Source organism: Helianthus annuus, chromosome 15 (genome assembly GCF_002127325.2).
Source record: "Helianthus annuus cultivar XRQ/B chromosome 15, HanXRQr2.0-SUNRISE, whole genome shotgun sequence".
NCBI classification, from domain to species: Eukaryota; Viridiplantae; Streptophyta; class Magnoliopsida; order Asterales; family Asteraceae; genus Helianthus; species Helianthus annuus.
In genome coordinates, this window is record NC_035447.2 from 87,320,985 (window position 1) to 87,393,073 (window position 72,089).

The following is a 72,089-nucleotide window of genomic DNA, read 5'->3' on the forward strand; positions in this document are numbered from 1 at the left end:
TTATATTACGTATTTATTAACGTTGAGTGGATTACATGCGTCGAATGTGATAACTATGCGTACTTATGATGTTACAGGTTAAATGGCTTATACCGGCAAAGTTATAGTGTTCGAGGAGGAACAGAACAAGCACGGTTGATTAGCGAGAGATATCATATCATTCGGGAGTTATCGGGCCGAGACATAACTTGGAAACACAAGAAATGCAAAATATTAAAGTCTAGGGGACATTGGTTCATTTAATGAAAGTTGAAATCAATGTATACATGGGATGAGAAATACTGATCGCTACATTGATGACAGCCAAACATGTTCCAGTATCAACACCATGTAGCCTACGCTTTAGTTTTGTGGCTTACGGCTTGGAAAGAATAAAAGGCACAGAATGTACAAACCGTAGATACGGTTTTGTTCCGTAGCCTACGGATAGAATTAAGATGGCATACATGCAATTTTGGCCGACAAAGGACCGTTGGACTTTTGTAAGTGGGCCGCTAACATGAAGTCAACAACACCATCATCACAATTCATTAACATCATGTGGAGGTGGGCTTGATTGGAGGTGGCATTTATAATATACACACAGCCGAGAAAGGAGAAAGAGACAAATCATCATCATCTTTCAACGATATCATCATCATCATCATCTCACGCATACAGATTGACAGCCGGCACATGCAACAACATTAAAATCATCATCATCTTGGCAGACACTTAGGAGGGCACGAATATTTGGGGGAGTAGTAGCAACATACACGCAGACAATTGGAGCCGTCAAAGAAATCACGTGGTCTTCTATTTGGGCCATATAAGTGGGCTGCAGCTATTGGACTCTTGGCCCCACGCATGTACACACAAAATTGGAGTAGACTTTTGGATCCTTTTCTTTGGATTGGGCCGCCACACAAAGAGGTCAACACAAAATCACGTGAATAAGGGGAAGGCACGTGAAAAGGAAAAAGTTTTGGAGAAAAACATAACCAAACAATATATATATCATCGAAAACCATACACATCATCATCTTCGGCGGCGGTACTCGAGCACCAATGGAGATTAGAAACAGTGAAGATCAACCTTACCACATGAGCGACTAGGTCTTTTATGGTTTTCTCCGGATGGAGGGTTTGTGTAATTAGGTACTTTTATATGTTTTTAATCATTGTAACTTGGTGATCTAAGCATCCGATGCTTTTCACCATGGATTTAATTGACTGATTGTAACTCGTTGCATTTATTTAAACCTTAATTTCTAAGCATTCGGTTCTCGAGAGTTCTAGTAACTAGGATATATTTGACATGGGGTTAGGGTTTGTAATTGTAATTGATAATCATTCGATAACCTCCCGTTATGTATTGACCGGAGTACTTAGTCGTTGGTTATCACAATTGGTTAATTAGGTTAAACATTTATGTCTATGTGAATGTTTTGATTAAACACATAACTGAACTTGTTTGCAAACCTGAAATTCGGAGGAACCTTTCTTTTTCCTATTGTTTAAAACCTCATGTTCTTAATTCATAATTTAGTTAATCCACAAATCAAACAATCATCACTTTATTTTTTTGTAGTTGTTAATAAATACTTGACGTTACACACTTTCCACAATCCTCCTCTGGTTCGATATCTGACTTATCCTATCTACATAGTTTAGTTAGTTTTTGCATGTCCTTAACGACAGACATCAACTATCCTATTATTCCGAGATTCAGCGAATATTCCATATGTGAAGGTTGTAGTCCACATCTTCCAGCTTCAACATCTATAATCCAACTGATTTGCCCGAGTCTTCAGGAGAAGAAGTCCACTTGAATGTTAGAGACGTGGGTTAATTAGTCATGATCAGGATATCGTACCAGGATGTTACCAATATCCTGATCCAGTATCCTGGTCACAATAAAACAAACAAAGTCAGAATATTAGTCAGGATATATGAGCAGAAAATCACCCATAACAGTTCCCATGTGTACCGACCTCCTTATAAACTCAAGATGAATATCCAACAATCTGAGAAATTTTCCACAGTTACACAATTAGTCCTACGTGTGGCTTAACAAAAATATTTATAAAAGTATAAATAATATCACCAACGCAAAGGAAGAAATATAACAAAAATTGATCGGATTTTGAAGAATACCAATCAATGACATCTAGGACTTTTGGTTTCCCGTCTGAGGTCACCTGTAATCCTGCTGCAGCCGGATCAACAGCAGAATCTGAAAGCAAAAGATTAATACATGATCATGTTATCGTTTTGGACATCATATGTTACATTTAAACAACTAAACCAGACTTTTTGTGGTTCAAAAGTCTCTTTGACCAAAGTCAAACCACTGTTTTAACCCAACAGTGGTTTCAAACCACCGTTTTAACCCAACAGTGGTTTCAATCACTATTTTCTCCACAAAACACTGTTTTAACCACAAAACACCGTTTTAACCCAACAGTGGTTTCAAACCACTGCTTTAACCCGACAGTGGTTTCAAACCACCGTTTTAACCCAACAGTGTTATATCTTTAAAAACCTCGTTTAGTACATGGGTTGAATGAATATATTAAAACCTTATATCTTTAAAAAAACTAACGGATATACTCGATATACGATGGATGGGGTGATTGCGGTGATGCTTCTTATAAATGTCACGTAAACATAGTGATTACTGTATTTGAGTTGAGAGTTGAACACGAAAATAAAATGATAGAACCAATAAACATTGATTAATTAATTTCAGGATAAATAATTTTGAAATCTAATAAATATTTTGAAATATTAGATTATCTCCTATACGAATTGTTTAAATTTATATTAAATTTAATTTTATAATTATCTTTTAATTGATATTATTATCTATAAAAAATAGATGACTTCAATGAATGACATGTGTCCTCCTATTAGTTTCTTATATTATATAGTACTAGCGGTAAGACCCGTGTGCAAACACGGGTCGTTTCTTAGAAAACCATGCATAACACATATTGACAGAGAGTAAAAAAAAATAATTAGTGCAGACTTAAAAAATTGATATAAATTAATGATCAATAGGTTTATTCAACAACAATTCCATTATGTTGATAGCAAACCACTGTTGTCTATTAACTGTTAAAAACCCCTGTTGCTTTCCAACAGACTTTCCTAAAAACTGTTATCCATTATCTCCAACAGAGCTTGCCAGATGGATAGATAGTAAACAGATATGCATGTTAGTCAACCCATGTTAAAAAGGTCAGTCAACAGAAATTCCAAAGGTTAGTAAACAGATGTTAAGAGAATAATGTTATTAACAAAGAATTTAGTACTCTCATTAAAAATGAGAGCTACAAACACGGGTCATTTTTTAGACAAGCATGCATAACACATATTAATAGAACATATAGATACATGCATAGATATTGTACAAAAACATGTTATCTATTATAGCTAAAAGACAACTATAATCATAGATTATCGGTTAATATATCAGTTACATACAATTTAACTATTTAACCAAAAAGACAATATAAACTGTTTATAGACATACGTACTTAATAGAATTTGAATACAACTTAAGGTTCAACAAACGTTAACTACAAACACACAATCACCTGCCTCAACAACTTTCAGCAAAACTAATTCAAGGAATCAGCAGATTTTAAAAATCAGCAGATCTTTCTTCTCTCATCAAAATTTCCCGGATTTGCCCTTTGAATTGGAGCTCAAAATCCAAGGAATCAGTATCATCTTCATCCCTATCAAGCTGAAGGTTAAAAAGATCTTGGAGGTCAACTGGATTCAGACCAACTGCATTCTCCCATGATATCTTTTCAACACTACCATCAGACATGATCAAAGTCAATTCATGGGTCTGTTTGTCAGACTTCCACTTTACTATTTTTGGATCTGATAGGTTTCTTGGGAGAAGTTTTATTTGAGAGGAGTTTGGCGATTGAGGCCTGCTTGCCAACTTCTAAAATGCTTGAGCAAATTGAGCTTGAAGTTGCAACGAAGTATCATCAAATCCATATCGTAACTGATTTCTGATAGACTCTTTTCTGTACTCAAGCATACCTATTTTCATCTTCCTCATCCATCAGTTGTTGTCTTTTTCTTTGGTTCAAGGCAGCGATGGATACATCTGCTGATGAGAACAACTTTTTAGATGTAACGGAATGCCGACGTATAACAGTCGTTTCATCTTTATATACTGGCTTTTTAGGAAGGGATGGATCTGTCTTTCTTCGCTCTTCTATCCTACTGTAAGCTTGATCAATATACTACCTAGTCCATTTTCCAATTTGTCTAGCAGTCCCAACCTTAGCTGCAACAAGTTCTGCCTTCATTCTCTTATACTTCAACACTTTATCCACTTCAACCTTTTTGTATTGTTTCCAGTTGGGAGCAGATTTTGGCATTTGAGGATCTTTATTCATCTTTTCAATTCTATTAACTTCCTCATTAAGAGCCTCAAGGGGCCAGTCTTTGAAATCATACCTGTAGGCTTCGTAGGGCTTGGTTTCCATGATAGTGTTCAAGAAATCATTCCTTAATGTCTTTTCTAGCTCAACATTTGAGGACAGATTTGACATATTCTTACTCAGGTCTCTAGCAAAATCTTCCAACTTCTTGACTTCACCAAGCCAATGTTGCATGCGAGCTGATAACTTAATGTCTCCTAGCCCTTTACACTCTTCATTTGCCTTATCTTCTGCTTGCTTGCCCTTTAGCTTCAGATATTCGTAAATATTCTTTGGAGTTTCGAATCCCTAAAGAGATGGGAAGGTTCTTTTGGATAGATCATCCTCTGTGTAAAACTGAGTCATTTCATCTTGAACTGCTAGTAGTTCCAGAGGGAAAGTTACTGCCAATGGGTTGATCTTAGTTGATGGAGGTGGGACGAATGGTTTGGGTGAAGTTTGAATGAATGGAGTAGCTGATAACGGAATTAATGCGGGTATATCTTTTTCTTCCTTCTCTTCTTCATGCACCATGAATTTTCTCTTTCTTGTGTAAACAGATTTTAGAGAAGGAGGAGTTAGGGAAGAAAAAGGTGCTATGAATGTAAGGGTTGATTGTGATGGGAATTGAAATTGGGTAGAATCAGTGGATTGACTAACAACTGTTGAAACAATTGGTGTCTCAACCGCTATTGTCTTAACATGTGTTGAAACATTTGTTGCATCAACAATTGTTTCAGTGGAGGTTGGCAGTGGTGATGAGGATTTTGTATTCTGCTTTTTGACAGGTGGTTTTTCTGGTGAGAGTTTTGTTTTAGGTGTATCAGAATCTGGCTTCTTAGGTTCAGCAGTGGTTTTAAGTTTGGCAGCAGTGGTTGGTTTTTCTGGTGGTGATATTGGTTTAGGAAATATGAAAATAGGAGATTCGTTGTGTTTGTATGATTTTCTTCTATTTGAAGTTCCAATGTTGAGCACTTCATCTTCCTCTTTTGTATGCTTCCTCTTTTGCTTTCGTTCAATCTCCTTATCTGTCTGTTTGTTAACGGAATTATCAATTCCCTTTTTCTTACTAGTATCAGATTTTCCAGCAGATTTTGCAGAAGTTTGCTTGGCAGGCTTTGGATTTTGTTTTGGCTGATTCCTTGGTATTGGTTTGCCAAAGTTTTTCATGGAATCCTTTTCCCTCTTTTCAGCATCATTTTCATCGTCTTTTTCAAACACAGGTGCAGGGGTAGTACCAGTTAACTTTGCAATGCATTCTTTTATGACCTTGATGTCAGCCTGTGTGTCTTTGTATCTTGCTTCAACCATAACTATAATTAGCTTGATGTGGGAATTAAGTTGAATCTCAGCCAGTTCCCTTTGAGCTGCAAGAATGGGTTGTACCGAATTCCAAAGCTCTTGGTATAACTGTTGATGAGAAGGTCGACTTTTGAAAGCATCCACCAACTACTTCAATTGATCTTTCATATCAGCAACAGTTGTTTCCAAGTTAGATATCCTGTCCGTCAAATCCTGGTATTTTAATCCATCCCATAACTTAATAGGATCATCTGAATCCCCAATAGAGGTGGTTGTATCTGCTTTTGAAAGAGGAGGTATCTCCAAATTTTCATTAGTAGATGCCCCTTGTTCTTGGTTCTAGGGACTTCCCTCTGCATCAGTGGTTACCTTAGTGATCTCACCTGTGGTTAACTTGAACTCACCAGTGGTTACCTTGATAGACACAGCAGTGGTTGCCTTCAAGGGAGTCTGACTAATGAAACTATTGTCCAAATGTATATCAGTGGATTTGACATTTGTAGTAGCTGCTCCACTTGAAATACCATCAAGAATTTGCTGAAATTCAAGACGTGTAGCCTCTTCAACTAATTCTGGGTTAGGTAACTGAAAAAGTTCAGACATAGCTATTGTTGAAGTTAATCTCTTAGTAAAGTGTTCGTGAGAGGGATTGCTATCACTCTGAATGTCAATAGCTTGAGCAATGTTACAAACTTTGGTGGAATGGAAGATGAAGGGATTGCTGTCGAAAGAGACATTGCTGCAGGAGAATGGCTTTTAAGTATACTCTCAAATGAGGGTATGACATCATATTGTGGTGTCCCTGTGAATACAACATGTTTCTTTTGTGAGGAATCATGAGGAGTTTGGTTTATGGGTTGAGATCTTTCCACATGTTGTGAGGAAGTAGCAACAGTGGTTTGTAGTGACATCTGTGTTGTCACGGGGATAACCTCTGGGATCTCATCTTCCAGAGGACCTGTTTTGCTGGTTTCGGTGGGATTTTTGGATTTTGTTTTGGTCTTTTTGAGTTTTGTTGGTGGGGGTTTCACAGCAGTGGTTGTAGTGCTGTGATCACCAAGAGCAGTGGGCTCAGCAAAAGACGTTTGAGGAGCAGTTGTGGACTCATCTAAAATTTCCTCATTCCCCTCTGCTTCAGTTTTGAAAACATCTGACTCTTTAGCCATAAGGCGAGTAAAAGTTTCAGATGTTAGACTATTCATTTTAATAGCTTCACCTTTTTCAAAAGCTTTTTGAGAAACATGTTTTTGCAGGTAGTAACTTAATAGTCTAGGAAACATAAGAAAACAAGCAGTTTTCCCCTTATTAATAGCAGTAGTTTTGCCCTTTTTAATAGCAGCAGTTTTGCCCTTTTTAATAGCAGCAGTTTTGCCCTTTTTAATGTTTTTTAAATTTGCAACTAAATCAACAAACAGTGCTTGGGAGTAGTTAAAATCAGTATTTGTCAAAATTGCATACCCCAATGACTGAATTTTCAAAGGTGTTTCATTAAAAGAAGTAGTTTTATTTGAGAGACAGATTAAGAGAGTATGGAATCATTGGTGGTGGAAAATTACCTTTAAACATAGTTGCCTGATTCAACTGTCCATGATATCCCCTCCCAATCAAGTATTTTTTAATCTCATTTTTCGGCAAAAAGGTCTTACCTGCCAAGTCGTTTACCTCAAATGTTGTTGATATGGTACTGGGGGTAATAGCAACCGATTCACCTCCGACTTTTGAAGTTATACGTACGACCACATTTTTTTATTCTTCAGTATTCGCATTAGCCCAAAAATCGCGAAGCGTCTCTTGGAAAATGGCTGCGTCAGTGGTAAGAATGACCTTATATTTTGATGATGTAAGAACATCAATCATTGAATGATAGAGAGTATTGTTCTCGGTTTTCTCAAAAATAGCAAGGTAGTTATGCAAATTTTTCATCACTAAAGTCATGATCGGAATTGAAAGTTGCGAGAGGTTGACGAAGAAGTGTGGAAGAAGAAGGTGGAAACCGCTCTGCTGAATTTTAAACTCGAGACGAAATTAAACCTTTGTTTGGGGATGAAACAGGGGTTTATAAAGTGAAAAGGTGAATACTGACGTGTCAGAAGTTAGAAAGATCTGATGGCTAACATTTGTCCACGCCACAACCTCTGCTCTGATAATGGATGACAGTTGTTTGAAAACCACTGTTGGCCAACAACAGATGTTAGGCAACATTAGTAACTCAACAGTCCTCAGATTAAACAGAACCTATGAGAATAGACAATACCCTTCAGCAATATTTGGAAACCACTGTTTGGCAACAACAGATCTTATACAACAATAGTAAGTCAGCAGTCCTTTCAACAAACTTTTAATATAAACGAATAAATTGATATTAAATATTAGCAACCATTTAATGCAAAACATTTAAAAAATAAATTTTCATGGGAAAACTATAAAATTAAATATCAAGAAACTGAAAGGACAAATTTTAAACCTCTGCCATAAACAATTAAAAAAAAACCTCTTCATTTAAAGACCAAAAATAATCTACATGGCAAACAAAGGCTACTACCACTTCATCGGACACAAATGTTGTAAACAGTGGTAAATCAACAATTGAGCAATAACAGATGTTCAGAAGTGTTGAGCAGTGGTAAATCAACAGTGGTAAAAAACCTCTTCATTTAAAGACGTTTTACAAAGATCTGTTGAGCAATAACAGATGTTCAGAAATTCTATTGTGTTAATCGTTGACAATTCTTTGAAAACTGCTGTTGGGAATAACAGATGTTCACAACAGTAGCAACTCAACAGTCGTTACAAAAAACTGAAAGGACAATTTTAAACCTCTGCCTTAAAAAAATTAAAAAAAAAAACCTCTTCATTTAAAGACCAACAATAATCTACATGGCAAACAAAGGCTACTACCACTTCATCGGACACAAATGTTGTAAACAGTGGTAAATCAACAGTTGAGCAATAATAGATGTTCAGAATTGTTGAGCAGTGGTAAATCAACAGTGGTTAAAAACCTCATCATTTAAAGACGTTTTACAAAGCTCTGTTGAGCAATAACGGATGCTCAGAACTTCTATTGTGTTAATCGTTGTCAATTCTTTGGAAACTGCTGTTGGGAATAACAAATGTTCGCAACAGTAGCAACTCAAGAGTCGTTACAAAAAACAGGAATTATGAGAACAGACAATACCTTTAAACAGTGGATGAATCTTTTGCCAAACAGATGTTTTAAAAATAGCTGTTCTCAACAGACTTTTAAAGACTTTTGTCAATTTTTTTCAAAATACCTATTTTTTAAGAATGTTCAGAACTTCTATTGGGTTAATGGTTGACATTCCTTTGGAAACTTCTGTTGGGAATAACAGATGTTGGCAATAGTAGCAACTAGGGGTGCACACGTCGAGCTCGAGCTCGATTAACTTATGAGAGCTCAGGCTCGAGCTCGGCTTGATTCGAGCTTTGTTTTCAAAGCTCGAGCTTGGCTCGTTTGTATTTTATCAAGCTCGAGCTCGGCTCGGGCTCGGCTCATTTATTATCTATTAATTAGTATATTAAATAAAAATAATATAAATAATAGACTTTTTAGGCTTGCGAGCTCGATAAGTAAAGCTCGGGCTCGTTTTCTAAATAAGCTTGTTTTTAGGTTCGAGGTCGGCTTGTAAACAAGTTTAAATAAGCTCGGCTCGACTCGGCTCGTTTACACTAAGGCTTGACGAGCCTAACGAGCTTCACATGTGAGGCTTGAGCTCGGGCTCGATAAACAAACGAGCTTTGTTTTGTGGCTCAAGCTCGGCTCGGGCTCGATAAGGCTCGGCTCGTTTCAAGCTTTTTCTCGAGCTGGTCTCGAGTAGCTCGCAAGCCGCTCGGCTCGTTTGCACCCCTAGTAGCAACTCAACAGTCGTTACAAAAAACAGGAATTATGAGAACATACAATACCTTTAAACAGTGGATGAATCTTTTGCCAAACAGATGTTTTAAAAACAGCTGTTTTCAACAGACTTTTAAAGATTTGTCTATTTTTTAAGAATGTTTAGAACTTCTATTGTATTAATGGTTGAATATTCTTTCGAAACTGTTGTTGGGAATAACAGATGTTGGCAACAATAGCAACTTAACATTTACAATAACAGGTATCAGCACTAACAACTGTTGATGCTCGAATTAGTAAAAATAAAAGGCTCTATAAAGATTAATAGAATTAAAATTTACATATCACATATGACGATAGATCAATAATTACATTGAGAACTGAACAACGAAATTTAATAATCTTCAGCTCTTGAACAGTAGCCCTATCCTCATATACTTGATCCTCAACTTGCTTGTTAAAGCGATACTTTAAATCATAAGAACCTACAGAAGGATATGATGACATTTTTAACTTGTATATTTCTTCAACTCTGATGTAAAAGAAGGATATAATGGTAGTAAAACGTGATGAAAAGCTTCTGCACTGTTTTTGAATTCTGAAGTGTAGAAAGACATCACCATCAGGTTTCTGGACACTTGGTCTCTTGTAAACAGACCAAGATGCAGTCCATCAAAACACCTCTTCAGCTCTTGAGAAGTAGCCCTGTCCTCATATACTTGATCCTCAACTTGCTTGATAAAGCTATACTTTAAATCATAAGAACCTACAGAAGGGTATGATAACATTTTTAACTCTTGAATGTGGAGCCAAATCCATATATGTTATTTAACTTGTATATTTCTTCAAGTCTCATGTAAAAGAAGGATATAATAATCGTAGTAAAAAGATAAATATCAAGAAACCGAAAGAACAAAAATAAAAATAAAAAAAACAGGTTCTCATAATTACCATTAACTTCTTCATTTATCATAAAGAAGTACTCCACTTTCTGCACTTCAGACTTCAAAAACAGTGTAGAAGAACTCCCCACTGGTCGCTCGAAAAAAAAAGCTGAAATATATCAACACCTTAAAATAAATATTATCAACAAATATCAATAATTTAAAAGAATCCAAAAACCTAAAATAACCTACAACTGATTGTTTGAATTTTAAACAACTCTGATTAGGCTGAAATATAAACAGAGAATTAGAACAGATCAGTTCAAATTTTAAGATTAAAAATGAGAGAAAAAAACATACCCTCTGTAGGATCGTATACTGACCTGAACGAGTCTATCAGAGGAGTCTTGATCAGTTGTTGGACCGTTGTTTGACCCTAAAACGTCAGTCAAGGTAGCTCATCATCACATATAAAGGCAGAATCAGTACATATGATGTTACAACAGCTTGTCCTTTCAATTCCACTGCTTTTATTAGCTTTCTGAATGAATTTTGACAGAGTTTCGGCTCCTAAGCACACACATATACGTTACAAGATCCGCTGATAATGACACGCTATTTATAGACTTGGTGGTTCGCTAATATGACAGATCATATTAGCGGACCTGTTACACTTCGACACAAAAGCGGACCACTAACGAACCTATGAGCGGACCTCTATACTCAAGACCATAAAAGCGGACCTACTTCTTTACATTGACATAAAAGCGAACCTAATACTAAGTTACATAATTTTGACTGTTTAAACCACCTGTTGACCAATCTTTACCTCAGACTTCTTGTAGACGTAGACAACAGACATCCTATGCATCAACATCAGTTACAGGTGCGGAAAACAAGACCAACGTAGAAACAGCTAGATCTTCACTTAAATCACACTTTTGATTGATATTACAGCGTTTACAATCAAATCTCACACCGGCAGCACCTCGGTATGGATAACAAGAACACGTTACAAATGATTTCGTTCTTAGGGTATATATAGGGACTAGATTTCGCTCATATGGACATGTCCATAAAAGCGAAACCCCAATATGACCATAAAAGCAAAATCATCTTCTAGGTTTCCCACATACGGACATGTGATTTCCCACATACGGACATGTGATTTCCCACATATGAACATGTGGTTTCCCACATATGGACATGTGGTTTCCCATATATGGACATGTGGTTTCCCACATATGGACATGTGGTTTCCCACATATGGACATGTGGTTTCCCACATATGGACATCATGATTTCCCACATATGGACATGTCCATATATGTGAAATCAACTTTCTCGGGAAATCTCGTACAATGTGCCCTAACCTAACATTCTAAGACTAAGACTCGATACAAGACGAAGTCGACAGATGCATGCACTAACAGACTCCCCCTCAGATGTTGACGAGTCTTAAGTGTCGAGTCTTCGCATCTTCAGTCTTGATCTGTCTCTGGGCTTCACTCTCTCAATCTTTTCACTCAAGTCTTCAGACTCCCCCTTGCAATATGCTGGCATTTCTTTAGTTCATCAGCATCATCAGCTTTAGGATCGCTGTCTGGCTTTTCATTTCACAGCTTTTCAGAATCAATCAGCCTAGCTCTTCATGTTCCAAGATCATTGCCTGACTACCTCCAATCAGAGTCCTCAGGTATTGAAACCTGGCTCTTATCTGGCTCTGATCTCAGAAACAAATACCCTGGCTCATCTTATCCTGCAAAAACTCTATCTCAAAGTAAATTTCTCTCACATACATATTTAAAAAAAATAAACTTGCACTAACTCAGACTCACCTTCAAAATTCAAACAAAATGATTTTTCAGAACAAACTGATGAACCACTTGAAGATTTGAATAAAAATAATCAGTTTTAAAGATAAACTCCCCCTCAAATTAGATTCATCATGTTTAGCACTCAGAATTTTGAAAATCAGCTTTTCAATACCAGTTGTCAAAATTTTTTTTGGATTTTCTGAAATTTTATGCTAAAATACACTGAAAATCTTTTTGGATTTTGAAATAAAGAAAAATGTAATGCAATAAAGAAATATTTACAAACAATATTTTTGTGAGTTCGTGTAAGAGGATCATATCAGTTTTTGAGACAGGTCACCAACACCGTTAAGCTTCATTTCATTTTAAGTTTTAAACAATTCACCTAGATTGTCAGTATACTGGTCCACTTAAATTTTCACACAAAGTTCAACTGATCCGAGATACGATATTAATGTCTTAAGCACTTGAACTTATCCGTGTGTCCCATCACTTGAATATACTCCCGTATCCAGATCCCAATATTCAGTCTTACAGGTGAGTATACCACAGATGATATCTGTAATGGGGTTAAATTGCGAGGGCCGTGAGAGCTCAGGTCGATACTTCCGTATACGCAGAGAGATGACGGCTTTGACTTTTTGGTGTGTCCCCTTTAGAGGATCTTTTTGATTTCAACAGCAGCGACTATCAATTTTATTGTTTCATCAGCTTGCTGAGGGCGAAGCTATGTTTCAAGCTTTTGCAGAAAGCATTATCCGAGGACTAGGTCAGTACTTCCATACAGCAGAAGTCTCGGGATAATACCCCAGATATCACTGAGCATAAAGACTTAGTATCTCAGAATAACGGACCTTTCAAACAAGATTTCAGGGGTTACCTATATATCCAAGAAGTTGTTACCCACAGAATAAGCAAGTTTGAATTCTTAGGTTTATATCTCGTCACAATCTACTAAATGTGCAAAAACCTACTGGCATATCCGCAGTGAGATTGTTTATCACACTTTTAACTCTCCAATTCTTTAGCATGTTGTGACAGTCCACTGATGTACTATCATTTCCTCCTTTCACAACGAAACTCATTTTTGAATTTTATCATGTTTTTGACTTTTTCAAATTTTCTAATGTTTTTGGATTTTCTGAAATTTTCTACTCCCCCTAAAATGCAAACACATTAAAGAAATTTGAAAACTATCTATGCTCTTGACCCACTTGAAGAAAATTCAAAACAAATTGTATAGAAACATGACAACCGATATCAAATCGCCTCAAATCGCCATTCACTAGGCATAAACAATCTGAACGCCCCCTTTCACAAACCATTTTCTCATTTAGATTTCAAAACACTTAAGTTTGTTTTAATCAAAATGATTTTTCTGGAAAATGAATTTGTTTTTACCACTTGTAAGTTTACCACTTGTTTAAGTACGGGGATATGGTTCATCATCTTATCAGTTTTATCAAATGTAGTAAATCAAGTACAACTTAATGTCCTTGATTCACTGTTTGCAATCAAGCAACCTCTAAACCACTTGTAAGAATAACCACTTGTAGGTATAACCAATCAATACCAATTGTAGGAATGAGTCATCTACATTTTACCCATCAAAGTGCCGATTCCTGCTTCGCACTTACCAACCAGGAAGCTCCAGCGTAGTCATTCAACCTGTAAAATTTTAACAATTTCAAGCATTTTCAAGACAACCTAATTAAACATGAAAGATGCTGATTCCTGATCCACGATTACAAACTTGGGATCTCTGGCAAGTCAGGATTTTCAAGCAAAGAAAATGTCCACCCAAGCCTGACCAGCCTTGGGTGATTTCAATTCGGATTTTGTTGGGGAGTAAGTTGCTTTCTTTTTAGCGTAGAAATCCTTTACCCCTTTTATCTTTCCATCAACCATCTTTCCGAAAATCTTCTTTACTTTCCCATTAAATGCTTTCTCAACATCAAAATTATCTTTTTCAGAATAACCCTGATTTGAGATTTCAGACTTTTCAGCTTTCCTTTTAAAATTCTCAGTCCTCAATGGTGGAAAGTTCTCATCATCCATTGAAGGAACTGAGTTTTCATCACACTCATCAAACTGTGGCTCCTCTGATTTTGTGGAATCAGATTCATCACCAGATTTTACCTCAGATTTCTTAACAACCCATTTTTGGTTGTCAAGTTTCACACTACGCCTGTAAAATCTCTTCGAACACTCACCAACTTCAAATGTTGAATTTTTGAAAACTTTAAATTTTTCAGTTGATGGTTCGGTTTTATCAACAATAACTTCTTTCAGTTTTCCAGAAACTCCATGTTTTGTGTTTGTCACTTTCGGACAGTTCCATGCAATATGACCAGCTTCATTGCATCGGAAACAGGTTCTTGTCTCTTTCTTCACATAAGCTCCATTCTTTCTCTTCTCGGCAAGAAATTCTTGGTTAGATTGTTTCCAGAATGGGCTTTTTGCTTCCTCTTCCGAGCTTGTACCCGAAACAAATTTTGTATTTGTTTTAGAAAATTTTTCATTTTTATAGTTTTCTGGTGGAGTAAAACCTAAGCCTTTCTTTTTGTAGCTACGATTTTGGTTAGGTTTCTTTTGAAAACCAGAACCAGAATTGTAACCTTTTTTCTTGTTTAATCTTTGTTGTACTCTTGAAGTGTAAGATTTAGGTTTATCATTAAGATTTAAATCTTTTATTTCAGAAATATCAATTTCTGTAAGTTTGAAAACCTTTTTGATCAATTCATTTTTAACACCTCTTATTGGAAACTCTTTATCAAAATATAATTTGTCAGAATCATTCAAAGTATATACAACTTCAAATGTTTTATCATTCAAATTAGATTTTGACAATAAAAACTCTTTACTGTAAACCAGTTTTCCCGATGATTTTGAACCCTTTTCGAACGAACTCGAACTCCCGACTGACTGACACGAACTTTCGGACTCGGACTTTGACTCTGACTCCTCATCCTTATCCAACACCTGATCGACCACTCTTTTTATCCGTTCGGACTCATGATCTGTGTTGGACGCTGTGAACGTGACATCAATATTGTCTGGTCAAACATCGGTTATCTCGGATTCTAGCTTAATATTGACTGCCTGTTTTAGTTCTTCCTCGTTAGGTTTTCTAGGTGAGTACCCTTCCCAAATTGGAGGCAGACACTTATTATAACAGACACCCTGTTTCTTACCAGTATCCTTCTTCTTCTTTGACTTTGTTTCTTCACCTTTAAACGCTTCAAATCCTTCAACTGTTGGATAAATTCTATCGATTATGTAGTCACAACTTGTGTAACTTCGCAGCAACCTTCTGATTCTTTCATTCTCAGCTGCTTCACTATCCAACTCTTTCTTCCACTTTGCACATTCTTCTATGTACAAGTTGATCTCTTTCTGCTTTGTCATCATGGTAGCATTCATCATCTTCAAAGCATTCTCTCTTTCAGAGTTAGTCTTCTCCAGACTATTCACATGTCTGTTCAATACATCATACGACTTTTTCAAATTCTTTACATCAAACAACAATTGTTCTTTCAACTTTTCTAACTCACTAAACCTCTCATCTTTTTCGATACATTGTTTACAAGACTCTAAACATGTAAGACAGGGTTTTGTGATTTCAACGATCTTCTCGACTTTAACTATCTTTTCAACTTCCACAATCTTCTCAATCACTTTGACTTCTTTCAATTCTTTTGCAGCTTTCTTCTCTTTCAGTTTCTTCAATTTTTCTGCAAAATAAAATTCAAAAGTGTCAGAAGATAAATGCGTTTTTCCAAGATTTATCTGTTCTATCTCTTCATCACTATCACTTGTTTCTGATGAACTGTTTTCAGATGAAACAGATCCTTCATCTTCACTTTTCTCTTCATCAGATAACACTTCCATCCATTCCTTCAGCATTTCTGGCTTTCGAATAATATGTGCAATAAATGCTTGAACATTTGAATCAGGTGGAATAAACTTGTCCCAGCTAAAACCTTCAGCCATTTTCTCATCATCTTGATCAACGATGCCATAATAAGCTTTCCTATTTGCATCCTCGATCATTCTTCCGTGTGCCGTTTGAGCTTCTTTTTGTTGATGCGGTTGATGAGTGATTTGCTGATAAATGGATTTCCTATAATAATCATCTTTCCCAGACGTCTCCTTCGCTCCTCTCAGCTCCTGATTCTTGCATTCTCTTTAGATATGACCTTTCTCTCTGCAACGAAAACAGACAACTTTTGATTTATCAAATCCTAGATTAGAAAGGTTTGCATCCAAGAAGTCATTTCTTCCTGTAATCAATCTAAACTTTTCTGCTCTCCTCAAAACACTCGCTAAAGCCCATTTAATATCCATCAGTTCCAGCTCCTCTGCATCGATTTGGTCATAATCTTCCTTTGTGAGCATTGGATTGCCAATTTTTCCGGCAATCAACCCTTCGTAAGACTCTAACGCAGTGACCAATAATCCCGTATGATTCTTTACAACCTCTTCAGAATAATTTTGTCCATTTTGAAGATTTAGAGCTACATTGCACTGAATCAGATGACCATTTCCAGCAGATGTACTTTGAACACTTGGAGGATTCACACTTGAAAATCCACTAGTGTTGATTGAGCTTGGACTACATGTTCCGGATGAGTTTCCTGCACTAAAAGCTGTTTGAATTTTTGGACTCGCTTCAACTGTTTGAACATTTCCTTTATAGTACAGTTTGATATCTTGCTGATGACTTGAACTGTTCATTCTTGCAATTTTCTGCTGCTCAAGATCCTGTGCCTCCAGCTTCTCAATAAACTGTGCAACTGATAACCTGCTAAACTGTCCGGAATTCTTCAATATCATCAGATATGTACCCCATTCTTTTTGTGGTAACGCGCCAGCAAGCTTTTCAACCCATTCTACTGGAGTTTTTGTAATCTTCAACTGTGACATGGTGCGTACAAGATGACAATATCTTTCAATAAGAGTCTTTGTTGTTTCACCAGGCATGCACGTAAACAATTCAAACTCTTTTTTCAGCAATGCTGCTTTACTCTGTAGCATCTCAGTACTTCCTTCAAACTTCTTTTTAAGAGCTTCCCAGATAGAATAAGCATTTTCATCATGTTGAAGCAACACAAATATATCCTCTTTAACTGCTTGTTGTAACAGATTGATCATCATTTTTTCTGCTTTGTAACTTTCTCTCTCTTGCTCAGTGAACTCTGAAATGATTTTACCGACTCCCATTGAATTCTGTGGCCTCTCATACTGAGTTTCAATACTTTCCCAAGCCTTTAAATGATTCGCCTGAACCCAATTCATGAACCGTTTCTTCCATCCGTGATAATCTTCAATTCCCATAAGTTTCGGGGGTTTTTGCATTGTTCCGGTTTCATTTTCCATGGTCATGGTCTTTGTAATGTCGGATGGAGTAGTCGGGGTTGTAGCAAATGCGTTGTAGAAATCAGTATCCATGTTTCGGTATCGAAGAATTTTTCAAACAAGCTTTCAAACTAACTGGTTCACCTCGTAAAACACCTGTATCACCTGTAGACACACCAACAAACAAAACACAATCAGTTTAAAACACTTATCAAAGCAACTGAATCAAACTGATACTCTGTGCGAACTGAATCACTCGAACTGATGAATATTCTGTGCGGACTGAGGTTTAAATTGGCAAACCGTGAGAACTGCTATGACTCGGATCAATTTCAAACGATCAGACTCACTATGTGCGAACTGATGGACTTTCAGACAACGTGATAAACCTTTGAAAATTTTGAACTCCAAACCGTACGAACTAGAACTGACTTTCAAGCGATATGATGACTTTCAAACGAATTGGACCTTTTCACGTGACCTAAACACACTAAACGAACTAGAACTTGTTTGAATTCAAATGGACTGGACATGTGAACTGGGATCAAATTCTCACCGTGTGAAACAGAGTTCACTTTGTGTGAACTGATCAAATATCAAACCTGAATAAAAATTCAACTCATGTGAAACCAAACTAACTCAAATAATCTCGTGGATAATTAAGTGGCCGACACATCAAATGTAATCACATGGGTCATTCAATTAAATGGGTCTGTTAAACAGTGATTGGGCCGCCTTATAAAGTCAATCCCAAATCATATGTAACAACATATACTGTCCGACAATTTTCAACTTGTAAAATCTCATTGGGCCGTCCAATCCACTAACTGACAACAATGATTGGGCCGCAAATATGATGGATTACCTTCAGCCGACAACATTAATTTGTTCAAATCAATCTGATTGGACCTTTATTACTATAAATCTGATTGGGCCGTGACTTTTAATCCACTACATGTGATTGGGCCGTATGGATAAGTGAATCTGATTGGGCCGCTTCACATGCAATTAACAGTTGGTAAACTACAGTTGGTAAACTATAAGATTTGGCCGATATCCTTTTATAAATGTGGCCGATAAACTGTTTTTTTAAACAACTCCCATTGGACCTTCATTTGACTAGCGGACAACTTTGATTGTTCAATTCAAGATACCCTTTTAATCACGTGACGACTGTTCAAGCAAAATCTCTCAGATATATTCACATGCAAACGGCAGACAATTATATTAATCACATGCACCTTGTATTCTATCGATATGTATGAGCCGACAAGATTGATATTAGTTCAATTGATGATTGGACCGAGAATGTGTTCATGCAAAATCAACGAATAAAGTTCAAGCGAAATCAGGAGCGAAATCAGTGACTTGTATGTGCCTTATGAGCGAAATCAGTGACTTATGGGTGGTCACAAAAGCGAAATAGTGTTTCTTAGTGGTCACAAAAGCGAAATAGGGTTTCTTGAGTGGTCACAAAAGCGAAATAGGTCTTATGGGTGGCCACAAAAGCGAAATAGGATCCCTTGAGTGGTCATATGAGCGAAATAGGGTTTCTTGGGTGTCCATATGAGCGAAATAGGTCACTTAAGTGAACTTTGGAGCGAAACCTGAAAGACCCTATAAGCGAAATCACTGGTTATCCGTATGAGCGAAACCTGTTCGAAGGGTAATTAGGACCATTTTTAGTGTGAATTTTAAGTTCAAACTTTCAGGGATTTGTTTATGATCAATTTCCTTCAGTCTGTGAAAATTTGAACAGGTTTCGACCGTAAAATCTCGTTCTGATGAAGAAAAAAGGTGTAGAAGTAAGATTTTATAATGAAATCCAGCAAATCTCTGTAGAACTCCTCCTCCTGAAGCTCTGATACCACTTGTAGGATCGTATACTGACCTGAACGAGTCTATCAGAGGAGTCTTGATCAGTTACAGGTGCGGAAAACAAGTAACCAACGTAGAAACAGCTAGATCTTCACTTAAATCACACTTTTGATTGATGTTACAGCGTTTACAATCAAATCTCACACCGGCAGCACCTCGGTGTGGATAACAAGAACACGTTACAAATGATTTCGTTCTTAGGGTATATATAGGGACTAGATTTCGCTCATATGGACATGTCCATAAAAGCGAAACCCCAATATGACCATAAAAGCGAAATCATCTTCTAGGTTTCCCACGTACGGACATGTGATTTCCCACATATGGACATGGGGTTTCCCACATATGGACATGTGGTTTCCCACATATGGACATCATGATTTCCCACATATGGACATATCCATATATGTGAAATCAACTTTCTCGGGAAATCTCATACAATGTGCCCTAATCTAACATTCTAAGACTAAGACTCGATACAAGACAAAGTCGACAGATGTATGCACTAACACCCTCAACGATGTTGCAACAATGATGTTGGAAAAATTTCGTGAAGTACAAAAAGCTGTAATCGCAGATGAACAGACTGAATATGCAAAGCTGTGGTTAAAGGTGAGTGTGTGAAACAGAGCTTCAATGAAACAACGATGTTGGAACAATGATATTGGAACAAAGAACTGTATATGAAGATTAACTGGCTCAATCATGAGAGCTAATTATTTGAGTACGAGAGATATGATCGCAAATATAAAGGAGAGAGATAAATGGTTTGAATTTGAATGTGGAGCCAGATAATTATATGTTATTTATAGGATTAGAAAATATGATTTGAATTTTGAATTTTGAATGTGGAGCCAGAATTTTGAATCTGAAGCCAAAATTTTGAATGTGAGTAGAGGTTTTTTGAATTTTCAATAAACATCAGTACAAATGGGCAGACCTTTGAAAAGGTGGATGTGGGCCACCTTTGAATTTTAAAGTCTTTTAATATTAGCCATTATGATGCAATAAAGACATAAGAAAAACCTTGTTCGACAGCTTCTCCAGCTGACACATCAGCTTTTCTTATGTTACTGAAGTTTTGTTCTTTTATAGAAAGTATAAATTGATAGATATAGACTAGGTACGATTGTTATAAACTGATAATATGTGTTTTATAAACTATTAAAATCAAATAATTCAAAACCAAATATTAAAACACTGCCATTAAATGATGTATGGTATATAAGTTATTACAATACAATATTATATCAGGGTGGAGATACAATAGGAATTTTATTTGGCTAGGAAGGCTAGGAAGTGATCTTGACCATCCATTAAGTTAATCAAGGGCTAACATTAAATCAGGGAAATTGAGAGGAAGAAAAGAGGCGCGTGAGTTTGTTCAAGGGCATTCTAGTCAATCCAAGTCAATAGTTTCTCTCTCCTCCAATTCTCCCCTCATTTTTTAAACGTCAATAACTCTTTCATACGACATTATTTTTTTTATAAAAATTGCACCAAAAAAACAACGTGCGTTTTTTTATCTTTAAAACGAGTATACTATTGCTATATTTTAAAAAAAATTTTAAACCCAGTTGCGTAAAACGCAATAGAAAAAACCACCAGTTACGTAAAACGCAATGAAAAAAAACCTAAAAAATGACATTTTTCTAAAACGCAATGCACCAAAAACACAAAGAAATGACTTATTTGTAAAACGCAATGGCCAGAAAACACAAAGAAATGTCTTATTTGTAAAATGCAATGCACAAAAAACACATAAAAAGGTGTTTTACCTAAAACGCAATGCACAAAAAACACAAAGAAATGTCTTATTTGTAAAACGCAATGGCCAGAAAACACTTAAAATATCTGTTTTCTAAAACGCAATGGACTGAAAACACATAAAAAAATGTTTTACCTAAAACGCAATGCACCAAAAACACAAAGAAATGTCTTATTTGTAAAACGCAATGGCCAGAAAACACTTAAAAATGACTCATTCTAAAACACAATGGCAGCCTCTGCCCCTTGGACCCCGCTACCAGGGGCTGCCGCCCCTGGGACCCCGCTACCAGGGGCTGCCGCCCCCGGACCCCCGCCAAGATCGTTAAACGCAATAACTAAATAAAAAACCCAGATCGTGAAAATGAAATTAAAGAATTTCTTACATGGATCGAAGCCGATTTCGTTATCAATTGACGAAATTTGAATGATAGAAACAATTATCAACGCTCGAATAGAACGAATCGAGTGATTATCTTCAAAATCACCGCAAAAACGAAATCTTTTTCTGAAATTAAACTGGGTTTTCTTCAAAAAAAGCTGAAGAACACGTTGATCGGGTTTTAAATCATTGATTGGTGATGAAAATCGCACTACAATGTAGTGATTATTGAGATAGAAAGTGAAGAAATGGTTGAAGATGGTGGGTTTTGAAGTTACTGGGTTTTGAAAAAGGAAGAAGAAGGAGTTGGATTGACTAAAATACCTTTTTTCTTTATTTTAAATGTTGCCACATGTCATAATCCTATGGCTTCCTATCCTTCATAGCGAAAATTAACTTCCTATTTGATCTTTTCCCTATTATATCATACCTAGGGGCGGCAATTCTTGACACGACCCGTTAACCCGACCCGAACCCGACACAAAAAAACAAATTTGGGTCGACTAACACAACCCGTTTAAATAAACGGGTCGGGTTCGGGTTGACCCGTATTAAAAACGGGTCGGGTTCGGGTTGACCCGTATAAAAACGGGTTGACCCATTAACCCGTTTAACTATTTAGATAAAAAATCTTTTATATTTTTGTTTTTGTTTTTTCTGTTTCTAATTTACATGATTAGTTATAATAATGTTAATTTTGACACATTATATTATTTATTTATCATACCCATACTCATCATTAAACATGTTATCGATAACCCGCTTAAAACCGAACAACTCGTTTATAAATCGTCAACTTATATCACCCATTTAAAAATATGGGTTAAACGGGTCGTGTTCGAGTTGACCCGAATTAATATGGGTCAGGTTAGGGTTGAAATCTTTGACCCGAATAATAATATGGGTCGGGTTCGGGTTGAACATTTCAACACGCCAACCCGTAGGTCGTCAACCCACCAACCCATCAACCCGACACGATTGCCACCCCTAAATTCATACCTTACCACACTAAATATAAATTATTAAAGTAGAGGGGCCATTAATGTAAATATTTTTAGGTTATACTTTTTATTAATGTAGTTCACCGCCGATCCCATAGAGACCGTTGCATGATGTTGAACCTGACCCCTCATTTATATCTTCTCATCTGCCTTCATTCATTACAACGCCTTTAAATCTCCCTCCACCATTCATCTTCTTCATCCACCATTGTTACATCTTCATCTCAATCTACAACTCTCCCAAAATGCCAGAAAACTTGCCAGACTTCTCATCATCCGTCAAACTCAAGTATGTTAAACTAGGTTACCAATACCTAATCAACCACATCCTCTTATTCTCACTAATCCCAATCGCATCTGCAGTCACGGTCCATCTCCTGAACCGCGGCCCAGACGCGATCCTAAAAACCATAACATCCATACATCTTGATGTTGTGCAAACAACATGTTTTGTGTTTGTAATTGTCTTTGTTTCAACAATCTACTTCATGTCAAAACCTAGATCAATTTACCTAGTTGATTACACGTGCTACAAGCCTCCGATCACGTGCCGTGTCCCGTTCTCCACGTTCATGGAACACTCTAGGTTGATCTTGAAAGATAACCCTAAAAGTGTTGAGTTTCAAATGAGGATTCTTGAACGGTCTGGTTTAGGTGAAGAGACAAGTTTGCCCCCCGCGATTCATTATATTCCGCCTAAACCGAACATGGAGGCCGCTCGGGGTGAGGCGGAAGCCGTGATATTCTCAGCTATTGATAATCTGTTTGCGAAAACCGGGTTGAAACCGAAGGATATTGATGTGCTTATAGTAAACTGTAGCTTGTTTTCGCCGACACCGTCGTTGTCGGCGATGGTTGTGAATAAGTATAAGTTAAGGAGTAATATTAAGAGTTATAATTTGTCCGGGATGGGATGTAGTGCCGGAATAATCGCCATTGATTTAGCTAGAGACTTGCTTCAGGTTTGTTTCTTAATTACCAAGAGTTAATGTAGATAAAAGAAAATAGTCTTTCTGATTACTGAGGTTTAGTTGGAAGCAGCCTGAATTTATGGGATAGAGGAAATGTTTGTCTTTATCTTAGCCGGGTTGTGTTTGTGAGTTTGCATCTTAAACACGGCTCGGAAACCGTACGGAGCAAACACGAAAATCATGTCATACACAAGAACGCAAACACGTACCATTTATTCGTGGGTTGAAAAGAATCCGATTCGTATAACCCAAAAAAAATATTTGTTTACATATATTAGTGCTTTAAAAAATTTTACATATTAGTTTTACTTTTTTAACAATTAAGTTTAAACTATAAGATAATGATATATGTTTTATTCAAATTTAATATTTTGGTATAAAAATGTTATAATAGTTCAGTTATTACATGAAACACATTTAGAAAACTTAAAAAAAAAATAGTTAATGGGTTAAATGCGAGGACTGATGATTTAACTAAATAAGAAGCTTCCGGGTTTGATCTAAAACTTACCAAAAGCCGATTAGACAATCTAAACTTCTGAATTTCCTGTTAGATTTATGTCGTGTAATAAATTCACGCATTAACCAATAGCTTTGCTATGAGCGAGACTTTACTAAACACTTTTGTTCGTTTGTTTGCTTCAGGTTCTTCCGAATGCGAATGCGGTTGTAATTAGCACCGAAATTATCACACCAAACTATTATCAAGGGAACGAGCGAGCGATGCTCCTTCCCAATTGTCTTTTCCGAATGGGTGCCGCTGCGCTTTTGTTATCCAACAAACGGCGCGAACGTAGCCGCGCCAAGTACAAGCTCGTCCATGTAGTCCGAACCCACAAAGGTTCGGACGACAGAGCGTACAGCTGTGTATACGAACAAGAAGATCCCCAAGGACTCGTCGGAATCAATCTATCCAAAGATCTAATGGTCATCGCTGCAGACGCCCTCAAATCAAACATCACTACCATGGGTCCATTAGTCCTTCCGGCATCCGAACAACTCCTCTTCCTCTTCACCCTCATTGGCCGGAAAATCTTCAACCCTAAATGGAAACCCTACATTCCTGACTTCAAGTTAGCATTTGAGCATTTTTGCATACACGCAGGCGGGCGGGCAGTGATCGACGAGCTTCAAAAGAACCTCCAGCTCTTGCCGGAGCACGTGGAAGCCTCACGAATGACGCTGCACCGATTCGGGAACACATCTTCATCCTCATTGTGGTATGAAATGAGCTACATTGAATCAAAAGGGAGGATGAAGAAAGGTGATAGGGTTTGGCAAATTGCATTTGGAAGTGGTTTCAAGTGTAACAGTGCGGTTTGGAAGTGTAACCGGAATATTAAAACTCCGGTTGCCGGACCGTGGGAAGATTGCATTGACCGGTACCCGGTACACATCCCGGAGGTTGTGAAGCTTTGAATTGTTGCATTAACAGGCGACAATATATTAATTAATATTAATATTAATATTAATAAATACAGTTCAAAATCGTTGTTGTTTTTACAATTATTTTTTGTTTTATTTTCTAGCTTTTCTTTGTTATATTTTTTCTGTTTTTTTACTTCTATTGTTTTCAGCAAAATTAAAGATATGTAGTTGTAAAACAAGATTTGATGTCTTATATAATGTTGTGTATCAATATTCAATAGATTCTTTTTTCTATTTTCGAAAAATTACAAAGTTCAAGTTGCCTTCATATAAGAACAAGTGTAATTCATGTTTCGAAAATTTGACTGATCATTTAATCGGTTACTAGATTTGAAAACATTGGTTGTAATTAGGGTTAGTACGTTTTTATATTATTATCCATAAATGAAAAATAAATTGTGACTAAACATCCATCTTAGGATACATCTTTTGAAATAATGTTTTTTTAAGGTTTTAATCACTAACGGACCACTGAAGTATTATCTTGTTATCAACGGAATCATCTGATCATATCCATATCCACTAGACAATAATGTCTATACACCAATTCTTGTGGATACTTCAAAAATAAAAATTGAAACCTTATTTTGAAGTTGATTAAAGTACCTTTTTGGTCATATAAATTGCCCTAGACATAGATTTCCATTTCTAAGTAACTATTTTTATTTTTGGTAGGCAAGTTTCTTCCTCCTTATACTTGTACTCAAGATAGATTTCTATACTTGTACTCAAGTGTGTAGATAGTCACCTCAAAAATTATTTTTTGTCCTATATGCATACCCTGCAGTGTCGAGCTGTGTCTAAAGCGCGGCGTTTTGGTCCGGTTAAGCAGACAAAGACTGACGGGTGTCTGACGGGTCTGTTGACCGGACCAAAACGCCGAGATTTGGCCGCGTTTTGGTCCTGTCAACCAGACAAAAGACTGACACCCGGTCTGGTTGACAGGACCAAAACGCGGCCAAAGCTCGGCGTTTTGGTCCGGTCAACAGATCCGTCAGACACCCGTCAGTGTTTGTCTCGTTGACCGGACCAAAACACCGCGCTTTAGCCACAGCTCAACACTGCAGGGTGTGCATATAGGACAAAAAAACACTTTTTGGTATGCATATAGGCATATTGGTGTGCCACTAGGTACACCCTTGAAGAAGAAAGACAAAATTCTTGCTCTTATAAGACTTGTACTCAAGACTTCAAACTTAAACTTAAGTGTATTACCAACCTCACCTGTTTTGAGCAACTAATTAATAACAATAATTTTTTTTTTTTATAATTGTATTGAATAAAGGAGGACCAAACACGTATCATTATTATTTCCATTCTTAAAAAGTTGAATTAGGAAAACATAAAGATCTAGCACCAACTGTCTTGAATCAATGAGTAAATAATCTACAACCAGGATGGTCCAACTAGTTTGTTAAATAATCTACAACGAGACCGGTCCAGCTAGTTAGAAAGAAAGTTACGGTTTTCCAGCCAATAGAAAAGTATATCGTACAATATGTCTTAATGTACATTGCGTACGTGATGGAAAATCGCACATTATGTTATAAAAACTAAAAATCGCATGTGTTTAAAAAAAAAACTGAAGTCGCACGTTATGTTTATAAACAATGAAATCGCATGTGGGTAAAAACTGAAAATCGCATGTTTTAAATAAAAGGAAAATCGCATGTGAAAAAAATGGAAGTCGCAAGTTATAAACCCAATTTCGCATGTTGATTTTGAATCTCGTACGCAATGTACGTTAAGTGATTTTGTACATTAACTGGCATATACATACATATATATATATATAGGGTAATGTTCATGCCAGAACCACCCTTATTGCGAGAACCGCGAGAACCAATGTGAACACAAAATAAAATCTAAAAAAAAATCAAAAAAAGCACTTAAATTTTTTTTTTATTTTTTTAATATTTTTCCTAAAAAATTCGCTATATTTCGTCACCATAAAAAAAAAAACGTTTTTTTTATCGGTTAACGGTTATCCATGCACATGTGCATATGTATCATTACTTCGACAAATTCAGTAATACGTTATCAGGAATAGACAATTGCACTTTAATTTACAATACTATTCATAATACACTACTTTTTACATTATCAATATTCAAAATGCACATGTGCATCATTAGGTATAACCATGATATAACGTGTTTTGTTACAAAATGTTTGTGATTTTGAATGGAGAAGTAGGCCCATATACATGTTTTTTGGTTAGTTATATCTAGTAGTTGTTGGTTTGGTTATAGTTGTCAATTTATGATTTAATATGTTGATTGGATGGTATAAATGGTGTTTACATACATGTAATAAAGTGAAAATATTGGTAATGGTATTGTATTATGGATGGTAGGAGGTAATGGTATTGTATTATGGATGGTAGGAGGTAATGGTAGTGTATTATGGATGGTATGATAGATGAAAGGGAAAGTGTATTCAAAGTAGTGTACCAAAACACCTTATTTCATGTTGATGCATATAGATGCACATGTGCATTTCTAATATTGGTAATGTAAAAAGTATTGTATTACATATGGTAGTGTAAATGAAAGTGCAATTATCTAATAGTTTAATGAATTACGGAATTTGTCAAAGAAATGACAAAAATGCACATGGGCATGTTTGTGTATTATGGTCCATAATTTATGGATGGAATGATAGATGAAAGAGAAATTAGTGTACCGAAACACCTTATTTGATGTTGATACATATAGATACACATGTGCATTTCTAATATTGTTAACGTAAAAAGTAGTGTATTACACGTGTTAGTGTAAATGAAAGTGCAATTGTCTAATATTTGTAATGAATTACGGAATTTGTCAAAGAAAAGAAACAAATGCACATGTGCATGGATAACTGTGACTCGGATTTTTTTTTTTTTTTGAAAATTTTTTTATTTTTTTATTGTAAACTAAATATAGCGAATTTTACAAAAAAAATATTAAAAAAATAAAAAAAATTTTGGATGTTTTTTAGATTTTTTTAGGTATTACTGTTTGTGTTCACACTGGTTCTCGCAATAAAGGGTGGTTCCTAACAGATCTTTTTCCTATATATATATATATATATATATATATATATATAGAAATGGGATCGGGAGAAAACGCTCAAAAGTGTGAGAACGGTGAGAACGCTTTCTGACCCAACACGTGTCACGCCGCTTAGAAAAGAGCGGAGGGGCTTTTTTGTCCCTTCATCTTCTGGTTTTCCAGTTCTGCTTTTCCCAATATTGTTTTAATTTTTGGTTTTTAAGATTTTTGGCGTTAACCAAATTCAATAATTAATGACGTTTTTGTATCAACATTTTGGCGTTTATGGCGTTTATTCAAATCGTATGCCATTGTAACCCAAGGGTCAGGAAATCTATTTGAATGACGTTTTTCAAGGTGTTTTAAACAAGTTGCCCCATTGTTCTATCACTTTTTTAAACATTTTGGCGTTTGGGTTATCTTGGCGTTTTACAATTGTTGGATTATATTTCAGCCACAGTAAAAAAAATACAAGCGAAGAAAATAAATTAAAAATCTTAATCGGATCACTCTTCACAATTTTCGCTGTCATTAGTCTCTTTGTTCTTTAATAGTATAAGAACTGACACCAAAATATGACGTTTTATGTAAAACTTAACAAACCCATCGGTTTGATTATTTTGCCTGCTCGTCTGTTGAAGTGGCTTTTTTTGTGGATGTTTGGGGACATAGATCTATGACGTGTGGGTGGGTTTTTCGCTTTTTCTTCATGTTGATCTTCATCTTTATAATCATCCCACTCTTTAGTGTCATTGATCTCTTCTCCTCATCCAAGCCTTCTTCAAGAACAAAAAATACAAAATGTCATATGACTGGCATTAGTATCTTTTTCTTGAATTTTTGTCCATCTCATGCAGCAAAATCTTACTGAGTTACTAAATATCCAAGAAAGCATATTAGCCATCTTTGATTTTTTTGGCGTTTTACAGTGAGTGGTATTTAGTAGTATTGGCGTTTGTTTTTTTTTTTTGGTTTGATCAAATGGAAGTTGCTAATATGTATCTTTTTATAGGATATCTTTTTGGCGCCCAAGTTAGGCGGTGCGTTATTATAATAAAGTATTCGTCTTTTCAGTTACAGTTACTGTTTGTAATTATTGTTTTTTGACAAGCTTTATCTCTGAAGTCTGTAACACGTCCCTTCTTTCAAGTTTGGCGTTTTAGATTCTAATATAATAAATTTTCCCTAACTTCAGTTTTTCTGATTTGAAGTTATTGTTTCTAGTTACATTTTCAAGTTTGCTTTTTATTTTTTATTTTTATTTTATTTTTTGGTTTTTTATAATACTTTTTCACACTAATTTTATAATAGTTTGGGAGTTTTTGAGGGCGTTTAACGGGATGATATCGTTTAAACAAACATTTTGGCTGTTTTGGCGTTTTTATTATACAACAATCAACTCAAAAGGAAAATAAAAAAAGAATACATAAAAAAAGTTTTTTTATAATACCTTTCCAAAGTAATTTTAGGATGGTTTGATAAACGCCAAAGGTGTAAGACATTTGCTTTTTTTGACGTTTTTATTAGATATGGCGTTGTTTACTAAATAACAATCAACTGAAAAAGAAAATTAAACAAAATAAATATTGATCTTCAAATCTTCACTGTCAGAAGTCTCTTTCTTCTTTTGAAGCATCTTCACTGGCTGTTTCGACTTTCGTATGAAATCAGCCTCTTTTTCTATAATTTTTGTCCATCTCATGCAGCAAAATGTTATTGAGTTTACACCCTTTCAGCCAAAATGTTATCTTTTTTAGCGTTTTACCCAGAAAAAAACGCAACAAAATAAACCATCTTAAACCTGTAAATTTGATCATGCTAAAATCAATAAAGTGTTGATGTATAGTGTTGGGTAACATTGTTAATCCTCAGTTAAGAAAGATAACTGACAATGTTGTCCACACCATACGGCTACACTTTATTGACAGCAATATATTTGATGTTTGGGTTTTCTGTCGTTTATCAGTCGAATGGTATATATTAAAAATGGCGTTTGGGGTTTTTGTTTGTGTTTTTTAATTGAAGGTCTGAGTTGTTGTATATATAGAATTTTTTTGGCGGTTTTTTTAGCCGGGATTTTACTATAATTAAGCTTGACGTTTTATATCTAATGGCGTTTTTAGCAGAATGTTGTGTGATTTTTGTTTTGGCGTTTTATTTTCATGAGATAGCGTTTTTTTGGAGTAGTCAAAAGACGCTGTTACCCTTACTGAAGCGCGTCCACGTAATAAAATTGATGTTATTTACGAAAATGCCACCGCGCCAATATAGTCCATAGATTGTTTTGATCGGACGATCGATAAGCGTTCCCGACCCTATATATATATATATATATATATATATATATATATATATATATATATATATATATATATATATATATATGGTAAGGTTCATGCGAGAACCACCTTTATTGCGAGAACCGCGAGAACCAATGTAAACACAACCTAAAATAGCTAAAAAAAACCTAACCCCCACCCCCCCCCCCCACCAAAAAAATCTACCCCCCAAGCTAAATGCTAAAAACTAAACTCCCCCAAAGACCCTAAAAAAACCTACCCCCCACCCCCCAAGCTAAAATGCTAAAAACTAAACCCTCAAAAAACTTTAAAAAATCTAAAAAACACACACAATTTTTTTTTAATATTTTATACATTAAAATCGCTACTAAATTTTTTTTTTAATTTTTTTCTTTTGGCTTCTAAAAGTAGCGATTTTTTCATAAAAAATGTTAAAAGATTTTTTTTTGTGTGTTTTTTAGCTATTTTTAGGTATTTTTTGTTGTGTTCACATTGGTTCTCGCAATAAAGGGTGGTTCCTAACGGATCCTTCTCCGATATATATATATATATATATATATATATATATATATATATATATATATATATATAGGGGACCGCTAAAATGAAAATCACCTCCATTTGTAAGAACAATGAGAACTTTTTGATCCGGGGCGAGTTGGACAAATTTTTTTTTCATAAACGTAGATGCGTGTATTATTTACACAATTGTAAAAAAAAATTCAAAAAAAAATGTCATGAGTGTAGTTTTGAGCACCACAAGTTTGTTTTTACGGGTACCGTAAAATTTATTTAAAATTTACGGTACCCGTGAACACAAACTTGTGGTGCTCAAAACTATACACACGACATTTTTTTTGAACTTTTTTTTTTTACAAATGTGTTTATAATACACGCATCTACGTTTATGAAAATTTTTTTTGGTCCAACTCACCCCGTACGGTGTAGTTCTCATGGTTCTTACAACTGGAGGTGGTTTTCATTTTAGCGGTCCCCTATATATATATATATATATATATATATACATATATATATATATGTATACATATATATATATATACATATATATATACATATATACATATATATATACATATACATATACATATATATATACATATACATATACATATATATATATATATATATATATATATATATATATATATATATATATAGGGGAAGGATAAATCGAAAACCCACTTGAGTTGAGAAAACTCAGAAAACCTGTGTAAAAAACCCATGTAAACTCAAGAAACATTTAAAAAAAAATAGGAAATGTAATATACATATATTTGAACATTTTTAAAAAAGAAACACAAAAAAACACCGAGTAGTTTTTTTTTTAAAAAAATGTTACAAATTTCAGGTTACATAATATCTATGCCCAAAAAAAATGTAACATACAAATTTTCAACATTTTTTTAAAAAAAACTAGTAAGCGTTTTTTTACATTTTTTTTCACAAATAGGTCCGTGTACATTTATATTACATTCCCTATTTTTTTTAGAAAAAAATAAAAATGTTACATAGGGTTTATTTGGGTTTTATCAACTCACATGGGTTTTCGATTTATCTTTCCCCTATATATATATATATATATATATATATATATATATATATATATATATATATATAGTGGGGATCCTACGGAAAGTGTGTTTTTCCTAAAAAGTGTAAAAAGTCATAAAACACAATAATTTCAGGCATAAAACACACCTTAAATTCACAAATAATAGAATGAATATTACTAAAACATCATATTCAATCTCTAATAGTCCATAAAAACTTCAAACACACCATCGTAGAACTATGAATATAAAACACACAATGCTAAACAACATAAAACACAATAATATTTTTCATTCCACAATCAGAGCCTTAACATCTAAAACACAACACAAAACCCACATACATGATGTTTTAGTAATCTTCATCATACTATTTGTGGGTTTTTGGTGTGTTTTATGGTTGACATTATGGTGTTTTATGACTTTTTACACTTTTTAGGAAATTTGGACTTTCTGGCCAACTCCTATCCTATATATATATGAAACCGCCAAGGTTAAAATCGTCCATTGCGAAATCAAAACCCCTGATAACCAGCAAACAAAAACTCACAATCATACCATAAAGCCAAATTCAAAACACTGCATTCTTTTTCCCCCAAGTTCCGTTCTACTTACCGTTGCGATTCAACGAAGATTGATGAGTTTTGAGAAACGGAGCAAGGCCAACAATGACAGACCACAGGCAAAGAAGATGAATCCAGGTATTGAATGACATATGCGATTTTATAATAGGATTTACAGTGGCTTTGAATGACATATGCGATTTTGTTTGTTTAGTAAGGTTTTTGTCTAAAACCTATAGTTTTATAAGATTACGTATTGTTGTTAACTATGATTTTGTTAGGGTTTATGTCTGATATGGTTTTTTATTAGGTTTTGTATGATTATGTAGGTTTGTTAATGGTTAGCTGATACATGTGCGATATTATAGAGGGTTTTGTATGACAAATGCGATTTTATATGTTTAGTTTTGTTTATTGAGGTTTTTTGTCTGAGGCATGCGATTTCATAAAGTTATTTTTGTCTAGGGCATGCGATTTTATATTATTATGTAGTTTTGGTAATGGTTAGCTTGTGCATGCGAATTTATAAAATCATCCATGCGATTTTATATGATTAGTTAGTTTTGGTATGTAATTAAATGATACATGCGATTTTATAAATGTTTTTTGTCTGAAGCATGCGATTTATAAGATTAGGTAGTTTTGGTAATGCTTAACTGATACATGCGAATTCATATCTCATTCATACGATTTTATCAACTTAATGAGTTTTGGTAAATGGTTAACTAATACATGCGATTTTATAAGGTTTTTGTCTGATAGCATGCGGTTTTGTAAAAATAGAGTCTGATGATGACTTTGAAGAGCCCATATCAACATTGAAAAAAGTGAACAAAAATAGAAAAAGAAGGGTTGTGGAAGAAAGTTCTGAGGATGATGACTTTGTTGAGCCACTGCCAAAAAAGAAGAAAGATGACAAGAGATCTAAGATACAAACAAAAAAACCTTCAAAAAAGGTGGAACAGGGAAAACAACCAAGCTAGCTGGAACCACCTAGAACAGAACCTAGTGTTAGTGCAGTATGTGTCTATCGCCTCCGTCAATCAAAACCGTAGCAGAAACTGAAGAAATCTAGGCTTATAGTGTTATATTTTAATAGAGAAGGCAATGTGGCATTTCTGTAAATAAGGAAACCTTCCTTATATCCTTGGCCTATAAATAGGGAGCTATAGTGTTAGATTTAAGACTTTTTGCTCATTTGACATTTTAGGGAGATAAACTTAGAGAGAGAAAGTCTAGAGAGAGAAAAACCTCAAACGTGATTCTCGGCACTTTGTACTCGTCATATTATTCAATAAGAATCACGGTTATAGTACGTTCTCGTGTGTTCGGTCACGTTCGTGTACGGATTCCGCACGTTACACGTTCGTTAGGCAATCGTTCGGTGTCAAAACCGATCCTACAAGTGGTATCAGAGCAGGAGCTCGATTGCACTGATCAAACACATAGATTCGTACAGGATTTCATCGATTTCATATCCGAATTGCATCATTTCTTCATCTTCTACTCATTCTTTCACGTTTTTTACTGAATTTTTCAAAATCGAATGGGTTTTTACGGTCCAAATTAGCTAATTTTTTGATATGTTGTGCGAAAATAGCTGATCTATAACCCTACAAAGTTTCAGATCCTAATTCTTAGCCGTTTGAGAGAAATCTGAGATTTTGTGCCCGATACCGCGTGACGTCAGCTTAATTCCGCACGAAATAAGCTAATTTCGCTTGAAAACACCTAATTTTGCTTGAAAGTTCATTCTAATTTCGCTTGAAATTGCCGTTGTGATTTCGCACGGAATTAATATTTAGGGTTAATTTCGTTTGAAACTGTTGTTGTTTCACACGAAATCACTAATTTTGTTTGAAAGTATTGCTGATTTCACACGAAATCAGATTCCGTTTGAACTAATTCCGCGTGAAAGTTGTTATTTCGCTTGAAAGTTGCTATTCCGTGTGAAAGACATATTTCATGTGAAACGTCAAACGAGGTTGTCAGGTCATTTGTAGTTGGGAAAAGGAATCGCATGTTTTGTGTCAGTTTGCATGTGATATTGGGTTGTCGACACAATCAAAATACTTAATCAGACTATTAATCTGCCTAGTGGTTTTCAGGTCCAATCATCAAATAAAAACATATCACCGGAGTATGTGTTTTGACTGAATAAAATTCATCGGCCCAATCATATTTCATGCACATTTAAAGTGAAGGAAACTAGGTGTTTGAATTAAAGTTGGTCGGCCCAATGAAAATTGTGCCGTGAATTGATGTTGTCGCCATTTGAATTGAGACTAGCTTTAATGATGTCGGTCCACTTAAAATTCATTGAATATTGATATTGCATGTGAACTGATTAAATCTTGTCGGCCCATTTCATACAAGTTTTAAGGACCATCACGTGAATTCATATTATAGCGGCCCAATCAGATTTTAAGTATATCAGATCATTTGAATCGACACATTATTGCTTCTGTACATATCTTAAATCGAGAAGTGGTCAGCCCATGTGACTTCATTTGGTATCGGCCCAATCAGATTTTTTTTAAAAATATAAAGTTCACGAGTTTTGATAAGTGGTGGCACAAGTTTGATAATTGCATGATTGGGAAGTCCAATATTCATTGGTCCAATGAGAGCATACTTGAACACAGGCCCTTGTGATTGAGATTAGTTTGTGATTGAGAGTTGCATGTTAAATCGACCCAATATAGTATCTCGAAATCTATGGCCCATTTAAAAGTCGGAATAAAGAGTTGAGCCCATTCATTCAGTGATTTCACCTGAACAACATTGGAACGAATCCGCAAATCTTCGACACGAGTCTTAGATTAATTTCATCAACACACACTGTTACGTATTCAGTCCGTTTAAACTGATTGTTTGTTTGTTTGTTTGCAGGTGATTCGAGGTGATTTACAAGGCGCAAATACCAAGAAGTTGAAATTTTGTGGAATTTGAGCTAAAAACAATTTTTCAACCAAGTCATTTAACAAAGAAGTTGTGGGTAAAATGTTTGACAAAATGGAAAATGTGACAACTCGAAATTCTGAACGTATCTTTGTGTAACGTTTATGAGCATGACTCGACTATATGAACTTTATTGACTAAGTGAATGATTATGTGATATGTGTTAATGAATGTGTAAATGATATGTTATGTGGATGTATATATATGTTACTTGACCCGAATCGCACAACACCATTCAATCGCACAAACCCATTGGACTACACTTTGCATTCGGATCAATGGGCAGCCCATTTCAGGGTTCGGCCCACTCTTTCTTTAGGTCGTATAACTCATGGAAAGGAGTGTATACTCCTCATTGTTACAAATCACCTTATACACACAAAACCCTAGCTCTCCTCTCTCTCTCTCTCGTTTTGCTTGGAACCCGACGGCAACTCTCTCCCTCTCGAAGCTCTTGACTTGGCCGATTCCCCTTTCTCCTCTCAATCCGGTTAGTGATTAATGTTATTGATTGTATGTTGATGTTATTAGAGATTTTTGCTTGTTAACCGAGGATTCTTGTTAACATGGTTGCTTATGATAATAGTTAATAGTGTGTTGTTAATCGGCTCGCATGTATGGTTAATGTTCACAAGAATCGGATTGTATGATATAAATCAAATGGTAATTGATGATGCTTGAAAAATCAGTCAATATGCTATATGTTTCGGGTTGAATGTGATGATGCATGCTCATGTAAATCGTTATGTTAGTATTCATGTCTTGTTCGATTAGGGTTCATGTGATTTGGATATAACAACCTAGTTTTGATCGATGGTAGGTTGGTTAGATAGTAAGGAAACTGTTAATTGAATGAAACATGGAAACTTTGGTATGATTGTAACTGAATGCATAAAATCCGGATGATTAAACCTTTCGCACAAGACTTCTTGGTTGTACAAGAAGCCTAGCCGCACAAGGGGCTCTGATCGCACAAGAAACCCCCATTACACCGGACTAGCCCATTCGCACAAGATGTTTAGTTATGCATGATCGCACAACATCTTGTGGATCGCACAAGCTGGTGCTGATCGCACAAGATGTTGGGCCACACGCTTACGTTGAATGTTGACAAACTGTTGGGCCAGACAGCCCAAGTAGGGTCGCACAACCCAACCAAATCGTACAAGCCCTCATGGATCGCACATGTTGTTGGGCCGTAACTATGTTAGGTAATTACTGTTTTGATTTCTGACCGAGCAAGCCCAAGGCCCACTCGCACAAGGCCGGTTTATGTCGTCTGGGCCGGATAGTTATTGGGCTGGACTTGATCGCACAATCCAGTTCAGTCGCACAAGGTTAACCGGGTCGCACAAGGTTAACCGGGTTGCACAAGATGTTGTTTAATTGTTTTGGGCTTCTTATGTTGGGCCGGGTATACTTATGGGGCCGAACAGGCTATTTGATTACTGATGCTATTTGGGCCGGGTTAGTGACCAATCGCACAACCCATTGTGGATCGCACAAGCCTTGCAGATCGCACAAGGGGTTGGGCCGATTGTTAATGAGCCCAATTGTTTAGTCGCACATGTTTGAATATGTTAAACACCTGACTAACTGGAAAATGTTGCCATGATCTATACGTGTTTGAAAACGTGTTACTTGTGTGAAACCTACGTGCATTACTTGAGTCAAAACCTGACTTGTGTGGTAACCCTGTTAGGACGTGGTTGACCACCCTTAGTTCAAGAAACCCTCTTTGTATATCTGCCGAGCAATCCAAGGTGAGTTCACACAGCCAAGGCATGGGATTCCCGGGTTGGGAATTGGGTTGGAATGTTTAATATGGAATGATTACTCATACTTACGCAATCACTAGACTATAGACCATCGTCCTCAGGATAGTCAGGACACTTACGTAAAACCTACGTAAACTAGTATCTACCATTGTCTCCCGGGTCGGGAGGACACTTACGTAAATCCTGCGTAACCTAATACCCACTACTGTCTTCCGGTTCGGAAGGACACTTACGTAAATCCTGCGTAAACCCCACGCGTACCACTGTCCTCGGGGAAGGGCACTCACGTAAATCCTGCGTGACCGAGTACGTATTCCTGTTCTCGGTTTAAGAAGAACACATGGTTGTAAATAGTCTAGTAAGTACCATAGTGGGAAGCCCCCATTTTAAAGGATAAATGTGAGAATCCCTCACCAGTAATATATATACTTGTATGGGAAGCCCCCACTAGATGAACATACGCATTAATAATACGAACCTACTTTCTGTGAACTTGCTCAACTAGTTGTTGATTATCTGCTGCATGCCTTGCAGGACCTTAGGTACTTAAGGAGCTTGCACAAGGAGGAGCAGGTCGTTGTGGCAAGGGATCGTGAACGCTATTTGAACACTTATGATTTTTCATACATTAACACTTATGTTTGGGTTTTACTTTAATGCTTCCGCTACACTTAATTATGTTGGTTTGATAAACACCTTTCGTATTGATGGATAACTATTACTATTTATTACGTGTTCAATATGATTGGTGGCTTGATCCTGGTCAGTCACGCTCCCAAGCGGTGATACTCCGCAGGTGGATTTTGGGGTGTGACAGATTGGTATCAGAGCCATTGGTTATAGAGAACTCGGTTTTAATATGGGAAAACGTTTTTATTAAAACCAGACTATAACCAGAACAGTGCTCTCAACGATCCACAACGACGCTTCGCTCCACGTGCAAGACTCGACATCCTAGGTAATAAGGTTTATGTTTATTGCCTGTTTGCTAGAATTGCTTAGAACTTTGCTCGCATTACGCTTAGATACACATGACTCTATTACATGAGAATACCTACGTGCTTACACTTTTCTGTCATCGTCCTACTCGCGAACCACTCTCACTTACATTACTTTTACAATGAAGATCATGTCTGGACGAATTAACATGACTCAAGCCCAGCTAGAGGCTCTCGTTCAAGCTCAAGTTGCTGCGGCACTTGCAGCTGCTCAAGCAGGTAGTATATCCTGTAGTCATAACTCACACTAAGATCTTTAGATCCTACACTCCTAAACTAGCCCTTGTATTTAAACTTTGCCTTATTCGTACACAATAGGTCAACCAGCGCAGCAGCAAGTTTGCACCTTTAAGAACTTCATGGACTGTCGTCCAAGTACTTTCAGCGGCACAGAGGGGGCAGTGGGACTCCTCCACTGGTTTGAGAAGCTCGAGTCTGTATTCGAGATGTGCGAATGCCCAGAGGCTCGCAGGGTAAAATACGCCACTGGCACGCTAGAAGGAATAGCACTAACTTGGTGGAACGCCCAAGTTCAGATCTTAGGGTTGGCAGCTGCTAACGCCACGCCCTGGAACGAATTCAAGGAGCTTATCAAGCGTGAGTACTGCACAAGGGATGATATCCACAAGTTGGAGAATGAGTTTTATCACTTGAAGATGACGGGGTCAGAGATAGAAGCTTATACAAAACGATCGAACGAACTGGCCATATTGTGTCCAACCATGGTAGACCCTCCAATTAAGCGCATCGAGTTGTACCTCAAGGGTCTAGCCTCAGAAATTCAGAGCCATGTTACATCGGCTAACCTTGACAACATTCAGGACATCCAGCGTCTCGCTCATCGCCTCACGGATCAGGCGGTGGATCAGAACAAGTTGCCCAAACGCATCAGTGCTACCACTTCCGCCGCTACTCCCACTACACTCAGTGACAACAAAAGAAAGTGGGATGGAGATTCTAGCAAAGGTTCAGCAACAGTTCAATCCCAAGCTCAGCAGCAGAAGACTGATCACTACCAGAGTCCCAGCCAGCAATCCTCCGGTGGCCATAGGCAGAGAAGGTATCAAGGGTTTCACCCCAAGTGTCACAACTGCAACAGGCATCACAGCGGCCAGTGCAATAAGGGTCGTTGTCAAAGATGTCTCAAGATGGGTCACGAGGCCAAAGACTGTAGGAGCCCACGGCCTGCAAATCAAAACCAGCAACCGCAACAACCAGCTCCACAGAACCCACAGCAGCAGCAGCCACAGCGTGGAAACCGGGGATGTTTCCAGTGTGGGGCTGAAGGTCATTTCAAACGCGACTGTCCTCAACTGAACCAGAACCAGAATCGCAACAACAATAACCAAGGCAACGGAAACAACAACAACAATGGCAACGAGGCAAGGGGTCGAGCTTTCGTGTTAGGGCGAGGAGATGCAATTAACGATCCCAATGTGGTTATGGGTAAGTTTCTCCTTGACGATATTTATGTTAATGTTTTATTTGATTCGGGTGCGGATACAAGTTATATTTCTGTGAAAGCCAGTAAATTGTTAAAACGTACCCCAACACCCCTAAACACCAAACACGTCGTAGAACTAGCTAACAGTAAGAGTTTAGAAGCCACGCAAATAGTCAAGGGTTGTAGTATTGTCTTAGCCGGTCAAGTTTTCTCCATCGACCTTATTCCCATAGTCTTGGGAAGTTTTGATATCGTTATTGGGATGGATTGGTTATCCCAACATCAGGCAGAGATCTTATGCAGTGAGAAGATTATTCATATTCCACGTTCTGGTCAAGAACCTCTCGAAGTTCAGGGCGACAAGAGTAGTGCTGTAGTTGGCATCATCTCTTTCTTGAAGGCTCAGAAGTGTCTGCGGAAGGGTCACACCGCAATCTTGGCACTCGTTTCGGATGCATCAGTGAAGGAAAAGAAACTGGAGGATATTCCAGTTGTACGCGACTACCCTCATGTGTTTCCTGAAGACTTACCTGGCTTACCGCCTCACCGTCAGGTCGAATTTCAAATCGAGCTCGCTCCAGGAGCAGCACCCATAGCTCGCGAACCATATCGTCTAGCTCCATCAGAACTGGAAGAACTGTCAAAGCAGCTACAAGAGCTCTTGGAAAAGGGCTTCATTCGTCCAAGCTCTTCGCCTTGGGGAGCTCCAGTACTGTTCGTGAAAAAGAAAGACGGTACGTTCAGAATGTGCATCGACTACCGTGAACTCAACAAGGTGACTGTGAAAAACCGTTATCCTCTTCCACGCATAGACGACTTATTCGACCAGTTGCAAGGGTCGTGTTACTATTCCAAGATAGACTTGAGGTCTGGTTATCATCAGCTGAGAGTCCGGGAGGAGGACGTCTCCAAAACCGCATTCAGAACTCGCTACGGTCACTACGAGTTTCTTGTCATGCCGTTCGGGTTAACGAACGCGCCTGCCGTATTTATGGACCTTATAAACAGGGTGTGCAAACCCTATCTTGACAAGTTCGTCATTGTCTTCATCGACGACATTCTGATCTACTCCAAGAGTCAGGAGGAACACGAGCAGCATCTACGCCTTATTTTGGAACTCCTTCGGAAGGAACAGCTGTACGCTAAGTTTTCGAAATGCGACTTCTGGCTTCGTGAAGTCCACTTTCTAGGCCATGTAGTGAACAAGGATGGGATCCATGTCGATCCATCCAAGGTAGACTCGATCAGAATCTGGCCTGCACCACGTACGCCAACGGAAATACGCCAATTTTTGGGATTGGCGGGGTACTACAGACGGTTTATTAAAGACTTTTCAAAGATTGCTCAGCCGCTTACACTACTGACACAGAAGGGTGTCACCTACCGTTGGGGAGACCCCCAGGAAACTGCTTTTCAGCACCTTAAGGATAGACTTTGCAGTGCACCTATCCTCTCTTTGCCAGAGGGCACAGATGACTTCGTGGTTTATTGTGATGCATCTATTCGGGGACTTGGATGTGTGTTAATGCAACGCGACAAAGTTATTGCTTACGCTTCGCGCCAACTTAAGATTCACAAATGGAACTACACGACGCACGATTTAGAGCTGGGAGCTGTTGTTTTCGCGCTTAAGATATGGCGACACTACCTGTACGGTACCAGGTGCACGATTTACACCGATCACAGGAGTCTCGAGCATATCCTTAAGCAGAAGGATTTGAACATGCGTCAACGGCGATGGGTAGAACTACTGAACGATTACGAATGCGCCATCAAGTACCATCCAGGCAAAGCCAACGTTGTGGCTGATGCCCTCAGTCGGAAAGACACTTTACCTCGGCGCGTGCGAGCGCTACAGCTTACGATTCAGTCTAGCCTTCCTACACAGATACGAGATGCTCAGGTAGAAGCATTGAAACCCGAAAATGTCAAAGCTGAAGCCTTACGCGGCTCACGACAGCAAATGGAACAGAAAGTAGACGGCGCCTACTATGTAACGGGGCGTATTTGGGTCCCACTTTACGGCGGTCTACGCGAACTTGTAATGGATGAAGCTCACAAGTCTCGCTACTCAGTACATCCAGGGTCGGACAAGATGTACCACGACATCAGAACTACTTATTGGTGGCCTAGCATGAAGGCCCACATTGCCACTTATGTCGGCAAATGCTTGACCTGTGCGAGAGTCAAGGTCGAATACCAGAAACCAGCGGGTCTACTTCAGCAACCCACGATACCGCAATGGAAATGGGAAGAAATTTCCATGGATTTCGTTACAGGCCTACCTAGATCCCAGCGTGGGAATGATACCATATGGGTGATCGTGGATCGACTCACCAAGTCTGCACACTTCCTACCTATAAAGGAAACGGATAAGTTCTCCACTCTCGCAGACATCTACCTTAAAGAAGTTGTTTCGAGGCACGGGGTGCCCACATCCATCATTTCGGATCGCGATGCACGATTCACGTCAGAACTATGGCAAGCGATGCACAAATCTTTCGGCTCACGATTAGACATGAGCACAGCATATCATCCTCAGACGGATGGGCAGTCTGAGCGAACAATCCAAACTCTTGAAGACATGCTTAGGGCATGCGTTATTGATTTCGGCAACGGCTGGGAAAAGCACCTCCCTTTGGTGGAGTTCTCATATAATAACAGTTATCACACCAGCATACAAGCCGCTCCATTCGAGGCATTGTACGGACGTAAATGCCGGTCACCTCTCTGTTGGGCAGAGGTGGGGGATAGTCAGATCACGGGTCCAGAGATTGTAGTGGACGCCACAGAAAAGATTGCACAGATACGACAACGCATGGCGGCAGCACGCGACCGTCAGAAAGCCTACGCGGATAAGCGTAGAAAGCCATTGGAATTTCAGGTCGGGGACCGGGTTTACTAAAAGTCTCACCCTGGAAGGGTGTAGTTCGTTTTGGCAAACGGGGCAAACTGAATCCACGGTATGTCGGACCATTCGAGATCATTGAGAAAATCGGCAAGGTAGCCTACAGATTGAACCTACCAGCTAAACTCGGGGCAGTTCACAATGTCTTTCACGTGTCGAATCTGAAGAAGTGCCTATCAGATGAGACCCTTATCATTCCTTTCAAAGAACTCACTATCGACGAACGGTTGCAGTTCGTCGAGGAACCTCTAGAAATCACGGACCGGGATGTAAAGGTCCTCAAAAACAAGAGAATCCCTCTTGTTCGAGTACGTTGGAACTCCAAACGTGGCCCAGAGTACACCTGGGAACGCGAAGACAGGATGACAGAAAAGTACCCCCAGTTATTCGGTACCAATGCAACCACCACTGAGGCTGAAGCTACTACTGCGGAATTTCGGGACGAAATTCCAGATCAACGGGGGGAGGATGTGACACCCCAGGAAAAACCAGTGAACGATTGAACTTACCTAGCTTCCTCAGTGAGTGCATACCAAATTTCGGGACGAAATTTCTTTTTAGTTGGGGATAATGTGACAACTCGAAATTCTGAACCTATCTTTGTGTAACGTTTATGAGCATGACTCGACTATATGAACTTTATTGACTAAGTGAATGATTATGTGATATGTGTTAATGAATGTGTAAATGATATGTTATGTGGATGTATATATATGTTACTTGACCCGAATCGCACAACACCATTCAATCGCACAAACCCATTGGACTACACTTTGCATTCGGATCAATGGGCAACCCATTTCAGGGTTCGGCCCACTCTTTCTTTAGGCCGTATAACTCATGGAAAGAAGTGTATACTCCTCATTGTTACAAATCACCTTATACACACAAAACCCTAGTTCTCCTCTCTCTCTCTCTCGTTTTGCTTGGAACCCGACGGCAACTCTCTCCCTCTCGAAGCTCTTGACTTGGCCGATTCCCCTTTCTCCTCTCAATCCGGTTAGTGATTAATGTTATTGATTGCATGTTGATGTTATTAGAGATTTTTGCTTGTTAACCGAGGATTCTTGTTAACATGGTTGCTTATGATAATAGTTAATAGTGTGTTGTTAATCGGCTCGCATGTATGGTTAATGTTCACAAGAATCGGATTGTATGATATAAATCAAATGGTAATTGATGATGCTTGAAAAATCAGTCAATGTGCTATATGTTTCGGGTTTAATGTGATGATGCATGCTCATGTAAATCGTTATGTTAGTATTCATGTCTTGTTCGATTAGGGTTCATGTGATTTGGATATAACAACCTAGTTTTGATCGATGGTAGGTTGGTTAGATAGTAAGGAAACTGTTAATTGAATGAAACATGGAAACTTTGGTATGATTGTAACTGAATGCATAAAATCCGGATGATTAAACCTTTCGCACAAGACTTCTTAGTTGTACAAGAAGCCTAGCCGCACAAGGGGCTCTGATCGCACAAGAAACCCCCATTACACCGGACTAGCCCATTCGCACAAGATGTTTAGTTATGCATGATCGCACAACATCTTGTGGATCGCACAAGCTGGTGCTGATCGCACAAGATGTTGGGCCACACGCTTACGTTGAATGTTGACAAACTGTTGGGCCAGACAGCCCAAGTAGGGTCGCACAACCCAACCAAATCGTACAAGCCCTCATGGATCGCACATGTTGTTGGGCCGTAACTATGTTAGGTAATTACTGTTTTGATTTCTGACCGAGCAAGCCCAAGGCCCACTCGCACAAGGCCGGTTTATGTCGTCTGGGCCGGATAGTTATTGGGCTGGACTTGATCGCACAATCCAGTTCAGTCGCACAAGGTTAACCGGGTCGCACAAGGTTAACCGGGTTGCACAAGATGTTGTTTAATTGTTTTGGGCTTCTTATGTTGGGCCGGGTATACTTATGGGGCCGAACAGGCTATTTGATTACTGATGCTATTTGGGCCGGGTTAGTGACCAATCGCACAACCCATTGTGGATCGCACAAGCCTTGCAGATCGCACAAGGGGTTGGGCCGATTGTTAATGAGCCCAATTGTTTAGTCGCACATGTTTGAATATGTTAAACACCTGACTAACTGGAAAATGTTGCCATGATCTATACGTGTTTGAAAACGTGTTACTTGTGTGAAACCTACGTGCATTACTTGAGTCAAAACCTGACTTGTGTGGTAACCCTGTTAGGACGTGGTTGACCACCCTTAGTTCATGAAACCCTCTTTGTGTATCTGCCGAGCAATCCAAGGTGAGTTCACACAGCCAAGGCATGGGATTCCCGGGTTGGGAATTGGGTTGGAATGTTTAATATGGAATGATTACTCATACTTACGCAATCACTAGACTATAGACCATCGTCCTCAGGATAGTCAGGACACTTACGTAAAACCTACGTAAACTAGTATCTACCATTGTCTCCCGGGTCGGGAGGACACTTACGTAAATCCTGCGTAACCTAATACCCACTACTGTCTTCCGGGTCGGAAGGACACTTACGTAAATCCTGCGTAAACCCCACGCGTACCACTGTCCTCGGGGAAGGGCACTCACGTAAATCCTGCGTGACCGAGTACGTATTCCTGTTCTCGGTTTAAGAAGAACACATGGTTGTAAATAGTCTAGTAAGTACCATAGTGGGAAGCCCCCATTTTAAAGGATAAATGTGAGAATCCCTCACCAGTAATATATATACTTGTATGGGAAGCCCCCACTAGATGAACATACGCATTAATAATACGAACCTACTTTCTGTGAACTCGCTCAACTAGTTGTTGATTATCTGCTGCATGCCTTGCAGGACCTTAGGTACTTAAGGAGCTTGCACAAGGAGGAGCAGGTCGTTGTGGCAAGGGATCGTGAACGCTATTTGAACACTTATGATTTTTCATACATTAACACTTATGTTTGGGTTTTACTTTAATGCTTCCGCTACACTTAATTATGTTGGTTTGATAAACACCTTTCGTATTGATGGATAACTATTACTATTTATTACGTGTTCAATATGATTGGTGGCTTGATCCTGGTCAGTCACGCTCCCAAGCGGTGATACTTCGCAGGTGGATTTTGGGGGTGTGACAGAAAACATTGATCTTGAAAGATTAAATAATTGGTATTGCGGATATTGGGATAGTAGTTATAATAGTGTGAAAAAGGAAGATTGGGTTAAAAGGTTTGAATATTTCTTATGTAAGAAAAATGAAACGGTTATTGAATTGGAAAAACAGTTTGAAAGTTTAATTGACAATTTAAAAAATCATAAGATAAGAATGGCAAATGATGAACATATATCAAAATTAGCAGATGCGTTACCTGCAGAGTGGAATGAGTTTTCAGTGAGGTGAGAACATTCAAGCATGAAAATGATAAGAAAAAGAAGGAGTTGATAATTGAAATAGAAAAGAATTTAGAAAGAATAAGTTTGGATGTGGTTAGTGAAATGAGTAGAAGAGTCAATATGTGTCTTGCAGCAAAAAATGTTATGAAATACAATATTAAGAGGGGTTGTTATACAGATGAAAAGATGAATCCTCCTGATTTTTTTAAAATTTTTTGTGCAGGCACATACAAGATGGAGACAGAGGGAATGTCAAAGAAAGAAGAATCTGAGATAATTGAAAGTTCGAAATGTGAAGTTGTGTACTCAAAATGTGATAAATCTGAAGCAGACAATGTTAAACTCTTGAAGGATGTGGAGAGTTTGACATTGGAAAACAAAAAACTAAAAGAAAAAGAAAAAGAATTTCAAAATAAAATAACAGTTTTTGAAAATGAAAAATTGAAAATTCAAAAAGATTTTGAAAAGATTAAAATTGAAAATAAAGATGTTTCTTGGATGAAATTAGAAAATAAAGTTTTAAAAGAAAAAGAAACGGACTTTCAAAATCAAATAAAAGTTTTAGAAAATGAAAAAACTGTTTTTGAAGAAAATAAAATTGCAAATGAAAAAGCAATAAATTTTCAGCTGGAGAAAATCTCTCAACTTGAAAAAGAAGTTGAGAGTGCTAGAAATAAAATTGATGACTTAGAAAAGAAATTGAAAAGTTTTGTGACCACATCAGTGATGCTAAATCAATTGTGTCCAAAACCTATCAATGAAATTCCAATAAGTGACAATGTCACAAATTATGACGATGTCATAATTGAAGATTGTGATGATAAATCTGATGATGAAAATGAGAAAATGAGAAAAGAAAAATATTTTTAGAATTAAAAGAAAAATTTAAAGACACTGTTTTACCTTCTACTGAAATAGGTGAATGTTCAAAGCAAAAACCTGTTAAGAAGAATGTAGAACAAAAACAAAATGTTAAAAATTTGAAAAATTTTCAAAAAGAGAATAAAAGATCATCAGTTCAATCATCAAATCTTTATGAAAAACCACAAAAATTTAAAAATCAAAACTCACAAAAAGTTGGTAATAAGTGGTGTAGGTTTGACCACAGTGCTCAAATGCCAAATCAACGAAACAAGAGGAGACATGATTACCACAAAGCAAATCAATGTTATGATCTAAGTGTGTGGTATGAAAGTGGGGAAAGGTATGATAACAGAGTGTGTTACAAATGTGGTTTTCAAGGACACATTGATGTTAACTGCTAGAATCAGAGTTTTGAGACAAGAAGATGCTATGACTGTCAATTCCGAGGTCATATTGCCTGAGATTGCCCAATGAGATCAAAGAGAAGATCGAGGGCTGAACTCATGGACAAATGAATAAATCAGTCAAGGTGGAAGAAAAGCACAAAGAAAAGAAACAGAAAAAACAGAAAGTGAAACTTTCACAAGGGTAGAAAGACAAATTGAGAAAGAAAAGAAAGAAAGTAAGGGAGCATCTCGAAAAGATATTGTCCTCGGATACAACCGGAAAATCAGATAACAATTTTGATAAATCATTTTGCTTTCCAAAGAATGATCAGTCAAGTAAAACGAATTTATCAGATACAAATCTGAGGATAAAAGGGAAGATAAAGAAAGAAAAATTAACTAATCAAACCGATGAACAATCAAAGAAAGTTGATTTTTTAGAAAAAGTCTTTATCAAAGTTTTTAAGTATAAAAACGACAATGAAAAATTGTGCATGTCAGAGGTTGATAAATTTGGTAAACCTAAATTTTGTAAATTTTGGGTTCCAATAAAAGATGACGATGAATTTGTTTCTGCGAAAACAAAAGAGTCATCTTCTGGCGATGAATTTGTTTCTTCGGAAGCAAAAGAGGCACGTTTTGGCAATGAATCTGATTCATTAAAGTCAGATGAGCCATCGGTTGAGGTAAAAAGTGAGAACTCTGTTCTAACAATGGATGATGCAAATCGTTCACCATTGATAAACGGAAACTCAAAAGCACCCAAGGACCATCAGGCTTGGGTGGATCTCTTCAAATAAAAACCTGACTTGCCGGAGCTTCCAGGTTGGTAAGCGTGGAGCAGGTATCGGCATCTTTCTTGAGAAATTCATGATTGTGATATTTCGATCTTTCAAGAGGTTAATCAAGGACATTAAGTTGTACTTGAGTTAACTTTCTTACAAAATGATTTTGTTGATAGAACCTAAAAATGTTAAATTTTTCAGGAAGTGATAAAAGAACAATGTGATAAAAAGAACCCCAATTTTGTGAAAAGACAAACAAAACTAATTTTCCAGAAAAACCATTTTTGATTAAAACAAACTTAACTGTTTTGAAATCATAATGGGAAAATAGTTTGTTGTCAGGGGGAGTTCTGATTGTTTATGCCAAGTGAATGGAGAATTGAAGCGATTTGATATCAGTTTGTCACTTTCCTTGTATAGTTTGTTTTCAAATTTTCCCAGAAAATCAAAATTGAAATATATTTTGATTTTAGGGGGAGAAAAGTTTTAAAAAATTAGAAAATTTGAAAATGCCAAAAACATTGAAAAAGCAAAAATGAGTTTTGTTGTGAATAAGAGGAAATGATAGTAAATCAGTGGACTATCACAGCATGCTAAAGAAATGAAATGTCAAATGTGATAAACGGTTTCACTAAGGATGTGACGATAGGCTCAACTAGACTAGTAGATTTGCGATAACGATACAAACTTTAATGAAAAAGCCTAGTTCTAGTGGGAAACATGGTTGAAAGCATAATACTTAGTTTTGTCCTTTGTGATTGTGTACCTAATCAGTAATTGTTGAATGCTAAAAGAGCATAAAAACCGGTCAGTTTGTGAATCTTCACAACTTGCTGAAAAAGTCACTGTAATTGTGCATTTTATTTTGCAAAGATTTAAATTTGTTTTATTTCTTTATTTTGTTTAAGCATTGGACATCCTCTGCTTATACATGAGTATCGAACTGGATGTTAGTGCCTAAACGTTCTGCTTTATTTTTCTTGGTGTTTCGTTTAAGCTTTGGATCACCTCTGCGTATACGGGAGTATCGACCTGGTGGTTAAAGCCTAAACAACTTCAACTTGTTTTATTTTCTTACTTTGTTTAAACATTGGACTTTCTCTGCGTATCGAAAGATCGACCTGGTTGTTAATGTTTAAACATTCTACTTTATTTTCGCACATATCACAGTTGATGAAAGTTTAAAGGCATTACTTGAGTTAGTGTATTGCATGATGAGGGGATATGCTGAGATCGTGGGGTCCATAAGAATTTAGTGCAAAATTAATATACCATAACGTATCGGTAAGCATTTCGAAAGTTTTTAGATTGAGTTTAAGAGGACAACTATATCGTCAATCTATGTGAATCGTTTAGAACTTAAAATGTTTAAAGCTTAATGGTGCTAGTGATTTGTCTCATGAACTGATATGATCCTCTTACACAAACTCACAAAAATATTGTCTGTATATATTTCTTTATTGTATTTCATTCAAAAACAAAAATCCAAAAAGATTTTCGGAGTGTTTTAGCATAAAATTTTGAAAATTCAAAAAGATTTTATTTCATCTTGTTTTAGACAACTGATGTTGGAGAGTTGTTTTTCAAAATTCCAAGTGTTAAAGTTGATGAACTAGAGGATTGGGAGAATATATTTGAGATAAGAAATAATTTTGGAATGTTAATTGGTTCATTAATTTGAATCAAAATTTTGAGAAACTACAAATTCAAGTAGCATATCAATGTAAAATTGTTTATCTTACAAGTGGTAGAGAGTTGTGCAGGTTAAAGACAGATTTCTGATCCTGTAGCTACAGAAAGCCAGGGGATGTTTTAGATTTTGTGAAAGCAGCAGAGCAAGATTCCCATACCTTAGCATGAATAAAGTTTGAGCCAGAATTCTATTTAAGACTGCGATCCTAGCTTGTTGAAAGGGGGAGTCTGAAGACGTAAAAGTCAGAAATAGGTTCTGAATCAACACTCAAGGGGAAATTTGCTTGAAAGGGGGAGTTTAATTGTTAAAAGATCAGTTTCTGGACTTGAAACTGGGTTCAAGATAAAAGCTGCTATTGTTGATGATCAAGAGAATTAAAAGACAAGACGCTACGAGATTGACTGCGACAATATCCAAGGGGGAGTCTGTTAGTGCAGTATGTGTCTATCACCTCCGTCAATCAAAACCTTAGCAGAAACTGAAGAAATCTAGGCTTATAGTGTTATATTTTAATAGAGAAGGCAAGGTGGCATTTCTGTAAATAAGGAAACCTTCCTTATATCCTTGGCCTATAAATAGGGAGCTATAGTGTTAGATTTAATACTTTTTGCTCATTTGACATTTTAGGGAGATAAGCTTAGAGAGAGAAAGTCTGGAGAGAGAAAATCCTCAAACGTGATTCCCGGCACTTTGTACCGTCATATTATTCAATAAGAATCACGGTTATAGTACGTTCTCGTGTGTTCGGTCACGTTCGTGTACGGATTCTGCACGTTACATGTTCGTTACGTAACCGTTCGGTGTCAAAACTGATCCTACACCTAGGGCTTTCTTCGAATACAGCAACGAAGCAATACTGTTGAGATGTCGACCTAACTCGTATATGGATACTATGAAATTTTTTTCAAAAAAACAGGTTGATGAGGTGAAGAATATGGGATTTGGGGCTATTCTAGATATGAATATCAACCATATTTCGACACGTTTGGCATATTGGCTAACCAGAAACTTTGACGAGATGTTCGATACACTAAACGTAGGTAAACACCAAATAAAAATTACATCGGACATAGTTTATGAGGTATTTGGAATACCAAAGGGGCCAAAGCCAGTTGAAATAATAGTCGATAAAAGAAAAATTAAAAGGGTGGAGAAAATTGAAAACAGTAAAGAACCAGTAAATACTGTCATGGATACATTCATCGGTTAATGGGGGGAAAATGTGGGAATTACCCATGGCTTAATTACAACTGCAATAGATAATCAAAGAGATGGGGGGAGCCTGTTTAGATTAAATTTCCTGGTGTACTGGATGACGTTTTTTGCGGAGATTACAAAGGCCACAACTGCAAATGATAAATGTTTGCTTGGTGTAGAGGCTATTGAGGACATACCGCATCTAGATTGGTACTCATATCTACGGGACACTTTGCATCGTACACGAGCGGGCTAGAAGAACACAAAAATAAAGTTCGTGGTACCTGTTGACTTTCTTACAGTATGTTTTACTACATTTGATAAAATGTTTACAAGATTAGTTAGTTTTGTTATATAATTAAATGATACATGCGATTTTATAAATGTTTTTGTTTGAGCATGCGATTTATAAGATTAGGTAGTTTGAGTGATGGTTAACTGATACATGGGAAATCATAACTAATTCATGCGATTTTACCAGATTAGTGGTTTTGGTAAATGGTTAAAGAATACATGCGATTTCATACGGTTTTTGTCAGATAGCATTCGATTTTGTAGAAATAGAGTATGATGATGACTTTGAATATAAAATAAATACACATTTTAAGTAAATATCAACTCCTTTTTATATTTATATAGCTTCTATACACGCATGAGTACAATAAGAGGCTTCAACTGTTCGAGAAAGTCGTGGAGATACCGGTTATTCGTTATATCACATCTACGGAGATTGATAAAGTCGAGGAGCATATTTCGGATAACGGACCTGTGTGGACAGCAAATGAGAGTGAAAATGAAGAAGAACAGGGTCGTTCAACGGAGGAGTATACAATACGACCCGTTGACACCACAATAAGCTACAGAAGAAGGACTGCACATGCAGTAGAAAACAAAGAAACCGAGGAAGACCCTAACGATAACGAGAACATTGATGATATGATGGATTTCAGCTTTGACCTCCAGGACATGTCTCAGTTGAACTTTGTGACGGGAGTTGGGCCATAGACACAGAAAATGATGGACTATTGCAACACTCCTATTCCACTTTCACCATCGGTAGTCTACGATTCAGCCCATCAAGGAGATCGAGAGGCTTCGAACATCAACAAAAGGGTAAGCCCAAAAAATATTAATTTCACGTAATCCATTTATTTTTAACATTTGGATTGATAGTATTTTAACTCGAAAAATATTACAGAACATGTTGAAAAAAATGAAAGCCAATGTCAAAAAATACATTAAAATGGTTCAAGTTGTTCAAGGGATGAACAACTTAGTTTCAGAAGCAAAAACTAGTTGTTTTTGGGATCAGGAGATTATGGAGGCCAGTAAGCAGCGGGATGAGATGCTTCGGAATAATCCCATTTATGTGCTGCCTGATTCGGTTCAAGAGCCTGAAACTGCACCCTCTGATGTTCATCAACAGCCTGAAAATGCAGCTTCTGACGTTCATCATGAAGATACTACAAACGAAGAAAGTACACAGAATGAAGAAGCTCAACAAGGAATATCCAATGTTTTGGAACAAATGGAATCAGAAGGTAAACATGCGATTTCAAATTGACACATGCGATTTTTTGTAAACATTGAATTTCCTGTACACATGCGATACCTTAAAAATACACATGCAATTTCATGCATACACCTGACATTTGATTTCGCATGCAATGTCATGTATAACATGCGATTTTGATTTTGATGTATTAAAAATCAATAATTTGTATCTATAGGGGTACTGCAGCCAGATGATGAAGGATTGACAAATAAAGATGATGGAGGAGTGACATACACCCTTATTATTCAAACTGTCGAAACAGGTGTATACGCTTACAAACCACCTGTCAAAGGTAAAAAACACTTTATATTAGAAAAAAAATAAAAGAACAAAATATTATATTTTTTTAACTTACTCTGGCATTCAGAAAGTGGCGAAATGACACTGGTATGGAAGAAACAGTGAACTTAGCCGAATCTACACAAAATATTCAAGAAAAAGTTCAAGAAAAGGAGCTAGAAGTGGAAGCAGTTTCTTTTGAAGAAACTACACAGAAGGACCCTCAACAAACCGATTCAGGTATCGAAGTTGAGAAGGAACCAGAAGTGGAATGCCCTCAGGTGACGGCTGAGGAATTGCGATCAGTTGAGTCGCTTTTGAGCTTGGGACCCAGCCTGGTAGAAAAAAAGGAAAAAAAAACCAGGTATGGGGAGAAAAAACCCAAAACCAAATCAAGCTGCAAAACAAGTTGTACCAAAGGGATTAAATAAACTCCTTTACAAGACAATAGATGTTAGGATCTGAGTTTGGTTTTGATTGTGTTTTACGTTTAAATTAAGATGAAGATGAATGAGTTGTGCAGCAGAATTAAGATGGAAGCAAACTTTTCACAATCAAACAGGAGAATTGCTTTATACAAGTTTAACATTGAACTGAATGATTGAATTTAATTTCAACGACGATTACAATTTGCAAGTATGCAACAAACTCCCCCTCAGCCTGAGCTCACAGTATTTGTTCGTGCAGGAAAAAGATAGTGAAAGAGCTAATAGAACAGTACAGAGCACTGTTCTATTTATAGGCACGAGCAAACCACTGAAGCATCTAAGCTGACGTCACTATGAAAGTGACATCTAACCTCCTAACAAACTCTAACCTCTGATCTATACAGCCACTGCTATGCTAACTACTATTATTACATTTCAATACATAAAGACATCTAAACTACTGCTGCATCCTTCCACTGATGTGAACCCAACACTACTTGTCATGATCAGCAGAGCTTGACTCAAGGCAGTAGATTGAACAGCAGATCTTTAGTCTATCATCAGTCTTTTACTTGATCAGCAGTTTGTAGGTCAGCAATTTGTACAATCAGTAGATAGGAGGTCAGCAGATGTTGAAACCACTTTCAAGGGGAGAGACTTGTATACATAACATCTGCTTATTCTGGATCCACTAACCTGATCCAGTTTTGGCTTTAATTATCTGTTCCTCTGATAGGGTTCAATCCCAACAATCTCCCCCTGGAACAGATAATGCCAAAACTCTTCATTATTGGAAGATCTTTTATTGCCTCATCAGCAGTTCCCTTATTTTCCCTTTGAGTGGAAGTTCAAAGGCTAAGGAATCTATGTCATCATCATCCCTGCTAAGTGGAAGATCAAGGAGATCCTTCAAATCTTCAAGACTCAGGCCATGAGCTTGTTCCCTTGATATTTTCTTCACTTCTCCACTAGACTTGATCAATGTCAGTACGTGGGTCTGTTTGTCAGTTTTCCACTTTAGTACCTTTGAGTCTGTTGGGTTTCTTGGGAGATTTTTATTGGATGAGGTGTTTGGTGATGCAGGCCTATTCATAACCGTCTGAGCAGTGTTTGCAGGTTGATTCAGCTCAAGAGTTTCTTCAATCATTCTTTTTATGCCTTCTTTTACAAGGTCATCTCCAGCAATTAACTCTTGAATTGATTCAGCATCCAACTGTTTTTGATTCCTTCTTTTGTAGAGGGCAGCACCAGCCGGAGCAGTGGTAGTGATTTTGATGGCAATGGTTTGTGATTGACTAATAGTTGTTGAAACAACTGGTGTTTCAACCACTGTTGTCATTACAACAAATGTTGTAACATCTGATGTCTTCTGCTTTTTGGCAGGAGGTGATGATGGGGTGACTGTTTTTGGATGTGAAGTGATTTTTGGTGGTGATGGAGGTAAGGCAGTAGTAGTGGTGTATGTTGAAGTGATGGCAGGTGTTTGGCTGACAGTTGTTAAAACCACTGAAGTATCAACAACTGTTGACACAGCAGGTGTTACAACAACTGTTTGGATGGAGGTTTGATGTTGGGGGCTTTTGGATGATGGTTTTGGAGTATGCTTTGTGAGTCTGGATGGTATGGACTTGGGTTCCCTCACTTTTCTAGTGGGATTTCTTTTTAACACAGGATTGTGAACATCCTCTGATTCAGAACAACCCTGTGCATTCAGCTCCATGTAAGCTCTTTTCTCCTCATTCCACCTTGACAAATCCTTTGCCGCTCTGTCCTTTTTTACACTTGCTACAGCTTCATCAAGTGCATTTTGGGTAACATCAACCTTTTTGCTACCATATGGCAATGGAATTTTTCTGGTCATAGCATCCTTTTGTGGTTTAACATACAGACCATCATTTATACCCTTCTTTTTCCACTCCTGAATTTTCTCCCCCTTTTTGGCATTATCTGGGGGCAGTTGATCGATGAAGAGAACTGTGGGAGGAGCAGTGCCAGTGGTTTCCAATATGTGGGCCTTGATAGCCTTAATATCAGCTTGAGTGTTTCTAAACCTAGACTCCAGCATGTTTCTCAGCTCTTGTACATCTATGGCATGTTGCTGATCAGCCCTTTGTTGTTGTTGCTAGAGAAAAGGTTGGAAGAAGTTCCATATCTCATTTGCAGCAGATGCTAGTGGTGGAGCAGGTGCTTGAGGTGGAACAGCGGGGGATTGCAACTTTGGTGCTTTCAACAACTGATGCATCATTTCTTTGATTTCTGCAACAGAAGTATCTAGTTTTTCAACTCTGGCCATCAATTCCTGGTACTTTAAACCATCACCCAATTGAATGGGATCATCTGATTTCTCAATTACAGTGGTTGTATCAGTGGTTAATGCAGGGAGTGTACTCCAAGCATTATCCACCGATGCCCCTTTTTCTTGGTACTGGGGACTTCTTCCTTCAGCACTTGATAACCTTTTGATAGTACCAGTGGTTAAAACAAACTCACCAGTGGTTAGCAGAGGTGCTATAGATGGAATTGCCTCCAAGGAAGTCTTATTGATGTAACCACTGTCCAAGTGTAAACCAGTGGGTTCGACACTTGTAGTGGCTGCTTCACTTGGATTACCACCAAGAGTTACTTGTAACTCAAGGGGTGTAACCTCCTCAGGTTGTGTTGGTGGGTTAGCAAGGATTGATACATCAGGCCCAGTCATTTGCTGAAGCATATTCTCATGGACAGGTGATTGATAAGGACTGGTTTGTGCCTGGTTCAAATCAATTGCATCCAACAGAATCTTTGTATTTGGTGGGATTGTGGATGTGAGGGTAGGTGTAGAAAGAGAATTTGCCCCGGGCATTGGGCTGTGGATGATGGAAGCAAGTGCTTCCAGAGCATCATAGAGTGGTGTCCCTTGTTGTACAACTTGTTCTTTTTGAGAAGAAACAGGAGGAGTTTCAGCCATGGTTTGAGATATTTCTACCAACTGCTGTGAGGAAGTAGCAGCAGTGGTTTCTTGTGACTTTTGTGTTGTCACAGGCAGTTGCTCTGGTATCTCATCCTCCAGAGTTGCCTTTTTGATAGGTTTAGGGGGTTTTTCGATTTTCTTTTGTTTTGGCCTTTTGTGGATTGAAGGTGTGGGTTTCAAAGCAGTTGTTTTGCTACTTTGATCACCTTGAGTAGTGGGCTCAGCAGCAGATACCTGAGGAGCAGTGGTAGCTGCTAAATTCTGCTCAGTCACCTCTGCTTGTGTTTTGCAAGGTGTTGACATTCTTGTAAAAGTTTCAGCAGTTAAGCTGTACGTTTGAAAAGAGTCACCTTGGTTTATTGCAGAAATATCATCCTTACCAGTTTTTTTTTTCAAAATAATAGCTTAGAAATCTTGGAAACAGTAAGAATGATTTTGTTTCAACATTTTTAACCAGATCATTAAAGATTTCCTGGGAATAATTAAAATTTTCTTCTTGAAGAATAACATATCCCAGATTTTGAATCTTTAATGATATTTCATTAAAAGCAATGGTTTTGTTTGAAACACACATTAGGAGGGTATGGAATAAAAACCTTTTTGCAGGAGGGAAGAAACCTTTTTGTAAGGTATCCCTCTTCATCATAGTGTCTGCATACCCTCGTTCAAGAAAGTCAATTTTTAACTCGTTTTTAGGGAATGAATTTTTACCTTGTTGATCATCGAGCTGAAAGACTTCCGAGATGGATTGTGGTGTTATTTTGACAACTTTACCCTGTAGAGAAGAGTTAATGGCTATGACAGTCTCACCTTGTTTGTCAAGAGTTGCATTTTTCCAAAACTCTCTTTGGGTCGTCAAGTAGATTGGTGCATCTGCTGTTAACAAAGTTTTGTACTTTGAGGCAATGATCATATCGAGGATGGAATCGAAAGCATCTGCGGTGCCGGGTTTTGTGAGAAGACCTAGAAGATTGTGAGAAGGTTTGTGTGGAATTTCTGTGGGCTTAGCCTTTTGAGAGGCTTCTTTTGAAGATGATTTTGTGGTGGATTTTGCGGAAGACTTTGATTTGGTCATTTTTAGAGAAGACGATCAAAGAAATTTGTGAAAGAATTTGATGAAATGTGATGAAAACTGCTTTGAGAAGAGAATTTTTAAGAGTTCAATTCGACAGTAAAACCCTGTATGGGGTTTTGAAAGGGGGTTTTATGGAGAAAAAGTGAATGCTGACGTGGCAGCGGTTACAAAAGGTCTGACCACTATGTACTGTCCATGTGCCATCCCTTGATGAAGCGAAGGACATTACTTTTATGAAAACTACTGATGAAGGTAGTGGTTGCAACGGTAATGAGGACAGTGGATGATTTTTACTATCAGTGGATAGCACATAAGTGGATACAACACTGATTTTGAACAACAGTGCTTTTCAAAGGAATAAGAGAGCAGGGAATGACTTTCAGCAGTGGACAAATTTTTGAAGTAGATCAGACTTTTGAACTCATCAGTGGCTATGGCAGACTTTTAAGGATTTAATGAAAAATTCATTTTTAGCTATTTTTAAGGATGGATCTTTTATTTTCTGAAAACATTTTAATGCTTTTATTCATAGAAAAACAGGATTTTGCCTGTTATTCCATGTTTAGCATGCCAATCCTAGAGATCAAGCTTTCAAAGGTGGATGTGTCTAATGCTTTGGTCAGCACATCTGCCAGCTGATCCTTAGTTGGAACATGATGCAGAGAAATCAAACCTTTTTCATAGTAATCCCTCACAAAGTGATGTCTGATGTCAATGTGTTTGGTAGTTGAATGAGAAACTAGATCTTTGATGATATTTTCTGCTGCCTGGCTGTCCAACATAAGTGGTGTCTTCAAGGCAGTGATACCAATATCCAGCAACTGATTTTGAAGCCAGAGCAGTTGGGCTGTACAGCTTGCAGCAGCTATATATTCTGCCTCAGCAGTGGATGTGGAAACAGCTTCTTGCTTTTTTGCTTTGCCAAGACACTAAGCAATTGCCTAGGAATTGGCACCCGCCTGAAGTGGACTTCCTTGTTTTGTCACATCCAGCAAAGTCACTATCTGAGAAACCTGAAAGCTCAATTTTACCATCAGCTGGATACCAGATACCAAGTGTGGGAGCACCTTTGAGGTATCTGAATATCCTTTTTACAGCAATAAGGTTTGACTTTCTAGGGGCTGATTGGGATCTTGCACAGACACATGTTGCAAACATGATGTCTGGTCTAGATGCAGTTAGGTACAATAAGGACCCAATCATGCTTCTATATAAGGTCTGATTAACCAAATCATCCTTCTCATCAGACATGACTAATTTATTGGTTGCAATGGCTGTACTGCATGGCTTACAATCATCCATATCAAATTTCTTTAAAAGTTCTTTGGCATATTTGCCTTGATGGATAAAAATGCCATTTTGCAGTTGTTTTACTTGGAGACCAAGAAAACATTGGAGTTCACTCATTGCACTCATTTCAAACTCAGCTGTCATGAGTTGCCTAAACTCCTCACACATTTTCTTACATGTGCTTCCAAAGATGATGTCATCCACTTAAATTTGGACAATCATTAAATCCTTCCCTCTCCATTTTAAAAACAATGTTTTATCAATTCTTCCTCTAGTGAAACCAATGGAGAGTAGAAAGTTGGAAAGAGTTTCATCCCAGGCTCTTGGTGCTTGTTTCAAGCCATACAAAGCTTTATTTAGCTTGTAGACATGATCTGGATTAAATGGATCCTCAAAGCCTGGAGGTTGACAAACATAAACCTCTTCTTGAATCTTACCATAGAGGAATGCACATTTAATGTCCATTTGATACACCTTGATGTTGTGGTTGACAGCAAAGGCCAGAAATAATCTGATAGCTTCAAGTCTTGCTACAGGGGCAAATGTTTCATCATAGTCAATGCCCTTTTCTTGTCTGTAACCTTGAACCACAAGCCTGGCCTTATTCTTCACAACAATGCCCCTTTCATCAGTTTTGTTTTTGAAGACCCACTTTGTGCCAATAGGACTAACATTCTCTGGCAGTGGTACAAGCTCCCATACTTGTTGTCTTTTGAACTGTTGGAGCTCTTCTTGCATGGCTTCTACCCAGATAATGTCTTTCAGTGCCTCTTGGTACTTGACTGGCTGATGGAGAGATAGAAAGCCAGCAAAAAGACAAATGTTTTGGGATTGACTTCTTGTGAGCACCCCTTCATTGATGTTGCCAATGATTTGGTCTGGTGGATGAGATTTCAAGAAGATCAACTCTCCTTGGTATGGTACAATGGCATTAAGTGGTGAAGGCTGTAGATGTGAATCATCTGAGCTAGCCACTGCTGGTGACTTTGATGATCCAGCAGTGGCTTCAAAAGGTGGTGGAATAGGAGGTAAAGGTGTGGACACATGCTGACTTTGATCCACTATTTGAGGACTTTTATCAACAGTGTTTGATGATGTGGAAGCAGGGGTTAAGGGGCTACTTTGGTCAACAACTGTTGAGGTAGCAGTGGTTGAGCTTTGACAACTGTTTTGAACACCTGCTGCTCTTTCCATTGTGGCAGACTTTTGTTGAGGAATGATGATCTCATACCCATAGTCTGGTGATGAATTCTCAGATGGACCTGCACTGTTAGTCTTGACAGAAGTGTTTTCAAAAGTGAATTTATCAAGATCAAACAAATCTGCAAGATTTGCTGGGATTTTCAGTGATGAAAGTTCATTGAACTTTACATTCAAAGTCTCTTCCACTGTTTTGGTCCTTGTGTTAAACACTTTGTAGGCCTTAGCAGGGGTTGAGTATCCCAGGTGATACCCACAATCAATTTTGGCTGCAAACTTTGAGATAGAATCTGTTAAGTTTAAAATGAAGCATGGGCAACCAAAAACTTTGAAATATGAGATTAATGGCTTTATTTTATACAGCAGTTCATAGGCAGTCTTTTGATGCATGGGGTTGATTAAAACTCTGTTTTGAACATAGCAAGCAGTGTTTACTGCCTCTGCCCAAAAAGTTAATGGCAAACCTGAATCTGCAAGCATGGTTCTTGCAGCCTCAATCAAAGTTCTGTTCTTTCTTTCAACAACCCCATTTTGTTCTGGTGTCCTTGGAATGCTGTATTGCCTCACAATTCCTTTTGACACATAGAAATCATCCAACTCCTTGTTCCTGAACTCTGTGCCATTGTCACTTCTGAAGATTTTTACTGGAAGGTCAAACTGCTTTTCAACCTGTTTCACAAAGTCTTGCAGAATGCCTGCAGTCTCATCTTTTGAGTGTAAAAAGTAAGTCCATGTAAACCTAGAAAAGTCATCAACAATAACCAAACAATATCTCTTTTTCTTAAGACTCATGACTTTAACTGGGCCAAACAAATCCATATGAAGCATTTGCAAGCATTTGGTTGTTTTGGACTCATCAATGGGTTTGTAGGAGCTTTTATGTTGTTTTCCTTTTAGACAGGAAACACAATGCTCAGGACAGGTGAACAGTTTTTGAGGTAAACCCCTTACCAGCCCCTGTTTTGAAATGGCGGTGATTGTCTTAAGATTTGTGTGCCCCAATCTTCTGTGCCATAGTTCTGTCTCTTTGTTTGATGCAGCTGAGAACAGGCAGGCATCAGTTCAGGGACACTCTTTTGACATATCAACAACATAAACATTGCCACTTCTTTGAGCAACAAGTTTAGTTTTACCATTTTTGATTATTTCTTCAATCTTTTCAACCATTTCTGGTCCAACAATCCTACAACACTCCTTCGTGAAGAATGATCCATACCCCTTATCACTCATTTGGGAAACACTTAGGAGGTTGAATTTTAGATTGTCTATAAGATTGACATTTTTAAATTTTACATTACCAGATTTCACTGTACCAGACCCCAGAACTTTCCCTTTACTATTATTACCAAAGGATATATCACCCCCTCCATGAGTTTTGAAATCTTGAAGAAGGGCTTTACATCCTGTCATGTGCCTGGAGCCTCCACAATCTACATACCAAAGACTATCTAAGCATGCAGAAGCTCCCTGCACATGAAGTAAAAGGATTAGTTCATTAAGGTCTCCAAAGCCAATAAGGCTTTGGATGGGGTCTCAACAGTGTCTGGGATGGTGGCAGATGCATGGACAGTGGTTAGCTCAGGGGTTTGAACATTTTTGGGAATGTTTTTCTCTAACCACTGTTGGGGGTCTTGGCCAATCACCTGTTGATAACCAAAAGGATGCCTGTTCACTCTTGGTTTAGAGGGCTTTTTGTAAGCCTCATAAACATGTGGGATCCTTTGGTATGATGGTTGTCCTTTGCCTCTCCTGAATTGATTGGCAGGAGGTGCATCAGTCACTTAAACATCTCTGTGAATAGATGTTTGATTCAGCTGTTTTGTGACAGCTGTTTGGACAGGGACAAACAATGGTTGTTTCTTGGTAAATTTCACAGATGATGCTGATGACCTTAAGGATGTTTTTGCAGTGTATTCATTCTTTTTCTCATCAAAATTTTTGAGATACACACATTCCTTAGTTTTGTGGTTATTCTTACCACAGATGGTGCAGCTTTCAGTAGTTACAATGTCACATGTTTTGTTTAGATCATATGCTTTTAGATGAAAACAGTCTTTTGTTAGATGATTTCTCTTTTCACAAAAATCACAAAACAGGTTTTTAATCTTTTCTCTTTTCTTCCTTTTCTCAGATTCCTTAGCAACAGAGTTTTGAACCACCGTTGGGATATCTTTGATAGGAATGACCTTTGCTTTTGGAGCTTTTACACCATCAGTGGTTGTGAAATACATCGGTTTGAAGTTTTCCAGGATGTCACACTCATCAGACCATGTGGGTTTAAATTGATATTTCTCAATCTCCTCAAAAGTTGAGGATCCCACAGATCTTTCCAGAGTAATTTTCTTACCAAGTTTGTCAGTTATTTTAACCTCTTGGCCATCCTTGTTTGTGGGAATAACTTCAACAATGGTTTGAATAGATTCTTTGGAAGCATTGTTTTCAAGTTCATCATGTTTTCTAAAACCAACACCAAATTTTACATTGCTCTTAATCTGTTTTTCTAGCATGACATCATAACCTTTGCAAGATTCCACCCATTTTTCACAAGTAATTTGGGTGGATTCCAACTCCTTTTTGAAAACTTGATATTTTTCTACCATAGTTTGGAATTGAGTCTTGGTTATGCTTTGCTCTTCTTTGAGACTGCTGATTTCCTTGTCTTTTTCAGCCAATTTGTTTTTAAGTTCTTTTAATGACTTTTCAAATTTGAATTCATCAGATAAGACCTTATCCCTAAGGTTTTCATTTACCTCTTTAATGTTAGCAAATGCAATTATGCATTTATCTGAACACAGTTTTTCAAGAACTTGAGGTGTTACCTTAGCAGCAGCCATCATGGCACAATCACATTGATGATCACCTTCTTCATCAGCTCTAATTTCTTTCTCACCTGCTTTCTTCTCTTCCTCTTTTTCTTTGTTTTCTTTAGACCAAGGGTCTGACAGTGGTTCAATCAGGGTTTCCGAATTTTCTCCCAGCAGTATTTCACCAGCAACTGCAGTAACCACTACTTCAGCAACTTCATCCACTGTTTCAGCACTTAGCTGTTCACCTTCAGTTTCTACCCCTTCTGGTATTGTCTCTAAAGCCATCAAACAAAATTCATCATCAAAAGTATCACTAGAAGCATAGAGAGCAAAATTTTCATCACCAAGTTCATCAGGCATGCTGCTCCAATAAACAAAGCCTTGAGTGAAAAAGCTTTGCTGATCTGGTTGTACCATTATTGGAGCAGCTTGTTGAGGTGCAACAGGTTGCACTTGTGTCCTGAGGAACATGGGCTTGAACGTACTGAATTTGTGGAACAGTGGTTTGAACATAATGCACAGGCACAGGGGTTGCAGCATAGTGAGCAGTGTTAACATGTGTTGCAGGGGTATATTGGGTATAGTGCACAGTGCTTTGTTGTTGTGGTCTAGGGCTTGAGCTGGGATGAGTAATTATTGGACCAGTGGTTTGACTCCTGCATTCCCTAGCAAAATGACCTAGCCTATTGCATTTGTAGCACTTAATTTTTGACTTATCTAACCCCACCTTTAAATTCCCATGAAGCCCTGGGAATTTTCTCCCTGTTCTTTTGTAGAATTTTCTTGTTCTAACACTAAGCAAAGCCAATTGATGCAAAATGTCCATCTCTTCTAAGTCAGTGGGATCAAAATGTTGCAAATCATTGAGTTCAAAGCACAAGTTATCTGACATCTGTTTTTCATAGTTTGCAGTGAAAGCATAATTTGCAGAGTGAGAATCAGAGTTGTTAAAATTTCCACCAGCAGTTATGTCAATAAAATGATCATAACTCTGATCCTTACTACTGCTACCAGATTCTTCCTGACCAAAAAGAGCTGTGCTGCCAAATGAATAATCATCAGCAACTTTACCAGACTCTTGCAACTTCCTTTTCTGGTTTAACTCCCTTTCATAGGTCAGGAGTCTACCATGAAGTTGTGTCAGGGTCAGATCTTTGAACTCAGCTGAATTTCTAGTGACAAAAGCAATTGTGTCCCATTTTTCAGGTAGTGATCTAAGAAACCTGCTATTTTGAGTTGCATTTGGAAATGTAACTTTAACAAGCCTTAGTTCACTAATGAGACAGCTAAAACGTTCAAACTATTGGGTTAATGATTCACCCTTGATGTGACAAAATGTTTCATACTGCTGATTCAGAATTTCCCTGTTGTTTTCAATAACCTCTTCCGTCCCCCCAAATTGTTCTTTCAATGCATCCCATATTCTTTGGCACTGTTACAATGTAACAGCCCAGTATAGATTTCATTGGGTAATGCAGATGCTATGATGCTAAATGCTTTGGCATCGATTCGAACTTTTGAAAGTCAGTTTCAGTATAGTTTTCAGTTGGTTTAGGTACGAACTTCTTTGCATCCTCAGCACTTGGCACCATAGGAACTTGAGGACCAAAAACACCAGACCTCCAACATCCAGTATTCTGTTGAGCAAGGATGTGACCCATCCTTTTCTCCTAGATGTTGTATTCATTACGTTTAAGCATGTGTGGTTTGAAAAGAGAGCCAATGTTATTTTTATCATCTTGTGATTGTGACGTCATCCTGGTTGTTTTACAGGCATTGATTAATCAACTTTAATGGTGATTAAACCTTGCTCTGTTTTTCAACAAAACGAACAAACTATCAGTATTAACGATTGCGAGATGAACTATTTTTGTCAAAATGATTGTTAAATCAAATTTGAGTGTCCAAGCTCTGATACCAATTGTGAGGATCTGAGTTTGGTTTTGATGGTGTTTTACGTTTGAATTAAGATGAAGATGAATGAGTTGTGCAGCGGAATTAAGATGGAAGCAAACTTTTCACAATCAAACAGGAGAATTGCTTTTAGCATACAAGTTTAACATTGAACCGAATGATTGAATTTAATTTCAACAACGATTACAATTTGCAAGTATGCAACAAACTCCCCCTCAGCCTGAGCTCACAGTATTTGTTCGTGCAGGAAAAAGATAGTGAAAGAGCTAATAGAACAGTACATAGCACTTTTCTATTTATAGGCACGAGCAAACCACTAAAGCATCTAAGCTGACGTCACCATGAAAGTGACATCTAATCTCCTAACAAACTCTAACCTCTGATCTATACAACCACTGCTATGCTAACTACTGTTATTACATTTCATTACATAAAGACATCTAAACTACTGCTGCATCCTTCCACTGATGTGAACCCAGCACTGCTTGTCATGATCAGCAGAGCTTGACTCAAGGCAGTAGATTGAACAGCAGAGCTTTAGTCTATCATCAGTCTTTTACTTGATCAGCAGTTTGTAGGTCAGCAATTTGTACAATCAGTAGATAGGAGGTCGGCAGATGTTGAAACCACTTTCAAGGGGAGAGACTTGTATACATAACATCTGCTTATTCTGGATCCACTGACCTGATCCAGTTTTGGCTTTAATTATCTGTTCCACTGATAGGGTTCAATCCTAACAATAGAAGCTGCCAAAATTCAAAATGAGAAAAGATGTGTAGACCTTGGAGAAGCATTTTGTTCCCCTTTCTGCAACACAGTGGTAAACATGCACGAAGCACTCTTGAATCAAGAACTGAGTGTGATCCGATACACATTTACTACATTTACAGACATATAGTAAGTAAAACAATTATATCAACTAACAAACATCTATATATATACACTCAAAATATTTAATTATTTAATTTTTACTGGCAGGGATATATTTTACCGATCAAAAATTGGGGTTTACACATTCAAAGGTATCTTTGAAAGCTTCTACAGGGGTTAGTACGTAGCATCAAACGGAATAGATGCATTTGTGGATGTTCTAAACCTTGAAGAGAAGAAGAGGGATAGAAAATCATCACCATACAGACTCTTCTTGTTTAGCACAATGATGGTATGTTTTCCTAAACATTTTGGCATTTGAAATTAAAATAGAAAACACATATTCAATGATTTCGTATACTAATTATAGTTAAATCGCATGTAGAATAGTAGATAGTTTTCCTGTGAAAACAAAAACAACATTTCGCATACTATTGTAATTTCGCATACAGTATATATACAATTCCCATGTGAAAAATTTTCACACATTATTTTGCATGTACTAAATTCGCATATACAAATACCTTGTAATACATTATTTAACCTTGATTCTAATTACATAACATACAGCCGGATATCATGTACAAGGAGGAGACTTACATAGACAACCAATGTCTAAACATATTTACCTCCAATTTAGAAGACATAATATTGAAATATGAGGTAAAAAAACTTGATTCAGTTGACTTGGTGTTTATTCCGGTACTTCAAGGTGACCACTTCTATGTCTTGTGCTTCCACTTGAAAACCGGCAAAATTGAGTTGATTGACAATTCAGCAGCTGAACAAGAGTTTAAGGATAGATACAAGGGGCTTCCAGACACACTGGTAATACAAAAACTTCTTCATATACATGTTATATTTATGTAAAAGCTATTGACACAATGTTGCTATGTTACAGAGAAGGGTATTGGTTTTATGCCTACAAAAGGCCTTAAAACCAACACCAGCTATAAAAGCACTTGAAATATCAGTGATAGAAAGAAAAGAGATGGAATGGAGGACGGAGAATAACGGTGTAGACTGTGGAGTGTTTACGATGCGTCATATGGAAACATACAAAGGGGAGAAAACACCATGGGTGACTGGGTTTGTGAAAGAAGATGAAGTAAACAACAGACAGAATTCACAACTTCATCTCCAGAGGCACAAATATCTAAGTAAGATCGTTCTATCCGAATACAATCTGGAGCGTCAAAAAATAATTAAAGAGACAAATGCTTTTGATAAAAGGCCGGACAGATAAAAGTATTTCAAAGATTTGGACAAAATAATCCCAGATAGGTTGAAGGCATTTATTGGAAATGACACATAGACTTGTTTGATGTTGAATTTCTGTTGCATGTTTAGACTTGTTAGATTACATTAATGTTTTTAATGTCGCAAGTTTTATGTATAAATCGCATGTTTGACATCGAATTGCTTAAAATATGCAAGATATGGAAAATAAACATGCGAAATCAAATCTCATGCCATAACACTACGTTCGAATTCTATGGAACATATAAAACTTGCATGTTTTATTAAATAAAGCACTAAAATAAACAAGTTCATTCAAAAGATGAAAGGAACTTCATTTTCATCTCCATCGAGCATCTTAAGATAGTTATTGCGTCCGCCAACTCTTTCAACTGCTTCTCATCCCTCTCACTGAGATCAACCATGAACATAACAGCAATTTCTTGAAGACTACTCACTTGCATCTGAGATAGCAAGTTCGCAATTTCTTGTCTTCTCTTCATGTTTTCTGTTACACGAGAAATGTTGGTTTCCAGCATCTCTTGACATGATCGATCCTCTTGAATTTGTTCCTGAATCCTTTTTCTCAAAGACTATTTGATACTTGATTCAGAAGAGGATGTTGGGAGGTTTGCCATTTTTTAATAAGATAAGATATAAGTGGTTTGAAATAGTGATAAAAAGATAAATTTTATAATAAAAGAAAAAGGCACTGTAAAATTATTGATATGAATTATTGATATCAATTATTGAACTGAATTATTTGATTTGAATTATTGAACTGAATTATAAAACACACTGTGTGAAATTACATATAATTACTTTTAAAGCGTGCGAAATATTGAGCTCAACATGTTAAATACTTTTTAGTATGTGATGTGTGTAAAATGCAACATATAAAACACATCAATTAAGGCATAAAACTAACCCTTTTTAAGTACTAATGTTGGAAAAAGAGTGTTTTTGTCTTCCTTTTGTATTTTCAGGATGAAATGAGCTCAAAATCACAAAAGAAGCAAAAAGACCACTAATTCTACCATAAATACAAGAAAAGGAACAAAAGTGGACTGCCCGGACCCTCAACGGCACCTCCCAAGGCAAAAAGAAGGAAACAGAGTCTGAACACGCCCCGTGTCCAGCGAACACGGGGGCGTGCCCAGGAAGCAGCAGAAAAGACAAACCAGTAGAAGCTTCCATTGCCCACCACGGGGCCGTGTCCAGCGAGCACGGGGGCGTGGTGAAAGTACAGCAGGCGCATTAGTTGTAATTCGCAATTACAATTAATGAAGAGAGAGAGTGTCAGGCGGGCACGGGGCCGTGTCCAGCGGACACGGGGCCGTGTCCAGCCTTCTGTTCAGCCTATAAATAGAGGAGCTTGGCTTCATTCTCTCTCATCCCTTGGCACACCACCTCTCTCACACTTCATCCACCACCCACCACCACCATAACACCATCATCCACCACCATCATCCATTGTCCATCGTAGAGTGTGTGAGTCGTCTCGGGATCCAAGATTGATCGTAAGAGTTCTTGACAATCAAGGCCATGTTTGCCTAAGTCTCTTACATCACTTGGTGAAGACAAGTGTTTAGTATAATACTTTTTATTTTTAATCTTTTGCACTTTTTATTTGGTTTTGTATTAATGACTTTAATAACTAGTTACTTATGTTGAAGGTGATCTTTCCTTATCGTTTGTCCGTGGTGTCTTGGCGTTATTTTACTGTCTATATAAAATAAAAGATTTTCACCATTCATATCTCCACGGTCTATATGGAGGTATGTTGGCTACCTGGTCGGGGGTTAAGGGAACGGTTTGGTAAGGGTCTTGCCCTTGTTCAGCGTTTAGAGGTCCTGCTTGGGACCTGGGTCAAATTTAGTAGGATCTCCTTCAATGCCCATAGGTATTGGATGGCGGGGATCCAAACTCTTTGACCCCCTCATAAGTTAACTACTATTAATACTATAACCCGGCTATTTAGGACTGTATCCCTGCTGACTCAGACTACTTAGCCGAGGGTAACGTCACCGCCAAAAGCGGGGCCTACTATAATTTGCATTAATAACTTAATTCATTATCTTTCAATAATCCGACCCTTTAGGATTGTATCCTTGCTGACTCAAACTACTGGGTTGAGGGTAACGTCGCCTTCAAAAGAGGGGCCTACTACAATAACTAAGATAATCTCTTAAACAAGTGCAAAAGTGCGAAAATAATCAAAGGTTATACTAATACACGTGTCAGAACCAAGTGATTCATCTTGTCTATCTGTTTTTATTTTATTTTTATTTTCAGCATTTAGTTAGTTTTTATTTTTCTTAGTTTAAAACATTTTTCTAACCTTTTTGATTTGATTAGACGTTGAGGATAAACCGGTATTAAAAGCTCTTGTGTCCTTGGACGACCTCGGTATCTTACCAACACTATACTACGTCCACGATGGGTGCACTTGCCCATATGTGTGCTTAGTGTTAGTAAATATCGTGTTTTATAAATTTAAAACTTGGCTAAAAGTGTAAAAAGGGCTTAAATATATATCTAAAAACATATATACACTAACACGCATCAAGTTTTTGGCGCCGTTGCCGGGGACACAAGGATTTTAAGAAAGCTTAAAATCGACGGCCTAATCAGTTTTTCAAAACCTTTTCAAAACGCGCGCATTTTTCTGCATTTTAGTTTAGTTTTGCATTTACAGTAGCCTGAACACGGGGCCGTGCTCACTGAACACGCCCCCGTGCTGCATATTTTTAGAGTAGATACCCAGATACAGAGTCTGAACACGGGGCCGTGCTCACTGAACACGCCCCCGTGCTCAACGTGACCAGTAAATTTAATTAAAACGCCCAGATACAGTCCCTGAACACGGGGCCGTGTTCACTCAACACGGGGCCGTGTCCAGCTTCTGTTTCCGTCTTATTTTTGTTTTCTGGTCCCGAGACTTAGTTGTGATCTGTTGAGTGATTCTTATGGATCAATACTCAAGAGGTTACAACTACACCTATGATGAGGAAGATTATAGGGGTAATTATTGCACTAATTGTCGTAACACACGCTCGGTTCAATATAATACTTCATATCAACCATCCAATTCATACAACCATTATGAGGAGCCCAGGTACGAGCCATCAACTTCATACACATCCTATGAAGACCAAAGGTATGAACCTCCTCCCTCATACTCATATTTTGATGAACCAAGGTATGAGCCTTCATACTCATACTTTGAAGATTCAACATATGAGCCACCACCTTCATACTCTTATTATGAGGAACCATGGCGTGAACAACCCACCTCATATGAGTACTATGAAGAACAAAGCTTCGACCCTTATCCATCATATACTTACAATGAAGAACAATGGTGTGAACCATCTACTTCATATGAGTATTATGAGGAACCTAGGATCGAGCAACCGGCTTCAAGCTTTGAGGATCCAAATTCTTTCAATCTCACCGAAGTGACTAATAGGATATTAGAACACATTAAAACTATCGAACGTTGTATAAAAGAATCTCGCCCAAGGGAAGAGGAATCCCGCGTAAGAGAAGAGCTAAAAAATGATAATAACATAGAGATAGTTGAAAGTGTAAAAATGGAAGAACAAGAAAGTGAAAAACCGACACATGAGTTAAACAACGAAAATGGTGAGTCCGTTAATGTTAAAATTCAAGAAGAGTCTAATTTTGAAGAAATTAACCTCTTGTCACCTACTTTCGAAAATCATTGTTTAATAACACCTCATGCCAAGTTTTTAAAAGAGTTAAACACTAGTGCTAAAATCAAAGACTTAGTAAGCGTTAAGTTAACTAATGATCAAACCTCGCTAATAAAAGAAGACCCTTTTGAAATTAACATCACACGGTTCCATGTTTCTTTCAAAATTCATTTATTAGTAATATCACCATTGATAAAGATCTTTGTGTTAACATAATGCCTAACTATATTTTTGAAAAATTAAGTGTCAGTGATTTTACTCCACTTCAAATACCCATTTTTCTATCCGATCGGAAAGTAATGAAATCAATCGGTGTAGTTGAAGATGTTTTGGTTCAAACAAATCAAATGGTAATCCCAACCGACTTCGTCATCCTAGATGACGCCCCCTTAGTCTTGGGAAAACCTTTTGTACAAACTCATAAAGCTTTGAAAAACCGGAAGTACAACAATCTACCTCTTCAATTAGGGGCATTCAAAAGGAGCATAGATCTTGAGCGCTCAATGAAATATCCTTTTGGCAACAATGACCCCCTAATTGAAGATGAAGCTGAACCACCCGATACAACCAACGAAGAAGACCACTTTGTCGAAGAAGAGATAGCCATAGAACAAACTTTTAAGGTTCTTGATCTAGATGAGCCACAAAATAAGGTGTCTTCTAAAGACCCACCCATTGAGCTCAAAGAACTTCCTAAAGGTTTGGAATATGCTTTTCTAGGCAAAAATGGTAGTTTACCCGTAATTATTTCATCTAAATTAAGTAATATAGAAAAAGAAAAATTAGTTAACTTACTTAAAAAACACAAAAATGCAATCGCTTGGAAGCTTGTAGATATTAAAGGAATAAGCCCTTCCATGTGTACGCACAAAATTTTAATGAATGATGACTACAAAACGGTAATTCAACCACAACGAAGAGTGAACCCCAATGTTCAAGAAGTGGTTAAGAATGAAGTCATCAAACTACTCGACGCCGGACTAATCTACCCTATCTCCGATAGCCCGTGGGTAAGTCCAGTCCAAGTAGTCCCAAAGAAAGGAGGTATGACGGTAATAACTAACGAGAAAAATGAATTAATACCAACGAGAACCGTCACAGGATGGAGAGTCTGTATAGATTATAGAAGATTAAATGAAGCAACTAGGAAAGACCACTTTCCTTTGCCCTTCATTGATCAAATGTTAGAAAGATTATCCGGTCATAAATTTTATTGTTTCTTAGATGGTTTTTCAGGTTACTTTCAAATACCAATAGCACCAGAAGACCAAGAGAAAACAACTTTCACATGTCCCTACGGAACTTTTGCATATCGACGCATGCCATTCGGTCTATGTAATGCGCCTGCAACATTCCAACGTTGTATGGTAGCCATTTTCCATGATATGATCGAAAAGACAATGGAAGTCTTCATGGATGACTTTTCCATCTTTGGAGACTCATATGACCAATGCCTCGATAATCTTGAACGAATGCTATCCCGATGTGAGGAAACTAACCTCGCCCTTAACTGGGAAAAATGCCATTTCATGGTAATAGAGGGAATAGTACTCGGTCACAAGATCTCAAGCGAAGGAATGGAAGTTGATCGAGCAAAAATAGAGACTATTTCTCGATTACCTCCTCCATCCTCCGTACGAGCAATCAGAAGTTTCCTAGGGCATGCCGGATTCTATAGAAGGTTTATCAAGGACTTTTCAAAAATTTCGAGACCTCTAACAAAATTGCTTGAAAAAGATGCACCCTTCATCTTTGACAAGGAATGCAATCAAGCATTTCTAACCCTCAAGGAAATGCTAGTCAACGCACCTATCATGATAGCACCAGATTGGAAATTTCCATTCG

General features: G+C 37.5%; 1 protein-coding gene across 1 annotated transcript; it reads left to right on the forward strand.

Annotated features, from left to right (window-relative positions):
* Window positions 1-22,779: 22,779 nt before the first annotated feature.
* LOC110911828 (3-ketoacyl-CoA synthase 6) lies at window positions 22,780-25,298 on the forward strand. Its single transcript, XM_022156479.2, has 2 exons — window positions 22,780-23,637; window positions 24,292-25,298. Exons 1-2 carry the CDS (start codon window positions 22,921-22,923, stop codon window positions 25,063-25,065), a joined length of 1,491 nt encoding a protein of 496 aa, XP_022012171.1. The 5' UTR covers window positions 22,780-22,920; the 3' UTR covers window positions 25,066-25,298.
* Window positions 25,299-72,089: the final 46,791 nt, after the last annotated feature.

Excerpts from the sequence above, each read along its gene's own strand:
- LOC110911828 (XM_022156479.2), top strand. The coding sequence starts at position 22,921 with ATGCCAGAAAACTTGCCAGACTTCTCATCATCCGTCAAACTCAAGTAT. Across the intron at positions 23,638-24,291 it reads TAGCTAGAGACTTGCTTCAG|GTTCTTCCGAATGCGAATGC; the intron begins GTTTGTTTCTTA and ends TGTTTGCTTCAG.